At 44.1% G+C, this 71,765-nt stretch overlaps 1 protein-coding gene across 1 annotated transcript; it reads left to right on the top strand.

Annotated features, from left to right (window-relative positions):
• The first annotated feature begins 22,163 nt into the window (after positions 1-22,163).
• MN1 (MN1 proto-oncogene, transcriptional regulator) lies at positions 22,164-61,402 on the top strand. The gene is made up of 2 exons (XM_067307032.1): positions 22,164-25,681; positions 59,382-61,402. The coding sequence occupies exons 1-2, from the start codon at positions 22,252-22,254 to the stop codon at positions 59,564-59,566; spliced, it is 3,615 nt and encodes a 1,204-aa protein (XP_067163133.1). The 5' UTR covers positions 22,164-22,251; the 3' UTR covers positions 59,567-61,402.
• The last annotated feature ends 10,363 nt before the right edge of the window (positions 61,403-71,765 follow it).

The following is a 71,765-nucleotide window of genomic DNA, read 5'->3' as shown; positions in this document are numbered from 1 at the left end:
TTTGCTTTTTGAGCAGCCAGGCAGTGGCACTCGCGGGCCTTCGTCGTTGAGCTGCATGACTGTCTGTCGCATGGGAGACTGCCTGGTTTGTCAAGAGTGAAGGAAGTTTCTGCTGCTTAGAGAAACAGGCTGCAAAGAGGAGAGGGAGGTGTGTGTTGTGAGGAGCTCGGAGGTATGCATGGAGCAGGGAGTTGGATGACAGGCTGCTGGTTTGTTTTGTCAGCGAGTTTGTCTTTAAAATTTATTTTTTAAAAGCTTTCATATTTGAGAGGTGATTCATTGACCCAGTGTGAAAGAAACTGTCTGGAGCCTATCAGGCAGAGGGAAATGTAGCAATGGATTATTGAAAATGGCAGGGGGAGAGAGAGTTTGGTTGTTTGAAGGAGAAAAAAAAAAAAAAAGACTTAGCTGAATAGTCTCCTGTAAAGAGGGAATTTGGCAGGTCAGGTACCACGGTGCTGTCCTGTGGCATAAAGCAGAGCTTGGGGCTGCTGTCCTTGCTAGGATGTAAGGTTGCAGCCTTGATCTTGAGAAAGAGAAGCTGCAGAATATTAGCCTGGTAACGTGTGTTTATGTGAATATTCCAGCATGCTGCGGCCACCTTTCCTGCTGCCAGCAATCTCTTCCATCGCGTCGTCCAGCGGCTCCCTCCCTCCCTCCCAGCACCCTGCGTGCCTTCCGGGTGCTGCCCTCCGCAGCTGTAGCAGCTGCTTGTGCGCTCACCCAGCAGGGCCCAGCTTTTCAGCCTCTCAAAAGCGGGGTTTTTGGAGCTTGGCAAAAAGACTGGAAGAGACTGAAGTGACTGCTCCAGAAAGGTCTCCGTTTGGTCTCGCACCCAGAAGATTTTCAGGCTTCAGAACTGTGAGACGTATCGTACCAGGGTGACGTGACAGCTGGCCCCTCTCTTTCTGGTTTACACATACAGTTCCCCTCCCATTTCATGATCCTACAATATTCCTTGGCAATTGCAGTAATTTATCATATGGAAAAAGTGCATGTACTAAACTATTTTAAACTAATTTATTTAAAGTGATTTGGCATCTTAAGCCAAAGAAAGACATAACACGGAAATGATGATACAAAGAAAAGTGGAACAGAAATGAAACATATTTGTCCCCCATTTCTCTTGATAGCCTGAGTGTTTCGTAGGGGCTGTGAGCTTTGCATTTCAGAAGGAAGCTCTGAGATTTTTTCCTGTCCAGGGTTAGGTTCCTGGGTTGTCACCTCTGCGGATGCAGCCCTGTGATTTTTGCTTCAGTATAGCTAAAATCCTGAGAGCTTAGGGCAGGTATTAGTTCTTTTGTTTCATTGTCTACTCATCTGTTTGTGTTAAATAACATTTTTCAGTCTCTTCAAATAGCAACATTCTCTTGGAGCAGCTATAAATGCTTTCAAAAATTGTCCTTTAGCTTTGTGTTAATTTTGGCAATGAAGAAAAAAGAAAACAAGCTAAAAGGACTAAATATAACTCAACAAGGTGTCTATTTACAGCAGTTCAACTCATTTTTATCTCTTATGGCACTAGACCACATGAAAGTGTATAAATAGACACATTTAATATACTCACACAATAGACAAGGGACATGGGAAAAGGCTCTGGAGTGTGTGCATGCACCAGCACGGGTGCAGAAGTGCAGGAAATACTATTTTGAAAAGGAAGGTCTAGCCTAGCCAAAAGTAGGTGAGCATGGTTGTGTTTTCAGTTTGTTGGACTTGCTCAGCACAGTCAGAAAGCATTGTCGGTTTTCAAGGTTTACGGTACAAGTTGCATTTCCAGAGATAAGTCAGTCTTTTCATTGCACATATCAACCAGGTTTTCTGGAACCATTTGCTCATTTTAGTCTGGTGTTAGCTCTGCCCCAGTAACAGAAATCGGGTGAAATCAGGAGAGGCGTGAATATGGTTGTTATTTGTAACTTGAGAGGATCATTTGTACTTCCCAGCTTTGTAGAGACCATTAGTTTACAGTGATGGTAGAAATTTCTCCAATGATTTAATCGGGGTTGTTTATTCACTCACTGATATGCAGTTGTTCTGGCCGGCCTCTCACTGTCCACGGGAAACTCTCAGTATGAGGGGAAGGAAAAATAAAAGCAGTAAAGGATTTTGTATTGCATTTCCGTATCATTTCAGAAAACTGAAATGGATTCAGTTATTGTTTTCCTTACGCTAGAGCTCTACAAGGCAAACGCCTGCTCCAGAGCAGAAGGTTTGTGACACTGAAAAGCATCCAGGCACTCCCCACCGCACTGGAACAGCTTCGCTGAAGTAGTTTGTGTGGTTTCTTTAAATGTAGGTTAACTGTTCTAAAACCTTTTGTTTCCCATTAGCAATTTCAGCAAATGAGCTTGCTGTCCGGAAATAATGAACTGTTAGCAAATGCTCACAGAAAAACAACTTTGATTTCATAATTTTGGGTATTTGCTCCAGACAGTACAGGCTGCGTTCAGTCAGGTCACGTGTTAAGTGCGTGTTCAATCCAGCCCGTTCAGGACTGTAGCGTTCGGTACTTGCGATGAATGGCTTGTGACCAAGATTTCAAAAAATCTGGCTGTATTCAGTAAACAGAGGTGAATGTCAGAGAAGGTGATGGACTGTTTGAAGACAGAGGTGAAAATTTCTACCAACAATGCGGCCAGGCATATTCCTGACTCCAGGCTGCCCCGGCAGCTGTGGATAATATCGGTCCAAAATGTTATCTTGCTGTGTGCAGCTTCTGTTTTCCAGGTTATTGGTGGATTTGTAGTTTTAACATCTCGGAGCACTGCTATCATCTGCCAACATCCACCAGCAAAAGAGGAGGATTAATATTGCTCATGTTGCACAAAGCCTTCATGTTTGTAGCAGCTGAACTTGTAACCTCCAGCAGGCTGGCACAGTGACACATGCATGTCAGGAAGTTCGTTGTGTGCTGAATGGGAAGATAAAGCTATTTTGGGTCCACCAGTGATGTACAAGAGCTTCCTTCTCTTTGCATTGCATCCTTCAAACCCCCAAGCTACTGAACAGCATTGCCTTAAGGCCTTATTCCTACTTTATTTTTAACCATGCCTGACAGATGGATTTTAACATTGTGACCTCTCCTTGAAGAGCTGGAGTAAATAAGTGCTTCACTCTAAATATTGAAAAAGTATGATTAGGCTTGTCAAGAAGAGTAAAATAGCCCTGTAACTTGCAAGAAGCTTGCAGCCTGTCCGCCAGGGAGCTCAGCTCTGCAGATGCGGGGTGTGATGTGGCACGCGAGCCCACCTTGCTCTCCTGGGGTGCAAAGGCATTAAAAAAGGGAAGCAAATTTCACTCAGGGTTAATCAGGGCAGGATGCTGGCTGCTAGTTAAAGCCTGAGGTATGCTAGTTCGTCCTGCCCAGGAGCGGGGACACAGGGCTGGCCTGGCGCCGGGACCCCTGGTCCTGCCGCAGGAGAGACGGGAGGTCCTGAGGGCTGGTGCTCGCAGGGAGCTGTGGCTTTGGAGGGGGTGGCCCTTGCTGCGCGTGTCGGCAGGAGGGCCAGTTCCTGGCAGAACTAGCTGCTATGGAGAGTGTGTGGGAATAAAACCCAGGAAACAGGCAGAGTGCTCCATCATCCACCACATGCATCAGCATCTCAGGCTGAGATCACGCACCAGACGTGTTGCAATCACTGGTGCCCAAACGACGGCTGCGCAGGTGTAATCCAAACCTGTCTTGAGCAAGTGACACTGACTCCACCATGCGTTAAATCTGATGCTGTCATCCTCGCTTGACAGTAGTGGTTTTAGAATAAAGGCTAATGGTTGCGTAGGTGTGCTTGGAAAGACATTGCAGCAGCAAGTGGGTGTGGAGTGCCCGTGGCCGCGAGCCAGGCCCTGTCCCCGCTCACAGAGAACAGCAGGAACAGCTTGTTAGCTGACGCCAAATTCTTCCGGTCGCGGTTCCCTTTGTTTGCCATTGCTGTGTAACATTAGCTGATTCCAGCTCTTCCTTCTGCTCTGAGCTGCTGAATGAAAGCTGCTGAGAAGCCACGCAGCCCTTCCCTGCTGCTTGCAGGGTCACCTCTGCCCCTGGGGGACCTGTATTTTTTCTTCATGTCTGCTTCCACAAGCCCTTAGCATGCTCTGGAGGTCTCTCCTCCTCTTGCTTCCCTTCTGACCGGACCAGAAAAATAAAAAAGGAAATCAAACGTCCTCCCCACGGCGGGTGCAGTGGCTCTGCAGAGTCCCTCGGTTGTGGAAGGCACTGGTGGGCAGACCAGGGCATGGGCTGAGTGGATGTGGCAGGTTTGCAGAGGACTGGGAATATTGCGCGTGGCAAGTGCCCTCCAGAGGTGCCAGGCGCTGTTCGAAGGGACGTCTCCCTGCCCGTGTGCTACCACCAGCAAGGCCACTGGGAATGTGCAGCCCGGCAGCTGCCAGCGCGGGCTGGTGCGAGGCTGCTGCTGAGCTCTGCAGCATCACCGGCAGCCCAGGCCTCCCAGCAAACCGCAGCCAGCGCAGACCGAGGTGCTCCTCGTCTTCTTGGGGTTGGATGCAGAAGGCTGGTGCTCTGGGGGCTGTTTGCGGTGGTAGGGGACCTACCACGTGGGCTGGTGTCCCTGCCAGGCAGCTCGCTGGGGCTGAGGCGGGGAAACGCTGCTGGTGCCGAGCAGCGCGCCGGCCGCCCTGGCGCAGCGGGCACGAAGGCGAAGGTGTGCTGCGGCCAGGTACGTCTCTTGCTGGCAATCTCAAGCGTTTTTCCTTGCCTTGACGTACCTGCAGCATGTGAGGGGCGATCCTTGGGACGTGTCCGTCTCCGCCGCCTGGGCGGGTGGGCTGCATCTGCCTCCCCCAGGGAAGGCACGGTGTAGCTCGGCCCTGCCAGAAAGCAGAAGTAGGCAGTGTGCGTGTGTCTGCACCAGCGTGGTGTGGCTTTCCTGCCTCCACCTCCTGCAGACTCAGCTGCTTTTGTTTTATTTTTGGGACACTCTGCAGTGTCACTGGCAGAGAGGAAGAACTTGTGGCTGATTTGTGGTTAGAGCAGTTGACATTTCTGTGTATCTCTAAATCATAATTGCTCGGTCAGAAGTAACTGAGCATTAAAAATAAAATGGCCACGTTGGTTACACTGGTAAACACCTTTACTTGTGTGGCTGGTCTTCATCTCAGCAAAGGTGCGAGTGGATTTGGATTCCAGTGGTATGTAGAAAAGTCAAGTAACGTTAAAATTGTTTTTTGTACAATTGCTTATTTCTGGTCAAGGTCCTAATGGCTCTTATTTGATCTTCCCTGTCTACTCTGCAGTGTATGAATATATATAATGCCTTTTATTAAAATACTGAGGCTTAGCTATTTTCCAGATTATTATGTACAGATCTCCTTAAGTGGCCACAGATGACGTTGTTAGGAAGTATGTAGGTAACTGCACTGGTAATATAGAGCAAAGGCTGATCTGGCAATGATGTGAAAACTGCGAATGCTTTCTATTGTGACTGCTTAGTTGAGGAAAAAACTCAAAAAGGGACTGCAAAAAGCACTCAGGGACAGGATCCCTGCTCCTGTTTCAGTAAGGCCTTTGCGTGTTTTGCAGCAGTCACCAGCTACTCCGATGTGCAGATGCAACATTTGAGAGAGAAGCCCGCTGCTTTCTTGCACTGTTTCTGCTTAGGCATTGTTGTGTGTCACTACCTGTCAGTACCATTTGTTAGGGCAAAGTTTCTTAAGAAAAAAACTACAAAGCAATGCATATGCTTAACTTAGATTGCAATGTGCATGTGATTTTGAAAAGAACTCCCTTTTTCTATAGTTTTGATGTGTTCTCTGTTTTGCAGATGTAATTGCCCCTTCTGTCATGCTTGTAGAGCAGAAGACCACTGTAACAAGTCCCACTTGCTTCTTGTTTTTGTAACCACACCATTAACGGCATTATTACAGCTGCACATCCATGCTAGTTTGCTATTTCCTTTGCTAGCTGGTAAAATTTGCTACAGAGAAGCAGAAATACTTGGATGTTAGTGGTGTACCTCTGAAAGGGGGCTGTGTTGTGTTGTTGTTACATTTCCTGCCTGTCTCAGAACCTCTCCGGTGAGAAATACTCTGTCATAGTCAAGCTGCTTTAAATCAAGCTTTGTTACAGCAGCACATTAGCGAAACAAAATTATTTCTTGCACCAAATACTGCTACATGCAATTTAAGCTTCAATCTTGGTCCCATGGTTCCTTCAGTAAATATTTCCCCCAGCCCTGTTTTATAAAGTACTGAAGTGTTAAAGCCGGAACAGTGGATTAAATGAAAATTAAAATACCCCTCTGACTGCCATAAAAATATCAGCATAACTTCTTCCTCACATCATTGATAATCTGCCAGCTTCTTGAAAAGGGATCTGTAACCTGTGTTAATGAGAATGGGAGGGTTGCTAATTGCTTGTGCTTTAAAATAAATACAAATATACCTGAGGAAGTAAGGGAAAAAAAAGCCATAGTGCTTAATTAAAATGGATCTTGTTAATTAATGAAAGAGTTGATGAAAGAGTCTTTTCCAGTTCTTCAGACCATTCAGTAACAGATTTATGTGAAAATGAACAACATGCACACTTTTTTTTAAAAAAAACAAATCCCTCCCAATATACTGATTTCAGTGTTTGTGAACTACAGCATGGCCTTTCTATTCACGTAAATAAAACATTCCTCATCTACAGTCAAAAGGGCTCTGGTAAAATAATTTCCGTGGTTACTGTCCATGCGGATTTGGTGCCAGCTGACGGTTAAGCAGGAGGGTGCTGCGGCAGCAGGGCGCAGGGTCTGCCTGCACCGGGGTCCCCCCACCACGTGACGCCGTCCCGGCTTTCCAGCACCCTGCTCGGAGGGCTCGTCCGGAGACTCCCAGCCGAAGCACCAAATACAACAACACGCAAAGGCTGATCGTCTCCAGGTGCTTCTCTGCCAGGTCTGAGAGGGTGACAGCTAGTCTCCTTAGCGGTTAGTGCAACAGATATCTCAGAAACCTTAAATATTTATGGGTAAGAGAAGGTCAGACAAAGGAAAGTGAAGTTCTGGTGTTGCCACCACAAGAGAAACTAGTGGTGGAAACCCAATGGCCTGTGCTGGGGGCTCAGGGGCCTGCGGGATGCGGTCGTGGCCTCTCCGGCCGGGCTCGCTCTGCCTGGCCGCTCTGCAGGTGCGGGATGGGGACGGGGACAGGACGTCCCCTGCGCTGCGCCATGCTGTGTCAGCTCATCACCGCGGCCGTGGCGCCCGTTGGGTGTGTGAGCCAGCGTGGGGGCCGCGGGCCGGTGGCTGTGGGCTGCGGCCGGGCCTGGGCCTGCTGGGGCTCAAGGGGCCATGGAGAAAAATGAAGGAAAAGGCAGCGCTCCCAGTGGCCTGCAGCCACGGCCTGTGGCAGCCTGGGCACAGTGCAGAGCCACAGGGTGACGTGTGGAGAGATGGCCTGAGATGGCCTGGAGCACCGCGTGACAGGGCGCCTCAAGGCGTGATGGCGTGACAGGGCATGGTGAGGCGTGGCAGAGTGCCGCATGGCGTGACAGGGCACTGCGTGGCGTGACAGGGCATGGCGAGGCGTGACAGGGCACACCGTGACAGGGCGCTGCGTGGTGTGACAGGGCACCATGTGGCATGACAGGGTGCAGCAAGGTGTGACAGGGCACACTGTGACAGGGCGCTGCGTGGCGTGACAGGGCGTGACAGGGTGCTGTGTGGCGTGACAGGGCACAGCAAGGCGCGACAGGGTGTGGTGTGGTGTGACAGGGCACGACAGGGCACCGTGAGGCATGACAGGGTGCGATGAGGCGTGACAGGGCGCTGCGTGGCGTGACAGGGCACCGCGTGGCGTGACAGGGTGCGGCGAGGCGTGACAGAGCACACCAAGGCGTGACAGGGCACCACATGGCACACTGTCCTGCGTTGCAGCGTGGCCTGATGGCCTGTGCTGGGGCCCTTGTCGTGCCGGCCCGGCAGGCACAATGTGGCGCCTGGATCGACGGGGCGGCCAAGAGGAGGACGAACGAATGGACGGACGGACATCTTCTGAGGAAAAGCCATTGTCACACCTGTCCTGGGGGTAACACTGCAGAAATGAGGACACTCTTTGGGATGTTCAAATCAGGTGAGCCAAATTTGTGTTGTGGTTTATTTTTACTGTATGAGGCAGGAAAAACTCAACGTGCTGCCTCGTTTTTTGCAGAACTGGCGGCAGTGTCCCGAGCAGCGGCCCAGCACGGTCGGGGGGCGGCGGGAGCAGGCGGAGGGCGGCCGCGGCTCCTGTCGGGGTCGCGCTGGATCGCTGTGCCCCTGGCAAATGGCGTCTTGCAGCGAGAGCAGAAATAACCGCCCCGCTCTCTGTAAGGCACATTCCCAGTATTTCATTTTTGGAAGGATCTGCTCGGGCTGCTACTGCCGTGGCAGACAGCAGGGGTCACTGAGCACTGAGTTTTGGCGGGGAGCTGCTGTCGGCGGGTGTCGGGGCGACGCGGGGGCTGCAGAGCAACGCTGCCACTTTTGTCTGAGTTTGTGGATGAACTTCAACTGCTCTAAGATCCGTGGCCGTTTAAAAGTTCTTGCTGTGAATCTGTTTTGTAAAGGCTAACACGTACGTCTTGTACTTGCGCCTTTGTCAGGAGAGCGAGATCTGAGCGTGTTTCTCGAAGAACTGCAGAAACCCCTCTTTGCTTAACATTTGGCCGTTGCATTTTCAACTCAGACTTTTGAGTCTGTGGCACTTTGCGGTTGTGTAGTATTTTTATAAATCCTTGAATGCAGAATGTAAAAATTTTGTACCACTGCGCAGGATATCTACAGGATTTCTTATGGAGTTGGCAGTATGTTCTTCACAATTTATGTGCTTTAATCCTCTTCTGATACAGAGGTGTCCAGCCTTATAAAAAATAAATTATCCCACTGGAACCCTGTTTTATGCTGGATAAAATCTTGGTCAACCTTGGGCACTGAACCTGGTGTAGTCTTTTTTTTTTTTTTTTTACTGTATTTCAATACTTTTTTTTTTAAACTTGATTGCTAAAACTTTGTACCAGTAAATTATCTTTAATTTGAAGCTCTTGCTAGCGGAATCAATATTTATCCAATTTCACCAATTTATGTAACTCTGCTTATATAAAAAAATATTATTTTTGTGGCTGCATTTGAGGTAGGAACAGACATGATATATTCCATGAGTTTTCAGCAATTGAAAGAGTAGGTTTAAAGGTAAATGTTAGACCATTTCCTAATATGACTGCTGAAACAGTCATATACTTTTGAGTGTCACAGGATTCAGTGTACCTCATACAAATAAACAAGCATTATCTATTTTTTTTGCAAATTTCCACCAGCATTAATGCTTATTTCTCAAAAAGTCAAATAACTTTTTTTTTTAAGAATAAAGTGGTAAAATAGGGTGAAATTTATTCATTGATACAGCATTATGAGAATAAGTTATATAAAAGCTAATATATACCACTCTAAAGTTTCTTGCCATTTTTCTGCTTTGCCTTCATGTGTTTTTAGCTAACTTGCATTTGTGAATACAGCATCTGTCATGAGTTTTTGTTGTAACTTTCCCTCTATGCATGCATTTATATCAGAAGTCAGCGCATGCACAAGTCAGACTGTTCTAATTTTAAGACTGCATCATAAACTTTTAGCACAATAGGAAAGAAATATAAATAGCATTCAGTCAATTAAAGTGTCTTCTTATCTCTAAAGCATTTAAATTGTAACCAGGAAATACTAGCTCAATGCGCATAAGAAACTTCTAATTGCTAGAAAACATTTAAAAACCCTTTCAGCTGTAGGTTTTAGAAACAAATATCTCATGGTGACAGACTCCAGCATTTACAAATAGTCAAGGCTGACAAAATGAAATATGGCCTATAATTCTGGAACTTCTGCCAGATGAGGAAAAATAACTCAGTGTTCTGTTATGCAGTTTTCAAATTCAAATAATGTCTTATCTGTAGCAACTTTTGCTCTATTATGCAATATATGTGTTGGGCAATTAGCTATAGCAGACATTTATTTTCACTTTCCATTAATTTGCAGATAATGGTGTCTCCCAAAGTTAACATTAGCTTTAGCAAATGATGATACATTATGAAAGTTCAAGACACCCTGTTCCATTTTAAAATATTCCTATTCCAACCTCAGTGATGTCTTGAGGTAATCTGTGCTTGAAAATAGTCAAGGAATAATGGATTATTCATTTTTCAACTTGCAGTAGCAAACAACTGTCATAAACATTTAGATGTTTCTGTAGATCTGAGGTACCACCGGCCACAGAGAAAAACATTCCCATCTCAACCAAGTCATTATTTTCTTAGTTGAAAGAAGAACTAATATTTTGACAGTTTATGAAGCTTTTACAGGCTCACAGAATACTCTAGGTTGGCAGGACTGCTGGGGCCCACAGGTCGAACCCCTCTCAAAGCATGACCAGCTTTGAAGTGGGATGGGGTGACACGGTGCCGTGTCCGATGGAGGATGTCTCCCCAAAGACAGAGATTCCACAGCCCCACCAGACCCTGCTCCTTGTCTGACAACCCACATGGTAAAGGAGCTTTTCCTTGTATCCATCTGGAATTTCCCATCCTGCAACCTCTGCCTGTTGCCTCTTGTGCTTTTGCCGGCAGTGATGGAAGAGCCTGGCTCCCTCATCTTTACAACCTCTCACTGGGTACCTGGATGTCTACCAAGATGAACTATTTAGTTATGGATGACTCCTGGATGACTCCTGTGGGGAAAAAAAAAAAGAATTTATTTAATTGGTTGTTGTGATCAAATGATCCATGGAGAGACTATGGATAATTTTTTGGTATATGTCTGTTTCTTCTTCTTTTTGACAAACTAATATCAGTAACTATAAAACTTCTGCATAAGCAACAGTAAAATGTAGTGGTACTGATAGCTACCTTTTTACTGACCCCTGAAAAAAATTCAGTGGTTTGGTGATGGCATTTTAATATAAATCTGACAAAGCAATTTGATTCTTTGATTTTTAAAGGTTCTTCATAAACTAAGGTTGCTCTGAGATCCTGCAAAAAGGACTTGATCCCAATCAACAAGGTGGTTTGAAGAAATAAATGGCTTTCTGCAAAGACAACTCAGACTTAGTCCTGCTGAGTGAGTGAATGCTCTCAGAGGTGCTCCTGTCTCGTCTGTCTCCTCACCCCATTTTCCACCTTCTGGTGCCTCCCACATCCCTCCTCCCAAGGGAGCTGCGCGTGACTCTTCTTGGCCTTACGCAGTGCTTACAGATTGCTGCAGTAAAACTGAGAGCGTTCAGAGGTCACACAAACTCATTGCTTATACTTATGTCATTAATGAATCTTTCAGTAAGTTTCTTTTTGGGAATGCTATTTCTCACATGGGCCGGAGGGGGAGGGAAGAGAGAGAGCCTGGGATGTTGCCCTGTTTTGACAGCAAAGTCTCAAACCTGGAGCCATAACTGTGATTTTTATTCAACACATACAATTCAATACTGTCTTAAGATATCAGAAAAGATATTTTCTTTGTAATTTTGAATTTTTTTTATTAATGACTTTCATCTTGCTAGAATTTAGATGGAAAATGAATTTTAATCAGCAGTAACTAACTGAGAAGACAGTAGTGTTGCTCTGCGAGTTTTGACTCAGCCTTATTCATATTTATGCCAGAAATGAATGATTTTAAAGGAACTTAGCAAAGTAAGAAGACCATTCCTTTAGATAAGAAATGGAGGGTGTCTCTAAGCTCTGAGCATGGTGGATAATGAAATTGAAATTATCCACATGGTGAAGACTCTGCCATGCCTGTCATGAGGGCATATTCAGCCACTGAGGGTATCTTGGCCATTGTTATTCTTGACAGTCTCCTCTTCTTTTTGATATCTACTGCAGACAGAATTCAATGAGCAAACTGTACCAAGAACAAAGTTTTGGCACTTGCAATAATTTAAAAGCTTTTGGAGGCCTATTTTCAGTGACTTCCACCTGAGACATTGTCTACGTGAGGACAAACTGGATCTTTAATTTGACTTGAGTGAAATTATGACAGTTATAGTACATATATGATCTTGTATCACTTATTACCTCTTTTTGAATAGTGGATTATAGTTCTGACTTTCCTCCCCTTTCTTCCATGTAGATGCACCTAAAGTAGCTATTGTAATGTATAAAAAATAGGCAGTAGGTAATAGTATGATTTGCTAATGTAAAGGGTATGTATTTTACATTTTGCTTTGTAATGAGCTCTGCTGACAGAATCTGGAAATAGTTCTGTTATTGCCCTATGCCTTATTTTCTAATACTTGTATTCTGAATTGTTGCTCTCTTTTTCCCGTTTTTCCTAGATATGCTGTATCTTTTCACAGCTCAAATCTAAAGATGCATCTGAGCAATCCTAGATGTACTAGTGTTACCCTTCAGGTTAAATATCTTCCTTCCATGCTTCAGAGCAGCTGTGGATTTCTCATTGCTACAAACACAATGAACTCATGCATTTAATTTTAAAACTTTATTTTGGCATGTTGGATACATTTTGCTTTCTAGAAAACCATCCACCTTGTTTCTTTCTTTAATTTTCCTCTCTAGAATTATATGACTTTACATTTTAGTGTTGCACATCCAAGATTTGAACAAGAAATTCAAAATATTAATTGAATTTAACTTTATAGTGTTCCTCTCAACCCCAGTTAAAATCTTGATACATGAATTTAACAATTTCCCTAATTTAAAAACTTCATTTTAGCACTGTCTAGAATAGTAGATAATACTGTTACTTCTTTCGCAATGGGCTTGCTATCTTCCTTGTTTCTTATGGCTATAGAATGCAGTCCAAGGTAGATTAAGGGAATGTGATTAAAAAGGCTTCTGAAAGATCCAGTAGTCACCAACTAAACTGTATAATAAAAAGTACCAAGCTACGCCAACAAGTGAAATCCCTGAAAAAGCCCGGAAGCAAAATGGCTATAATTAAAACCTGAAAGCAATGACTTCATAAAGAAGTAAACGAAGAGGCGGACTTTCTGTAAATGATGATCTAAAAAGTGTTCTGGGTTGTAAGGCCTCATTTCAAATGTATTCATTAAATAATATTTGAATCATTTAATAGTTTGAACTCTACTGCACTGTTAATATCTTCAGGGGATTTTTTTTCGGTAACAAAGAAGTCTTTGTTCCTAGTCTATGCTTGGCCTGTGCCTTGGATATTAGTTGGAAACCTGATAGCCTGACATTGCTAGAAGTCTGTGAGTACAATGTGAGTCGTCTGCAACTGGGATTAAATCAGGCCTTTTGTACCAAGATGCTGAGAGGCCATGTGATCTTGGAAAAGCAATGGTTATGGATGGCAAGAGATTTTTAACCCTTCGTGCCTGTGGCAGGGAGCCAGGCAAGTTTGTTTCTGCAAAGCAGAACCTGAGTGTTCACGGGGAGGAGGTGGTGAGTGCTGCATAGGAGGCGGCCAGGACTGCTGCACGTATGAATTGTTAGTATGCTTGAGTAACTCAGGTCGAATAAGCAAATAATCCCTTCTCCAGAGCGGATGAAGATCAGCTCCTTGGGAAGGCACAGGCGCTGCTGGGATCCTGGGTACGGAGGTGTGCGGACATCCCCCGCAGCCACCCAGGTGCCCTCTGCTCTTCTCCCTGCCCTGCTGCTACATGCTGGCTGGCGGGCTGGCAGCAAGGCCAAGCGGCCCAGGGTCCCGCCATGCCTTGCCTCCAGACTGTGCACCTTCTTCCCTTTGGGATGTTTCTTCATGATTCATGAGGGTATAAGCTTTTTTTTTTTTTTTTTCTTTAATGAGTAAATCAGGAATATGAACCAAGGCTTACCAATGGCTCATAAACATGTGTCAATCTGTAAAAACTTATGAAGTAACGTAACAGCAGTACATTCTAAATAATAAATATAGTATTATTTTTATTTGCTTGGTGGCTTATGAACTCTGACAACTACGTTTTCAAGCTTTTCTCTGCAGCTGCAGAACTTGTGGCTTGCTTTTCAGCCGAAGCTGGAGGCTGGAACCCTTGCATGCAGGTAGCAGCACAAAAAAGAGCTTTATCAACCCCCTTTCCCCTGCAGTGTTGGAAGTGGGAATGTATTGCATTAAGTGGACATAAGATGACCATGAAAAACAGGGGAGTGTCAGATGTGCAGTGTTGTGGGAGGTTCTCCAGGAAATGCCAGTGTGGTCCAAGCTGGATAAGTTCCTGTGACACAGTGACATCTAAAAATGCATCTGAAGTGCAGTTTCCAATAACCAGCACTGCTCCCTGCCCCGAAGCAGTATGGCTTTGTGTGAGCACAAAGACCTCTTCAGGCACAGAAAGGTGGGAGATGGAGGCCAGAATTTTCACCCGTGTTTTCCAGACCTGTGGGGGAAATCTTCCACTGAAAAGCTGACATTGGCTAACAGCCTTCTCAACCTCTTTTTCTGCAAATGACAGAAGGGAAGGACCTGCAAACACAGGGTATAAAATATCACCTTGTTCCAGTATTTAAAAAGGAGGCACTAAGGTGAATACTCTTGTGAACCTAATGCTTAGGGACAATTAAGTAATCAAGATTTTACAAAACAGCCTCTGGTTCTCTCCTTTCACGGCATTCAATTTATAAGATGACGGAAAATGAATTAACTTTAGTAGTTTTCTGACATCACCCACAGTGAGCTAGACTTTCCAGATGCTCAAACATCGTTCCTGCTCCACCAAGCTTATATAAATTCTCACCTGGCTCAAGTTTAAGAAAACAACAGAACAAAGTCAATCATACAAACTTTATCATAAAATACTGAGGAGGGTTAAATACTGATTAGTTGTAAAGAAAGGCACTATTTTTATTTATGTTTCCCTGAGTTTTATTAGGGAATATAAAACTTTTACAGTTCCTGCAGCCAAACTAACTCTTCTGTGTTGTATATATGATCTAATTTCTCTTTTCTCTCCCACCACAATCAAATGTGTAGCTTCATGGTGTGTATTCAGGAGATAGGAATTGAAAAACAATGCCCAAGGAGTATATTATAGTCCAATTATTGTTGATGGGAAGGTTTAATGTTGCTTTAGTGTTTCCTTGCATTTTTAAGACTAACCTGTACAATCTGAATGTTGTATTAATTTAGTCGTATTAATATCCTATTTTTTAGTGTTCTAAATTAGGAAAAATGAAATGTGTTCAGTATGTGCATTTAAGTATCCCATATGGCTTAAAGGTTTACACATTTACACCTAACTGATATAAAGGTTTATACCTTTACATCCAGCTGACATAAATGGGACCCAATTCATACTTAATTGATGCAGAAAAAGCTGTTTGCAAATTTAAAGCTTACTTCAGTGGAAAAATATACCAGTATTGTGAAAATATGATGATCCATACTGAGCTATCTGAGAGAAAAAAAGAGGAAAAATGCACAACTAAAGGTTGCAGAGATGTAAAAAGCTAAAGCAACCAACCAATTTTGCAGAAAAAAACAAACAAGAAAATCTTTGTAAAGGGATGAGTTCTGAAATCTTTGCAGATCTCTGCTGAAAATGATTAGAACTGTTTTAGTCACTTAACTTTTATAATTCAGTTATAGATATTTTTTTTAAATGGGAAGCAGTCTTTTTCAGGACTGCAGAAGTCAGTGTCTGAAGGAATTTGGTTCAAACTTTCCAGAAAACAGCATTGTTGCCAAAGCTAAGCATGAAATATTTACATCTGCAACACGAACTTTTTTTAGAAATCAAATGCAAATTGGGGCTTATAGCTGAGACTGTTTTTTAATCTCAATTACAAAAGAGTCACCCCCAGGCATCATTCAAATATGGAAGGACAAGAAGTGGAGGTTGGAAGCAATCAGGTGGATCCTGACATCTTCACAAACTGCCTTTTGAGTGATACCTCAATCCTAAGTGCAGTCCCGACCAGAAGACAAAATGGTAGTGATAGTTCCCTGAGCAAATTCCTCAGGAAGTCTGTTAGACCCCTGTGTGACTATGATATTGGAAAGATTTTGTGTCTGGAAGCCCTTTACCCTCAGCTGGTCCGACTGCTGCAGGCGTAATCTGTGCTATGCCCTGGCCACGCAGAGCCTGTGGATCTGTACTGTTGTAACAAAAGAGCATTTCCTTATGCAAAACTCATTACAATTCTTGGGGATTAAAGGCAGTACACATAAATAAATATTATCTCCTCTGGCATAATATCATTCCTAATGATCCTGCTCTGCATTCACTGCAGTGTCAAGCTCATCTTATGATCCTGTATATTTGCCTTCTGGGTCTGTCCAGTCATCACATTCACTATCCTTTTGAGGTGGTGGAGATGTAGTACTTTCTCTAACTGTTCCAGGCAGAAATATTGAAAACTTTCCTGATAATGTTAGCCACCAGACTTAGAAACCTGTCCTTCAAAATATTCAAACTCCTTTTATTGAATAGCCCTGCTAGGAGTAGAAATCATTGCCAAGAAAAAACATACCAGCTTTTTTGCAAAGTAACTGTTGAGAGCCCATGCTCTAAAGACAGGGCTCATCACTTTGGCCGGTATGAGACGTGTAGCAGCAACCAAATGCTTTTTTGTATTGTTCCAGATGGCTGCACTACCAAACACTGTGTAGAGGTTATTTAGTAGCTAAAATTTATATACCTGAGGCCTGACATATTAATGAAATGGCATCTTTATAGAGCTGGGGGTATAAACACCGCAGAGAAGTAAGATGTGGTTTTGCTTGATGGAACAGTTTAAAAGGTTTCTTGGTAATGGCTAGCCAGGCTAAAGTTTTTCTAGCATATGGGCTTGTTTTGTACAGTTTATGTGGTGGTTTCTTCGTTAGATTCTCAGTGGTAATGAGCCCACACAGTTGATTGCTGCAGGGAGAAAAAAATCATTCTGAATAGGTTTGCTGAATAATTATGAACTGAGCTGAACTCTTACATTTGCTTACTAATTGTATGGTTCATGATGTTTTATGTATGATGCATTCATTTCGTTAAAAAGGTTTTTTTTTTTTTTTTTTTTTGCTGAGCAGCAACTTTTCTCAGTGCAAGTTAAAGTGGAACTGTGGAAAGAGCTGAATTCAAGTCTGATGAATTGATGTTGTTTGAATTATTATTTTTTTTTAAATTAACCCCACCATTTGGTTTTCAGAGCTTGCAATATGAAACCCAAAATTGTGCTATTGTCCTGAGAGTTGAAATAAATGAATCCCCTAAACTTTGGATTTGGCAGGACCAATTACTATTGTTAATTTAGAAAATAACCCCCTGCAGCTATAACTATTTAAATAATGCCTTTCCCTGCTTCCCCCAAGATGACCAAAACCCGAAGACTGAAAGTAAAAATATGTTGTGTAAAATATACTTTTCACTATTTAGTACAATTTAAGAAACGCTTCCTTCCTACTTGGCTGGGTGACTGTGATCCTTTGTGACTGAATTGCTCCCAACTGTGATGGTAATAGTGCAGTGGCAATCTCATGTTGATGCTACCCTGACATCATACTGGAAACCCACGATGTATGCGCAGTTGTCAGACCCTGGGTGTGTTTTGCCCAGAATATGTTCCACATTAGAAACCAGGGTTGGGCCTTCTTCTGATGTTTAACAAATAGTACATGTTTATACCACAGGTCTGTAGAACACTACAGCTAGTATAGTACCTTACAATTTCAATCAACTCACTGTTTTTACTGTCAAAATATTTAGGCTGATTTTATTCCCATATTTGTCATCGGCTAATTATGTAGTACTCCCAATTCGTAGTCAGATCCATGGAGCACTTCCTGTGGGTTACTGTGCTGAAACTTTCAATTTTAAAATTTGCTTCTAGAAGACTTGATATTGAGGCTAGAAGAGGATGAGTAGAAATGCTTTCTTGTGAAGTAGTCCAAAGAGAGTGAATGGTTAGCCATGGCTTGCAGAATACAATGGCAAACCTAACTGCTGTGCTCTGGCAGGGATGCTTGCAGCTCTCTACTGGCAGGCACACACAAGAAAGGAGAAGAGACGAATATTAATGTTTGCCCAAAAGCATTTGAGATGTTCAGCCTACGGATCAAGGAGGTCTCCATTCCTCTAATTGTATTCTCCTTTTCAGTGTCATTCTGCTCTTCCAGAGAGACAGCACTTTCTCCGCTTGAGGAATGAATGAATTCTGAATCTTCTAGGAAATGTAAGGTGAACCTTCTTAATCAGTAAGGATCTGTCTTTTCTGAAGTATTTGGTCTCTCCTGTGGAAGCCAATGTACATAATGCACCGCAGGAGGTGTTTTTGAAAACATTTTCTTAAAGGCCCAACCTCCTGATCTAGAAAAGAGCTGTGATTTCACAGAGGCCTGAGGTCCTTTTGCATCAGTAAAAATAATGCTTCAGAGCAGAAATCTGTTGCTCTTGCAGGAGGCAAGTTACTTTCTTTTACACTGGTTGTCATACAACTTCCGTCGTATCAGTGGTACAGAGAGAACAGATCATTTCCTCACAGAAGTACCTGTATAGAAACAGGATAATAAAACTGGTAAAAAAGGGTCAATTATAAAGGAAACCCAACATGATTACAACAGTGAATAATTATCTCTAATAATATTCCTAACAGATGTAATGTCCAACTGGCATGTGGTAACTTAACTGGAGAATAACCTTCTATGCCAACCTAGAATGAACACACCAACAAAAAAACAATTCTAGCTAAGATGAAAATGCTGTTACTTTTCAGTGATTGATGCTTTCACTCACCAGTCTGTCTCAACGATGGCTGATCACTTTTCCTTATCCACATTAAGAACTTATCAGTCTGACAGCTTCAGCCCTATTGTATGGTTCTGTACTGTCAAGACTGGCATTAGAACTCCAAAATTGTTTTGGTTTGCAATGTTCTTACTTGTTTTGCTGTATTTAAAGTTTCAATTGGCACACTTAAACTTTTTTTTTTAAACTACTCCAATTTTTTAATTGGATGTCATTTTGGCCAGAAAAACAGTGGACAAGGATGATGCAAGTGAACACTAGTTTACAAAATGAATTATTACTATTTCAAGGCAATAACAAATTAAAATAAAGAACTGAGTACATGTCACATCTATACACAGAAAAGAGCTGGAACTACATCTCAAAGTGTAGTATTTTCATATCCCTATAGGCTTGCTTTTAGTAGCAACAATACTTGTGCTCAGCAGTCCTACTGCTGGTCTTGCTGTTCAGAAAACATCTTCTTGGGAGCAGAAAACAAAGCATGTTAGTGCCATTCCTTATGAGGTATAAACACAAAAACTTCAGTTATGTTGCAGAGAAGTCTCTTCCATACTGGTATTAATAGACAAATCAGTCCAAGGTTTCATGCAGTCTTCTTGATAAAAGTGTACTTCTCTTTCAGAGTTCAGGAAACGGTATTATATCTACCGTGAGCTTTGTGTTCAACCAAAAGCAGCTCTTGCTGTCCATGGAGCCTCCACATGCAGGCCAGCAAGAGGGTGCAGATACCCGACATTTCCTCACTTTTCTGTAAGGAGACCCCTCACCTGTACAGCCTGGTAGATGGAGGTATGAGGAACTAAGGGTACACACCAAGCACATTTCCTGGAAGCGTAATGTACCAAGAGACCTTGCTTGTTTCAAAAACTTGTTTCTTAGCTGGGACACGGTCCAACTCCCATTAAAGTCAATTGGAATCGTTCATGTGTGGAAAGGATGGTTCTGGGAGAGCTGGAAATGGTCTCTTATGCCAGGCAGTCCATAGGTGGATGAGCCACCAGAAGTTCCTCCTGCAGCAATTCTAGCAGTGGCTTTGTAGCAAATGGGGCCCAAGTCCTGACTCCAAGATGGACAACCATCAGAAGACTGCAGACCCCTGGCTTATTTTCCATATTATTCATTTTACTGCCAAGATGTGTATAGGAATGAAAGGGCTCAAACCTTGGGCCTGAAGCCAAAGGATCTGCACTACTGAAGCTGAACAAAGAAGCCAGAAAGAGGCCCTAAATGGACAGTAAGCGAGGCCTCGCCAGCACCAGAGAGCCTTCTGACCTGCAGTGCCAGACTGCCTGATCGCAAGGTGAGATGTTTCGGGCCCTTGGGGCTGGGTTTGGGCTGGGTGGCAGTGGGGACCCTGGCTGCTTCTGCCAGAGCCCGTGGGGCGTGCCGACCCCACAGGACAGTTGGTTGGGGCGTGAACCTTGGCCATGAGAATGTGCCCTGGGTGCGGGGATGGGTCTCCTGCCACCGTGGCCCCGCGGGGCAGCAGAACGGACCAGCTGAGGGCTGGTGGCAAGGCCTGCTCCCGGGGCAGCACTGGCACCCTCGGCTCCGGTGACACAGGTGGCAGGGGTCCCCGCCGCCGCCGGGCAGGGTGCGGGCCGCGCTGGTGTCCCGGCGCGAGGGGGCGGCGCAGCCCTGCGCCTCGACCACCGCCGCCCCGCGGGTGGGGCTGCGCGGGGCCCCGGCCGCCCCGTGGCGCCGGGCTGCAGGGGGCCGGGGGGCCGCGGGGGCCGGGCGCGGCGCGGCCCCGCCGAGGCGCGGCGGGGGCGGCAGGGGGCGCTGTGCCCGTTCGGAAGAGAGCGGCTCCGACGGCGCGCACGCAGGCGCAGAGGGAGCGGCGCGGCCGCCCGCGGAGCCGGCGCGCCCCGGGCGGCGGGGGGGCCCCGCACTCCGCACCCCGCACCCCGCCCGGGAGCCGGGTCGCGCTGCCCCGCCGCGGCGGCGAGGTGCGGGGCCGTGGGGCGGCGCAGCCGTCGGTCCGCAGCGCTGCTGCGCGGCGGGGACGCGGGCTCGGGGAGCCGGCGGCTCCTTTTGTCACTCCTCTGCCCGTAGTGAGCGAGGCTTTCCCTTTATTCCTTTGTGCCACTGTCAGGCTGAACGTACTTTATTTTCTGCCCGTGCCTGGTACCAGCCCCGCACCCCAGGCCCTGCAGCCCCCCCTTGTCACTTTGCTAAGTAATAATTTCCACGTCCAATTCCATTTCTTCTCTAGTTCTGAAATCTCCAAGCCATCAGCAAGGAGGATAGTTCACATGAAAACTAATTACACAAAATCAATATTTAATCACAGCGCAGCATCCTGATCCTGCAGAAAAAAATCCCTTTAAAACTCTCCTGCCATATACAAATACTTCTCGGCCGCTTATTTATAGATCTCATTTTTTTGGTGGGAGTAATTTTCATTTTTATTTTTTTAAACTATTGACATGTGCGAGCTGTGAACACCTGAAGTGCCTTATACTGTCGGGTGTTTTTAACCCCCCGGATCTAATAGATGTTTTCCCGGGTAGGGATGCCGCGCTCTGACACTTCCACTCTCGCACGGCGCGGGGCCGCCCGGTAGCTCTGCCCGGCGGAGCGCCGCGGTGGCGGGCCGGGCCCCGACGGGGCGCTCCGCTCCGCTCGGGCTTTACGTGCGGGGCTCCCTGCTCGCAGGAGCGGCTGCGCTCGGGGCTGCTGGGACGCGGGGAGCGCCGCGCTGCTCCTTCTCCCGGCTCCCAGCTGTGGGGCAGGTTTCGGCCCCGGCGCCGGCCGGGAGGAGCCGAACGCTGGACTTAGGGCACCGTGGCAGACCGTGCCCGGCGAGCAGCGCCAGTACCAATCGCCCGTCGATTCTCGCCCCGGCGCCGCCTGCCCCCGCTTCCCGATCGCGCTCCGGGAGCGGCCGCCGCCGCCGCCTCGACCGGCCCGGCAGCCGGGCGCAGCCGGGGCGGCGGGGTCCCCGCCGGGGCGCCCGCGCTTCCGCGCGCCGTGGGAGCCGCGGCAGCGCCGGCAGCGGGGCGCACCCCGCGCCGAGCCGAGCCGAGCCGCGCCGAGCCGAGCCGCGCCGAGGGGGCGGGCGGGGCGCGGGGCCGCCCGGCTCGGCGGAGCCACCTTAACGGCGAGCCCCGCCCCGGGCCGCGCGGCGCTCATTGGCGCAGCCCCGATGGCTGAAATTCATCGCTGAAATGCAAAACTTGTTGCTGCTCCGCCAGCGCCGGGTGAGAGCGAGGGAGCGCGCGCGAGGGGAGCGGAGCGGAGCCCTGCGAGCGCCCGGACGCAGCGGCGGCCCCGCGGCCCGGCGCCGCCGCCCCGGCGCCGCCGCCGGAGCCCTGCGAGCCCCCGGCCGCGGGCAGCCAGCGGCGCGCGCTCCGCCGCGGGCCGGGATGCGGCGCGCAGCTCCCGGGCGCCGGAGCCTATGAGCGGCGGCGCGCCGCCCCGTCGGCTCTCGGGCAGCGCGGCCGGCGCCGGGCGCCAGCGAGCGGCGAGCCGCCGGGGGTGAGCGCGGGCGGGCGGCCGGTCCCCAGCGCCGGGGCGGCGCGGGCACGATGTGAGCGGGGCCGCCGTGCGGAGGGGAGCGGGACGGCGGAGCCGCGCGGCATGTTCGGGCTGGAGCAGTTCGAGCCGCAGATGAGCAGCCGGAGCGCCGGGCAGGGGGAGCGGGGCTTCGGCCAGCCCGGACTGAGCATGAGCTCGCACTTCAAGGCGCCGGCCTTCCCCGGCGGCGGCCCGGCGGCGGCGGTGGACCCGGCCCTGGGCGCGCTGGGCGAGCCGCCCCTCCTGGGCATGAACATGAGCCTGGCCGGGGACGCGTACGGCTTCCCGGGCCGCGGCCCCGCCGAGCTGCACGGCGGCGGCATGCAGCCGCCGGTGCACGGCTTCTTCGGCGGGCAGCAGCCGCACGGCGGCCACGCCGGCGCCCACCACCCCCACCAGCACCACCCGCACTTCGGCGGCAACTTCGGGCCCGACCCCGGCGCCTCCTGCGTGCACGGCGGCCGGCTCCTGGGCTACAGCGGCGCGCTGGGCGGGCAGACGGCGTTCGCCGACGGCTACGAGCACATGGCCGAGAGCCAGGGCGCCGAGGGCTTCGGGCAGCAGCGTCCCGGGAACCTGCCCGACTTTCAGCACCACAACGCCGGCGCCTCCAGCCACGCGGTGCCGGCGCCCTGCCTCCCCCTCGACCAGTCCCCCAACCGCGCCGCCTCCTTCCACGGGCTGCCCGCGGCCGGCTCCGCCGAGCCCCACGGCCTGGAGCAGCGGCGGCTTCCCACGCAGGGCGGCGTGGACTCTCTGGAATACAATTATCCCGGCGACGGCCCCGCCGGGCACTTCGAGCTGCCCGTCTTCTCCCCGTCGGAGCCCGAGGGGCAGCTGCCGCACTACGGCGGCGGGCGGCAGGTGCCGGCGGGCGGCAGCTTCGCGGGGGCGCCCGCCCTGCCGCGGCCGCCGGGCATGGCCGTGGCCAAGGCGCACCCGCCGCAGCAGCACGGTGTCTTCTTCGAGCGCTTCGGGGGGGCGCGGAAGATGTCCGCGAGCCTGGAGCCGGGGACCAGCGCCAGGCACCCGCTGATGCAGCAGCAGCCGCAGCAGCAGCAGCAGCAGCAGCAGCAGCCAGGTTTGCTGGCCAGACAGAACTCCTGCCCGCCAGCCATCCCTAGGCAACAGCAAACAGAAGCCAATGCTCCCAATCCCAACTTGCAGGACAATGGGCCAATAATGCAGAACCAGCATGCACAGTTTGAATACCCTATTCACAGACTGGAGAACAGGAATATGCATCCCTACACCGACCCTGTGTTTAATATGCAGCACCCTCCTCCGCAACAGCCACCAAATCAAAGACTGCAGCACTTCGATGCCCCCTACGTGAACGTCGCCAAGAGGCCGCGGTTCGACTTCCCCAGCAACCCCGGCGTCGAGCGGTGTGCGTCCTGGGGTGGCGGCATGCACGGCCCCGCCATGGAGAGCCACCTCTCCCCAACGGCCTACCCCGGCCTGCCGGGCGAGTTCACCCCGCCGGCACCCGAGGCCTTTGGGGGGCCGCTGCCGCATGGCGGCCCTGAGCACCCGGCGCTGGCGCAGCGCCAGAACGCGGCCCTGGTGATGAAGCAGATGGCGTCGCGCAGCCAGCAGCGCCTGCGGCCGCCCAGCCTCCAGCAGCTGGGGCACCATGGTGAGGTGGGGCCGCCCGGCGGGCTGCCCCCGCCCGCCTTCGAGCGTGACGGCAGCGGTGCCCGCGGCTTCGACCCGCCCGCGCCACACCTGGCCCCGGAGAGCGCCTGGTTCACGGGGCCGCCGCCGCCGCCCGGCGACCTGCTGCCGCGGCGCATGGCGGCTCCAGGGCTGCCGGCCGAGCCCGCCCCGCACGAGCTGGGCCTGCAGCCGGGCGGCGGCGCCGTGCTCTTCCGGCCAGGCGCCAGCGCGCTGGGGCTGCAGGAGCCACTGCGGATGGCGGGCGAGGGGCCGGCTCAGGCCCTGTCCTCGCCCGGTGTCCACCCGCCCTTCGCGCCGGCCATGGGCGGCCTCTCGCAGCTGCAGTCGCCGGGTGGCGGCGTGGCGCTGCCCAGCGCCCCCGCGGAGCGCCGCGGCCCCGCCGACTTCGCGGCGCAGCCCGGCTTTGCCTTTGCAGCGGCCGCACGGCAGCCAGCGGCACACGGCGCGGCGCCCGCCCTCAGCGCCTCGCCGGGCGCCTACCCACCACCGCCACCCGAGTTCCCACCACCGCCACCACCGCGGCCCACCGCCAGCAAGCTGGGTGCCCTCTCGCTGGGCTCCTTCAGCAAGCCAGCCACTAAGGACAACGTCTTCGGGCAGAGCTGCCTGGCTGCGCTCTCCACTGCCTGCCAGAACATGATCGCCAGCCTGGGCGCCCCCAACCTCAACGTCACCTTCAACAAGAAGAGCCCGGCTGAGGCCAAGCGCAAGCTCAGCCAGGCCGAGCCCGATGCACCACCCGCAGCTCCTGACTACTTCCCGGCAGGGCCGCCGGCGGGCGGGGGCAGCGCTGCCAAGGCCGCGGGCCCTGCGCCACTGCTGCCCGCCGAGAGCAGCCTCTCGCCCGGCTACGCGCTGGAGCCGGCGGCCAGCAGCGAGGGGAAGGCGGGCGGCGGGCGGGGGCGGGGCCGCCGGAAACGGGACAGCGGGCACGTGAGCCCCGGCACCTTCTTCGACAAGTTCTCGGCCGCGGAGGGTGGTGGCGCCGGCGTCAGCCCGGGGCCGCCGCCGCCGGGGGGCCCACCGGGGGGCCAGCCAGGGGCCGCGGGCGCCGAGCGCGGCGGGGGCACCCCGCACGACAAGCCACTGACCTCGCCGTCGTGGGGCAAGGGCGGTGAGCTGCTGCTGGGGGAGCAGCCCGACCTCATGTCCTCGCTGGACAGCGGCATTCAGAGCGTGACCAAGTCGGACGGCAGTTCCCCGCACGTGGACTTTCCCGACGAGGTCAGCACCAGCTACGGCAACGAGGACGAGGTGTCGTCCAGCTCTGACAACGCCGTCTCCAAGCCCACGCGCAGCCCGCTGCTGGGCGGCTCGCCCAAGCTGCCCCGGGGGGAGCACGCACTTCTCAACGGACAGAAGCCCCTGGCCCTCGGCCTCCTCAATACGTCTACCTCGACCCCCGACAGCTACGGGCTCAGCACCACGGCGGGCGCCCACCCTGGCACGCCGGGCATGGAGCAGGTGCGGACCCCCACGAGCACCTCGGCCCAGGACGAGATCCACCCGCTGGAGATCCTGCAGGCGCAGATCCAGCTCCAGCGGCAGCAGTTCAGCATCTCGGAAGACCAGCCCCTGGGGCTGAAGAGCAAAAAGGGGGAGTGCGCAGGGCAGAACGGGGACAGTGACTTGGGCAGCTGTTGCTCGGAGGGTGTCAAGGGTGCCATGAGCACCATCGACCTGGACTCCCTGATGGCAGAGCACAACTCCACCTGGTACCTGCCTGGCGAGAAGGCCCTGATGGAGGGGCAGGACGAGGACAAGCCCATGGCGCCCTGGGAGAAGCCCAAGCCCCCGAACCCCAGCAAAGAAGGTAGGTCTCGCCCCGCGCGGTCCCGGCCCCCGCGGGCTGCCCTCGGGGCGGGCGAGAGCGGGGGCGGTGGCCCCGCGGGACGGCGCCCGGGCTGCTCCGCCCGCCGCGGGCACTGCTCCGGGCCGCGCCGGGCCGAGCGGGACGAGCCGCCCGCTGCGCCGCCGGGGCCGCGCCGGGCCGCCTGCGCCCCGGGAGGCGCCTGCCCCGCGGCCGCCTCCGCCGCCGGCCCCGGCCCCACTGCGCCCCGGAGAGTGGCCGCCTGACGGCCCGCGGGGTGGGGTGCGGGGAGAGGAGAGGAGAGGAGAGGCGAGGGGCTCCCGCAGAGCCCCGACGGGCAGGGCTGTGGGGTGCAGGGAGAGGAGAGGAGAGGGGCTCCTTCAGAGCCCCGATGGGCAGGGATGGATGTGGGGTGCAGGGAGAGGAGAGGGGCTCCCACAGAGCCCCGACGGGCGGATGGATGTGGGGTGCAGGGAGAGGAGAGGGGCTCCCTCAGAGCCCTGACGGACAGATGGATGTGGGGTGCAGGAAGAGGAGAGGGGCTCCCTCAGAGCCCTGACGGACAGATGGATGTGGGGTGCAGGGAGAGGAGAGGGGCTCCCATAGAGCCCCCACGGATGGATGGATGTGGGGTGCTGGGAGAGGAGAGGGGCTCCCTCAGAGCCCCAACGGGCAGGGATGGATGTGGGGTGCAGGGAGAGGGGTTCCCGCAGAGCCCTGGCCTGCTGTGCCTCACAGCGTTTTCCCCCAAACTCTTACACAGATATTCCTTAACCTCGAAAGCATAGTAGCATAGTTCCTCTGATTTCAGGTATTTTTCTGTGTATGTTAAAACACTAGTTGTGGTGTGGTATTGAACTAAAAGGTTCTTACCATTTTTTCTTTAATGGAAAGGAAATTTGAAATCAGGTTCTGGGTCTGCCAGTATAAAACTTGCTTAGTTGACAGATGTTTAATTTCAACATTAGTTTTCGGTTTTGATCCTCCTATGTATCCAGAGGGCATCATAATTCTCTAAGCTCAGGAAAAAATATTTTAATAGAAAACACTCTATTATAAAAGCTGTTTAACATAAAGACGATTATAGATTCAGTCGGTTTCCATTTTATCTTATCAAAGCCATATTTTCTAAGCTGCCTGCTTGTGTGTGTGAATATTACAATAGATGCACGTGCATGTACATACTGTATGCATGCACACAGGCAATTTTTTGATGTACTATAGGTACACATGCATATTTTACACAGTGTAACTCATTATTTGTGTCTTGGAAAGCTGACATTTTGCTACCGTTAGTGTAGTTCAAAATCATTTTCGTCATGTCTGGTCTTAAAGAGTGGCTTTTTATAGCACTCTGTGTTTAGTAATTTAGCTAAGGAAGGTGTTAGGAAAATCAAAGGGGAGCTAAGGTGGTTTGAAAACTCGGCAATTTCCTACCCCCAGTTCTGGTTGGCTTTCCAGCTTTGGCTTTCTGAAGCGTGAATCCTAGCCCCCACTGTTTGTCTCTTTGTTCATGTTTAATGCCCAGCTCAGGAGACTCTCATTTGAAGCGGGAGTGTTTAGCATGCACAGCAGACTCTAGGAAGCCCATCAGCATTCTCCATGCTTCACCCAGGCAAGGACATAAATTGGTTTGTTTGGGGCCCTTCTTTTCCATTTTTAAATGGAGTTGCACACAGCATCCTTCCTGGCCCCTTCTCTTTTATTGTTTCTTGTACACAACATCTAGATCTGACTGGATCAATAGCTAGTTAGCACAAATCACAGTTCCTGTCAGTTCTACCTTGGCAGACTCGAACACATATACATTCTCTCACAACACGCACACAACACACACCCTCCCTCTGTCATGCATGCTCTCTCTCACTCACACATATGTGCATACAGATAGGAACCACTACACACACTGTGCTCTATTTAAAAACAGATTTTAAAAGATCTATTTCATAGATCTTAATTTCATGGATTAAAAAAAAAATCCCAAACAGTAAATGGTGCATATATTTATTGAAAGTGTAATTTGGCTTAAAATTATGTCTGTTTTGTGTGTGTGTGTGTCATAAGGAACATTGCTTTCTTTAGTGTCTTTAACAGCACTCCTACATTCACTTTGATCACCGCTATTCTTAGTAACATCTAGTGAAATAAGTAATTGCTTTCTGGTCGTGATAACCAAAACGTTGCTTTTAGAATGGTTCATCACTTGGAGGGAAAACCATTTAATCGCTATTCCTATATAAGGATATGTTTTAGTATTTCAGAGGCTTAACATAAAACAGCAAACCAGTTTTTCAACATCGGATAGATGCATTCATTTTGTTTTACACTTCAGTCACTTGAAGGATTTGAAAGGACTGGTTCTTTGGATGAGAAGATCCATATAGACCAGTAGAGAATTTACTTTAACTGTTGTTGGAAGTGATAAAGATACGATAGGTGAGATAAAATAGGCTGCTCTCTTCAATTAGTAGAAATAATTTAACTTTACATTGTCCTGTCCTTGAGTGTTTGAGGCTTTGTTTAAGAAAGGGCTTTATTTAACCCGTGATTGAGATTTTAAACCTTTTTAGTCAACTGGAATTTGTGTATTTATTCCAACAGCTTCCCGCTGAACACATGCAGGATGAATATGCAGGTTTCCAACAGCATTCTTCTAAATGCAAGCAGTTACTAAATGTGCCTGATACTGCACTGGTGAGAGGAGTGTTTACCAGGGCATGCATTTTGTAATACTGTGTAGTATTATTAAGAGTGAAATTCATTCTTAGACCTAACTTCCCTAACCAGCACGTATGCATTGTCAGTGGGCTTTTTAATTATACCTACTGTGATGAAAATGAGAGAATATGTTATGTGATTTACATAATACAAAAGTGTTAGACTTGCCTTGGTTCCTCTTTGGGCTTCGAGAAACGTGGAAGAAAGGCTAAGGGTGATGCATGCAGGCGAAGTTTTAACTCGGAGGAGTGCTGAATTCAGCGTTCCACCTTCCTGATGCTGTTCTGCCTCAGAGGGGAGTCTGTGTGTGAGAGAGAGATTTAAGGCTCCAGTTTTGCTGGGACTCCTGGAGGGGTATTTTTTTGTAATTGACAAGGTCTCTAAAACTCTGGAAGAAGAGTAACTTTTCAAATATTCCCTTAATACCCAGATTACTGCAGGCAACAACTTGTTTGAGTTGTTCTAATGACTGTTCAGATTCCTTCTAATTAATCTCTGTTTTTCTCATAATGGTATTAAAATGATTTGCTCGTAGCTAGCAATCTATATGACTTGTGAGTTTTAAAAGTAAATGACTGCAGACAGCATTAGTTCAGATACCTATGCTATAGGTCTGTGTAATACATGCACACCCACATGATTTGATAATAGCCTTTAGTGAGTTCTGTATACGTATTCACATTTTGTTTCTGAATTTAATATTAATGCTGACTGGTCACCTCTTTCACTGAAATACTAATTTCAGTTCAGAGTGTTTTTGTTATACAGTTTCTTGTACTAACATGTCCTATGTGATGTGGAGGGGGCTTTTCTTCCCCAAAATGCATTCTAGAATTCTGTATTTTCCTCTGCCATGGAGCTAGAGCTAGGAGTGAGATATACTAATGCTGAAGCAACAGCGGTTGTGTTGACGCCCTACCCCATAGCTCTAGGTAATAAAGAATAACTAGATCAAGTTCGCTTAAAAACCCAGGACTAGTTTAATGGGTTTTCGCTTTGCCTGGTTTGACTGAACCAGAACAATTTCCCCTTCACTGAAATGTTTATTAGTATTCTCTAGAAACCCAGTAATTAAGTTCTAGTGGGCTTTTGTTTTTAGTTTTTAATTGAAATTTTGAAGGTCCCATACAGCAAATGTCAGGTGAACACATCAGTATGTAAGGTAGAACCATGCAGATGTTGATTGGAAAAAATGTAAATACATGCAGTTAGTGTGTGGCTATTGCACTGGAGTTTGTCCGCATTCAATTGCTAGTCCAATGCAGTATGTTTCAGTTTTCATTTTTGTTAGTATTTCATAATAATCCTGAATCTACCATTCGAATGAGCCATCAGGCCAAAACTCTTGACTAAGTGGTATGTAACATTTGTAAATTACTACCAAATATATTAACAAAGGACAAACTCGGACCAGATGCGGCTATGAGCCCTTGTTTTCTTTCTTTTCCTAGTACATTCTGTTGTATTATTTTAAAATACTGCTAAATTCCTTGAGAGCTTTTACCAAGGGAACAGGTTTGTTTACTGAGACTGCTTGTGAGATCTCTTATGAGGTATTTCAAACACTTAAACATCATCGAAAGCCATATATGATTTGAAATGGATTTACACTGTAGTAAGGATGGTTGGAAATGAGTTCACTGATTAAGCTCAGTGCACTTTGCAGCGATGAATCTGTGATTCCTGATGCTGCTTTGTTTGCTTGAAAGAGCTATTTAAACTTGTACAAAGAATTTTAACAGTTACCAAAAAAAAAAAAAAAAAAAAATGCTGTTACCTTTGCCAAGAAGTTATGTGATATACTCTGCAGCTATGAAATACACATCTTTAATAAAAGATCTGGATTAGCAGGCAGACTTACGAGGAAAGAATACTCCCACTGCAGATCGTAGGAAAGATTTCAGTATGCATTTAGATTCAGATTTAATATGATCTTTTAAACTCTTCTGATCTGTTAAAAAAAGTATTCTGAGATTGCCCTGACTGACTTAGCGTCATTTGAATAACAGTAGTACTCTATTGTTTACTTTGACCACCTATCATTTTTACGTATCTCCTACTCAAAAATGGTCTTGTTCAGAAATGTTTGCCTTTGTTTTATAAATATTCTCTAGCAATGTATTAGTAGTCCTTTATGGCAAATAGTAGAGGAGGCAAGAAGTACGGTTTTGCATGTCATTTGCTATGGCTGTTATATCATACTAAAATACGTAATGCAGAAAGTGTGTGGATTTAATGGCATTTTAGTAACTACTGTAACCATTCTGCCTTTATCTATCTATCTATCTATCTATCTATCTATTTTTGGTCTTTAGATTTATCTGTTCTGCCCGGTATAGTGGACAGAGTCTAGTTGTATTTGAATTAACGCAGATTCTTTTAACAAAGTCTGCTATTTTATATAGCATGTTTAGTTGTGAGATTACTTGTAACAGGGATGTTTCATACATGCTTAGAATGGGAGAGTGCATGAGAGAGACACTTGGGGTATATATATCTCTAAATTAGAGTGCTGAATCTGTTTCACATCTCTACATATGATATAAAAGGAGATGAATTAAACATATTTATGGGTCAAAGCATAGATTTATTCTGATGTGTGATACATTACACAACGTCTTCTCTTCATTTTTAATGTGCAATACCTGTTTTTCTTAGCAATGATCTAGTTGAATGATCTGCTATAAAACTGTAATTAGTTTTTAGTAAAAAAAGTTATCGCTAGGCATTACCTACAGATACAGTTGTTTGTTATTGCTGTATAGAGCAAAGAATAAGGTATTAAACAAAAGTGTAAACTAAAAATATATAGGCTGCTTTTATTTCTAACAGTTGACTTCCTGCTTCTGTGATGTTCTGGGCCAGTATGAGGTTTTGGTACAGCAGAATGTCTTTATGTGGCCATATAAAATTTTAGTACTAGACGAATTACTGTACATTTTTAGTGTATTTTTTTGTGTGTGTTTGCATGAAATATAAGTGTGAGTACAGTATCCACAGAAAGTGTAAAGCCAGTTCTAAAATGAATCTTCAGGTGGCCTAATACGTATATGTGCATTTTCATACAAAATTTACTCAAATATCATAAAAAGATAAATTATGTGATTCCTAGACCACATTTAGAATATCAGAAGTAACCAGTTAAATTGTGGTTGGTGGGATCATTGCCTATTTTGTTACTAGCGTAAAATATATCATCTTTACCATTTTTCAGGCTGGAGTGCTTTGTATGCATGAGGCATGGATAAACTACGTCAAACTCAGAACACCTATCTATAACGGGCCTCTACTCCAACCGGTAGCAATCATTCTGTCAAATTATTCTGTGTTTTTCATTGAAAAATCTAAGCCCTTGAAAAGAACAAAGTTTGCATCTCTAAATATATGTTTATATTTTGAGGGACATTTTTAAGATGTGAGTTTTGTTTATTTTTTGAAATGCAGGATTATTCTTGCTTAATTTATTTGAGGGTCATTTTTAGGAGAGAGCTTTCATTAAGGAGGTATACTTAGAACATGACTTGCATGCAGAGTTCCTCAGCATCAGTTTTTGCGTAAGCGACACAGAGCAGGGTATCTTACGGAAATTAAGTAGGTGAAGCGGTAGAATCTTCCAGGAAATAAAAGGTCCACCCTGACTTCCCTGATCTTGGTTAGATTGTTCAGCTTTTAAAATGTTGCACAGAATTTTCTCTATTCTGTAGCTAGACCCAGTTTGGACATAGGGATAAGATGATTAACTTATGCAAAAATATTGATATTGTTTGTAGCTAGCAGCTTTTCCTTTCCAAACACTTTTTTATTGGTGCAGTTAGAACATTGCTAATTATGAGTGACGTTTTATAATGCAAAGATTTTTTTTTTTTTGCAAATTTAAATATATTTTTAAGGATTATGTGCCAGTGTTCCAAAGTTGAATACTTTTAAATTTAAAGCAGAGAATTTAACAGCTGGAGGTCTAATCCATTAATTTTAACAAGCTGACTTTCTTAATACTTCAAAGAGAGCATCTCAGATGATATTGCTTTGCCTCTTCCCTTCAATACTTCTCTTCTAGTATTTATGTTCTGCTCATCTTGCAAATGACAAAAGCATACGTATGAGGCGAATGCATTTTCTTTAGTTGGTGTAATCAGTTGTAAGTCTTGATGATCCAGAAATTTACTCCTTAGGTGTTGTACTTCTTGTCTATATATTGATGCAAAAAATATTGTAGTTACTGTTTTTCTAGTAGTTTTCTCCCCCTCATTTGAATAATTGTTCTGTAACGGTACAGGGGTTATCTTAAGAGTATTTGTTTCCCGCAGCCTTGGGTATTGGTCTTGTGCCTTTTCAGGAAAGCTCATTTAAATCTAGAATGCATTCCTTTTGGAAAAAGCAGGTCTAATCCAGTGCCTGCCATTTTTAAGTAAAGTTTTTCAAAGTTTTGTTTTGCATCTGTTAGACAGTAACTGTTTTATTATAAGCATATCTTAATGGTTTCACTCTCCAAGATGCACATACGTATCAGTCATTAGTAGCTCCTGAAAATGAACCATTTCTTGTCTGCATGCTTCACTTTTGCTGAATCCTTAGTTGTGTAATTTTTAAGGTTTTGGTTTTAATTTTAGCAAATCTGTCTGTCTAGTATTTTAACATAAAAATGTAGTGCGTGATATTGCACTGTCTACATTTTTAGTAGATTTTGAGATTTATCTAAAGAAGCCTTTTTGGTTTGGTTAGCAGAAATCTGGTTACATTTAAGTGCTATATGGATTGATTTTTGCATTAAAATAAATACAGTTTATTTGAGATTAAACACAATAACATATGCATGAGCTCTGAAGAGCTATGCTGGGTTCTTTAATGCAGAATGTTGTGTTAGAGATTGCACTACAGCCTTTCTCTAATGACTAGTTTACTTAAACTTTTGAGTATCTATCTTTTTTTCTGTTTGGAGTCTCTAAAAAGCTAGATGAGGAAACAGAGTTGCTATCTTTTTTTTTTTTTTTTTTTTTTTAACTTCTTAGCTTGGATTCTGACTGCTAGGCCTTTAGGACTTGATAGCTATGATCACAGGAAAGCGTTTAATCAGTCAGTAGTTATGAGCCAGTGTTTTTATGTGGTAAAATACATATTTTCAGAGTTAAGTCTGCATTTAATTAATTTTGTGAATTAATATTCACAAAATATAATAAAGAATTTGTATTGCTAATAGAATGATCATCCTGAGGCTGAGGAAGGATAGGTAACTGAAAAAGCAGCCATTTGTAAAGTAAGGAAAATTTTTAGGTATTTTGTACCCTAATTAAGAGTATATTCTTGATTTAAATTGAGAATTTTAATTTGCTGTGTGAAGCAAATACACTAAAACCCCCTGGAAACAGTCATATCCTTCCTTCCTCTTCTTCATTCTCTCCCAAAATGCAGTTTAAAAAGAAGAGAACAACTCATTTTGAAAAAGGTACCTTGAAACCAGTTTGCTAGCAAAATGCAAAATTAATCTATTAACACAGGCAGATGAAAGTTCAACTGCGGTTATTATCAGGTTAGAATTCTAGGGTCTCTTTCCTAAGAAAATCTTTTACTGATTTTTTTTTTTTTTGCATAATCTTCCTGGATAATGACATTTTAAGGCCTTTTGGGCTTGAGTATGAGAAGTCATAAAAAGTATGGAACGACAGTAGTTGAAAGATACCTAAAAATAAAAATAAAAATGTGTTCTAACAACTGGCATGTCCCTGGGGATCCTATGCCATATATTCTCTCCTATTCACTGTTAGAGGTGAAGCTTTTGATTGTCTGTAAGGTTAAAATAGGCGGAGTGAAAGAGTCTATGTGAGTATTCCTGTCTCTTGGCTAGATGGCACAGTTGGTCAAGTCATTACCATTGCACTTATGGATACTTGGGTTTATGTTTGATTTAAATCACAGTGGAGTCTATATTAAGCTCCCACTCTATTATTATTTTTATTATTTAAGATCATATTTATTGCACCATAAATTGATGCGGTGCTTTATGCTGTACTTTAGAAACCTAGGAGACATTCCCACTGCTAAAGATTTACAGTGCGAATGAGATAAAATAGACATGCCTCACGGAAGGTGTTCGGCGGTCCCCGGTGCACCCGCACGCAGCCGCGTGGCGACACAGCCGTGGCTGTGCGCAGGGGTCGCAGCGCTGCTGCTGCCCGGCAGTGCCGAGGCTGGAGCAGGGCTTGGTGAGGGCCTCCGGCTTGGCCGGCACGCGGGGCTCCCACGCTGGCGGGGCGCGGAGGCTCCGGAGCCGAATCAAGGCGCTTGGGCAGCCCTGCGCCTGGTAGGCTCGCACGCTCAGCATCGCGCTGTGCCGGGGTGGAACCTCTTACCGGGAGTCTCCGTCTGCTGTAATCATCAAATCCACATGAAAACAGCTCACAATAAGGGGGAAGGAAGAGCTGAGAGTATCTTGTCTCACTTGGTAATCTAATTTCTGTTTCAATTACATTTTCTTCTGTTGCGTTTGGTGGGGAGAACTGTAGAGTCATACTGTCCTCCTCAGCGGAGTACTTTCCCTCGACCAAAAAAAAGAAAGAAAACAATTGTGGTAGTTCTGATACAGTGTATGGATGTAATAACCTACGTTAATTTCTCAAATCTGAGCAACAGAAAAATGAAATGCTGTGAGAATAGTTTGATGCAAGGTGGGTTTTCGCCTCCTCTAGAAACCTAAGAATAGAAGAATTGCGGGTGGTTTTTTCCTCTCTCTCTTCCAGGGAAAGGGAAGAGGAATATTCCCCCCGCCCCCTCCCCATACATGCACTTCTATCATTTGAAATATCATGTAAAACAGTAGTAAGGTATCTCATTTCTTATGACTAAAACCTATAGTTGTACTGATGATGTTAGAAATAGTATGTATCTTAGACATGTAAGGCAGCTGTATAACTTTTTACATTAAATGTTATAGGTATTTTTCATCTGGTTTGTTTTGTTAGCTTTTGTTAATTCCAAAATGTTACACTGTATACCTTTTTTTCCCCCAATCTGAAGAGTAACCCAAATTTCAAATCAAATATGATTTTGAAAGCAAGATAATAATAGAAATGTGCCTATTGTTTGTATTCTACAAAAAAGAATTCCACAGTAATCATAATAAAAATTACAATGATCTATGAGACAATGATTCTAAAATACTTTAAAAATAGTAATATCATTTGAAGTGCAGCTGGTATTTTAAGACAGAACAGATTTTATTGTTGCTGGATATAGGGTCAAACATTTGCAACACATACTTGATTAAAAAAAAGCAACAAAAACACAAGTACTTTTTTGAAGATAAAATCAGTTTTGTTTTTTTTTTGATGCTGTAATCCCTTTCTCTACCTCTAAATATAGGCACATGCTGTTCTTTTCATGATGAGAGAAACTGCCAGCATCCCAACTCCTTGTGCTCTCCATACAACTCCTTAGTTTTAGAGGCCGAGGAAAAAAATAAGACTGTTCCAAATACAATTAAAGGCTCATGCTAGCTATTTTGAGATGGGAAAACTACCAAAAATAGAGGAAGAGAGAACAGCAAAACCCTTCTTCATTCTGGATCTTTTTTTTTTCCTAATCATTATTTTCAGTCCGTAGGAAGCTTCATTCTATAAATTTTTAATTCATTGTAGCTGTCTACAAAATGGGTGTAAATTTAGATGGCTCTAAGACTGTGCTGGGAAGCTGAGGCAATGGTCACATGAAAAACTACAGTGATCTCTGCAGTAAGCCTCAGTTCTTCGCTTTATCTTCAGTTTTAAATTCTGTGCATGCAAAATAGTGCTACATATTGTATGATAAAGAGGTATGTCCTGTAGATGAATCAAGTTAATTGATTCATTCCTGATTCATTCGTGATTTTACTTTTTTAGCTGAGCTACTTACGAGAAATGAAGAAAATAATTTGCTGCTTGGAGATACACTGCTTCTCAATACTCTGGATTGTAGGGAAGAAGGTTTGTTGTAGTCTGGGCTCAAAATTTTTTTTTAAGGGCTCGTGAAAGTATAGCTTGAATTTTCTTGCTGCTGGTATACTGCTATGAATATTGTTTTTATGGGCTGACAAACATTGCTTTAAAAATGTGTTTTTTGAGAGAAAGCAATTAAGTTTTAGTCCAAATAATTATCCAAAGCCACTTGTATTTTGAGTTATTTCTTAAACCAATTTATACAAATGATTCTGAAATAGTTCAGTCACAGAAAAGAATAGATTTAAAATCTTTTCCTTGAATCAGACAGGTATGAACTCCAGGAGCTGGAAAAACATACAGTTGGAGAGATTGTGGTACAATTATGTTTTTATGTCTACCTATTAAGCATAATGAAGGGTTGGTTGCTTGCCTTAAATTTGGAAAGAGCTTAATGTAAAGCTTAAAACAGAAGTAGTTTCCTGTAATTACTGCTTTGCAGTGAGGAGTACAGCTAGGTAAAGGGAATAAAAACTATGCACTGTCCAGTTGTATCACCATAACTGCTGCACTTTGTACTTCTGTTTTCAGAGATTAATTATGTTACACTAATTGTCAGAAAAAAGTTTTAAAAAGCCAACATAGAAAAAAAAGCGAAGAGATGAAGAATGTCAAATGAACAAGACGTAGAAAATATGCAGCTTTAACTTATTTTGTGAGTCCTAATACATTATTTTGAGGATCTATTTTTTTTTTTAATAAATACAACACCAGTATACTGTTTTGTTTTTGTTTTTGCTAGAGTTTGGGATACTTAATGATAAAACTTAGAATTTTAAAAATTTTGAATTTCATGTTGGCCTCTAATTCTATTGGATTGGGCAAACCTAGTAAAACATGGTGCAACGAATTCTGAATCTGCTTTTGCTTTTCCTTGGAGTTTATTCTTATTGCCTTATGTAAATATATAAGGCAGCCTTGATCATGGTGTCAACTGTTTAAAATTATTGTTTAGATTATATTCAGTTTCAAATTGTAGGAAACTGTAATGAGAAATGAGCGTTTGTTTATAATGATAAAAATAGTTTTTCATATCCTAAATTTTGTTTTTCTCATTGTATGTGATAGTAACTATTATAGCTCAGAATATTCCTGTGCAATTTTTCAAAGTGGTAATGCCGCACCATTACCATATACTATTTGTATATGTCTGTGACTCCGTCTGGAGGAGGAAGAAGGGAAAAAAGGCCCAACCTTTTCTCTTCCCTCAGGAAAAAAAAAAAACCCAAAACACATTCTTTTTTCCTCTCTCCCTCAAAAATTTGGCTGAACATCTTTAAGATAGAGGTATATTTTTTCCTTTCCTTTTCCTACCATCTTTTAAGATGTATTGTACTTGGCTATTTCCTCCATTCTGTGGAGCTTCTCTTGGAATCTGTTTTAAGGAGTTATATTTTAAATGTTTTTGAAGACTGCTCCTGCTTTCCGCAGTGGTCTGGCCCAAATAGTAATGTGAGAAGTTCCCATTACTGAGCTGTAAAAGAATACTGTAAATGGGTTATGCAGAAAAAGCCATTTAGATAAAAATGCAATTTTCCCTTCTACATACACTGCTAAGAATTAATAGCACATTCTTTCTAAATGGGTACTTCTATATTATATTTTCACCCTAATGAAATTCTTTCCAAAACAGGAGTGTTTCATTTAAAATTTTAGAGGAAAATTGATCTGTCTTTATACTCAGTGATCCTCCCCACCCCCACCCTTAGTTAAATCTTGCTGAAAAGACTATTGTAGACTGTCTTGGTACTTTCTGGAAAATATATGTGAGGTTCAAAGGTGTGTGTTTCAAACAATATCACCATTTGACTCTCCTTTCCTTCCACGGGGTGTAAGTTATTGGGCATTTCTTATCCATACGATTTCACATCTGATTTGTGCTTTTTGACTGAATGATCCATATGTCAATTGTGCTCGTACTGGCTCTGTTAGAGTGCTCAGCCTGTGGCCACAAAGCAATGAAGACATTAATATGTCACTTACCAAGTCATTTTTGCAAGAAATACTACAAAAGAGAGAACTGCCAAAACCAAAGGTTAGATGGCTTCTTCGTGGCCTCTACCTTTTTCACCCCCGATGAGAGTTCTGGGAAATAATCTGTCATTGAATAAACCTAAAGCAGAGATGGTGCGCTTGAATGCATTGTTATCCGATAGCACAACTTAACATTTTGCAAAAACACAACAGTTTATCTGAAGTATCTTTCAGATTATTTTGAATAAACACCTTTTCTCTAGAAAGTAAATAAATGCCTATTTAAAAAAAGAAGGAAGGAATACTGTATGATAGTAGTGAAACTGAGGAGGAAATGGTCCTTGAAAGGCTCGATCTGCCAGAGGATGCTTCTGAGGAGCTGCTGTGGCACTGCTGGGCTGCTCGGTTGCCGCTCTTGGTTGCTGTTGCTGCGGCCCAGGCCAGCGTTGCCCGCGAAGGACATTGCCGCGGCCCTTGGGCCGAGTCAGCCAGAGCAGCACGCCCCATGCTGCCTTGTGAGGCATGGATGAGAGCTGTAAATTTGAGTAGGAATTAGTCTCAGTGGGACACAGTACTTAGGAATTTTACACAGTCCGAAGGTATACACTCGTAGCTAATTTTGGGTGACAGTAATTTCTTTCCCTCTGCAGTGTTAGTATTTTCTTGCTGTTTTCTTTTTAGAGCAATTATATCACAAACAGGCCCCAATGTGCTGTTGTCATTGACTCTGGCTTCATGCAGTCATGGGTCATTAGCTTGTACATGTGAAAGCCAAGGTATTTTTTTCTTCCTTCTGACAGTTTTTCCTTGGATTAGAAGGAACAGCTCTCTGATATGAGTGAGTAATGGTGATTCTTCCATTGATACCGGTATTCATAAGACAAGCAAGCACATTTTGGGTATAATAGTATTTCCAGCAAGCGTGCAATGGCATAAACAACCAGTCTAAGGCAACAGAAAATCAAAGCATATATTCATGCTTTTTAACAGTTTCCTTTTTAATAAAAAGGTTTTAATGTAACAGTGAGAACAAAACTATACTGTTGGAATAGGACTAGTGGAAAGACTCCTGCTTTAAGCAGCTGTTCACTGCTGAGATGCAGTGGGAAAATGCTTTTATTAAATAAATTGTTTGGTGTCTTCTCAGTATTGGTAAAATAGTACCCATGTATAAACTGTACTCTTAATGATTAAGAAATGAACAGGAGCTGAGGGACCTCCAAGCCTCCACTTTCTCTCAAAATAAAAACCCACTTTGGCAGTATCACTGAGCAGCCTCTTGCATAGCTTCTGTGAGAAACTTGTCTTCGAGAGACTCTCTTCTTTGCTTGGGATATCCTCCAAAACATGAAATACAGGAAAAACACAAGGCCTTATGTTATCAAAGCAGTTCTGATGCTTACAAAACCACTATGGAACTTGTGTCCGTAATACTGTTTGAAAATGTATATTTTGGACATCTTAGTTAAACCCAAATTCTAGTCGGCATATTGCAGGCACCCTGTCATTGGGGTTTTAATGACTTCTTTGCCCAACTTTGCTTCCCGGCTTGTGTTCAAAAGCTCTGCTCATACTTAACTGCAGTCAGTGAAAATATAGCTCTTGACTTTAAATGTTATGTGAACGCAGTCAAATAAAGGATGAAACAGTGTTTTTGTTAGTCCACATTTGTTAGTTTGTTTAGAAAATTGGGGAGGAACTGCAAAGTAAACAATCTTGAAAATAATCTTAAGCATTTGTCACCTGGTTAAGTTTAGAGTCCAAATAGTCAAAATATGCCTGATCACCAGCTATGTGCATTTCACAGACAAAAGAATAGAAATACTCACTTTTGGTGCAGAGGCAGCTAATATTTTGACAAACTTTTCTATTTTTTCTTTTTGGAAGGACAGCAGAGCTTTATTCAAAACTATGTCTTTTTCAAACCCTCTAGGAAGCAAATTTGTTTATGCTACAGGGCGAAAAAAGTCCTCACTCCATTTCCTAACAGTCTTGTCATTGCAACTTGCTTTTTGCCACCTGAAGAAGTTTGTAACACTGTGGGTTTGCCTTTCTGACTGTTTCGTGCATATTATTTGCAAAGAAATAAACTGTGTCAATATCTTTTCCCCCCACTGATTTGCAAATTACTGAGAAATGGATCACAGAATTCTTGAATTCATTATTCAAAATATATTCTCAAGCTTCTTCAGCAAATAGTTATCACTTCGTTTACTCTGAATCGGAAGCATTTGTGACTTTCAGTTTATGCTGATACGTTACTTAAGTCACTTCGAATTGTTTTGCTTCCTTTCTGACTCCTAAAACTGTGCTGGTTGCAAACTCTATTTTTGAAAGGGGTATTTATAGTCAGTGAGGCTTCTGTGACTACTTACAGCAGTCTTCCAATAGTCTTCCAATCAAAAAACAGAAAAATACTATAGTCCTTATTATATGGGTTACATAATTGCTATATATTCAGTCAAAAAAAAACCCTTTTGTGATTCACTTTTTTGTGAATCACAGAAGTAGTTCAGTGCAGACTGCAAATCATGAGTTTTACAGCCAAATATGCAATTTCCTGGATGCAAATGCTGAGAATTTAAATATTTCAGTGTAGTTATTTGCAACTTGCAAGTTTTATATTAATAGAATATTGTTTCTTGAGGTTTTGTATAGAATAAAATTTAAAAAGCTCACAAAAATTATTGCTCAAAGTAATTCTCGAAAGCAAATATTTCTGAATAGTTATAGTCTGCTTTCTCATTTCTCGTACTTGAAAATGTTGGTATAGTGTACAGTGTTACACCAAGTATTATTTTTTATTACCCAGAAGTGCTCTGGAATCCTGATGGCTTTGGAGCCCTAATTTCCTACAGGGCAAAACCACGTGCAAATACCGAGATCGTGGCTATCTGACATTTGGTAAACATCCGTGTGCAGCACTAACTCTCCCCCTGCTCTTCAGGTGAAAAAAAATTACTACTATGCCAGAGTCTCTAGGTCTTGTGGAGCCATTTTATTAGGAAATTTAGAACTTAGTGTCTTACAAGGGAAACAAAATAGAATGTAACTAGTCAAACTGTGGGCTGCTGTCAGACTTCTACATTGGCCAGTTTTGGGTCCCAGGACAAAAGTGCCTGTAATTGGAAGCGGTTGTTACCCTTGTGTGAATGGTTAACTGTGCAAAGAATGCTGCTCGGTTCCAATGTAGGTATGAATTTCTCATGCATCACTTTTTTTTTTCCTGTTGGTGTTAATTGTACCTGGCAGGCGTGTTGCATACTAAGTTGTGCGTTTAAGCATAGGTTGTTACAGTAAAAATCTTGATGGCCATTGTTTCTATTAAAAACAAAACAAAACAAAACTTCTCATCTTCAAAGCCACTGCTGTTACGATAATTTTCTCTTTGAACATGTCAGGATTCTGTCTTTGATTATACACTGGATTGTCTCTTGTCCTTAAAGCATAATGATTTTTTGGGGTAGACAGATACATTTTTCAGTTCGTCACATTTCCTCCTCCAGCCCAGGAATTCTTAAAAATGAGACTATGTTGAAAATAGGTATTTAAGAATATAAATATGCAAGAAAATAACTGGTTTCAATTTAAAAAATTTCTGAAAATTTTTTAAATCAATGTGAAATAGTTTCCTTTTACAATTTGAACTTATACTTTTAAAATTTCAAACTTTTTTTCTTTCCCCCCCCCTCTTCTTTTTGCTTTTGATTGTGTAGAAATAATTATGTCAAAGATTTCCTTCCACCTTTTCATTTGCTGTTTTGGCAACCTACCCCTCACAAAAAGAGTAAATCTCTGCAATTCTACCACCACTTTATTCAGCGTTGAGAAGTTTTGGAAGATAAGAAAAGGAAAAAGCAGGAGTAGAATTCTGTTACAGAGAGGAAAACTAAATTTTTCCATTTTGCATACTATTAGTCTCTAAAGTTGGGAAAGCTTTAGAAAGCAATGTGGGGAAAAAATGTGGGAAGAGAAAGAAAAAAGATTAAAAATCCATTAATAATCATTTTTATGCTCACTGAGAGAAAGGAAAAGAGGGAAGAGTGAACTCTCATGGCCAGCTTTAAAAAAAACTGTGAAAAATCAAATTTGTTTGAAAAAAACAGTAGGTCGATACTATTTTAATAACGCTGTTCTCTCAGCTGGCTCTGCTGTTTAGCATCAATGGTCTTTGCCATCTGCTGGGTCGGGAGCCGCTCTTGGGGGGCGATGGAGGCACGGCTCCAGCTGCTGCGAGCTCCAGCGAGTTTGGGGCTGGCTGGTTGGTTTTGGAGGCGGCTGTCTGACCTCGGGGACGGAGCACCGCGCTGCTCGGCCTCCTGGCCCCGCTCGCGAGGAGGGCAGGGTCGCACCCCGCCGTGGCCAGCGGTCACCCGCATTGCTCCCGTCGCAACCCGTTCTGGGTTTACATGAAACGTGCCAGTGGCCTGCCCAGCTCCCGGTGGACGGGGTCACCTCGCGGCGCTGCTGCTGCGGCCGGTGCTGAGCAGCGCCGTCGCTGGCAGTCCCGGTTGGGCGGCCGCGGACTGCATGGGCCCAGAGCCGGAGCTCCTCCTGCGCGGCCGCCGGCTCTTCCTCGTGCCGGGCTGAGACGCGGCCCTGAGCACGGGACTGGGGTGCGGAAACGTGCCAGCTTTGTGGCTGTTCACGGTCGAAGGCTTGAAAGGCAGTGTTCTGCCCTGGTGTGATATTCTTATTGAAATCAAAGGGGAGGGGGCCTTCGGAAACCGCCAGAGAGTTCCTTGAAGGGTGCTCCCAAGCTTCCCGGCACAAAATGAGAGCTGTCAGGCAAGAGCTGGGGTTTGGCCTGTCAGCCTTGTGCAGATGCTGTTGTCGAGGTCCATGTGTGTGCGCCATCTCTTTCATCCCTGAGTGATTCTGGTGCCACCAGGGTAGTGGGAAGTAGCAGAGAAAACTGGAAGAAAATGGGGGTAGTAGAGCTGCATCAGGCACTGAACAGATTTATCCCTTGGGAAATGGATAGTCTATAAAAACTCAAGAGATCCAAACCCCAGGTGATACCTGCAGGCCCATATCTGCTAATGATTATGTCTGTGCACACTTACAGTAGGTCACTATAAAAATACATTGCTTAATGTATAGGTTCCTTCAGCGGGCTGAATACAAATAAATCAAAAGATAACCTCTAAATTAAGGTTTGCCTGTTTGATTTCATTTGATTAAATTCTTTGCCATAGAGTTTGTAAATCCTAGTAACGTTTTTGAACAGGCACTTTGTTCCCTTGTGTTTTGTAAGAAAAAAGCTAAAAAGGACCCACTGTATCTTTAAACTTGTGGATCCTCAAAACCTTCCTAGGAAGGAGAAGGGGGAAGGGACCCTTTCAGGGTTAATTAAACAGCGATGTCTTGTTGTAGACTTCAGGGCTTTACTGATAAACGCCAGCCCCTCACCCATGTCTGGTGGTGGCTGTTATTATTTAATCATGGCTATTAAAAGAAATCTGAGAAATCTTTCCTTTCTCCTCCTCCTGTCTTCCATTTATCTGTCCTCCCAACCTGTTTGTTTGTGTATGGTTAAGTTTTCTATGCCAGTGAGAAGCAGAGTGGAAATGTCAGGGGTCAGACTGCAGGCAGGCAGGGGAGCAGTCAGCCCAGCTTCAGCTGCAGTCTTTGACTTTCTGAGAAATCTGAGATGCGTTCCAGGAAAGATTAACTCTTTCCAGCATAGCTGCCTTTCTACTGAAGAAGACCTGAAGAATCTGAGTTGTAGCCATCTCCCGAGTCTTGATGGCTATGTTCAGGACTTGGGTTTGGTCTGTGCCATGCATATATCCTCGTAGCCTCCCTGGTGCTGGGTGCTTTTGCTTTCATTTACCCTCGTACTTAAGACCAGAGGGCCTAAAATTTTATCTGTCTTGGCAGCTGTGCATCTGGAAGATGAGGCTGCATGAATCTAAACCTCTGAGAGGGAAAGAATATAGAATAATTTGTTGTGATGCTATTATGGATGCCTGTATTTCTCTGCTCATTTTCTGATAAACAAAGCATTCATCCATGAAGGGCATAATGATACTGTTTGAAGACACTTTTAAGTAGAGGCATGACTTGGAGTTTACCACTTAAAAGATGTATAAAGAGCAGTCTAAACTGTTCTTGAAGCTCTTGACTTAAGAATAAGTGGTTTTGATGTTGGGCCTGTTCAGTTAGTATCTTGCTGATAAACATGCAAGATGCATGTAGTGCGATGGTTTAAATGTGCAAAAGCCCTAGCTGATGGCCAAGGCGTGGCCTGTTGGAGTTCTGTGAGAGTTTTGGTTGTATGGGTCATGCTGTACTACCCACATCTCATCCCATGTGTGAGAATGAGATGTATGAGTCAGCTCTGGTGTGGAGGTTGGTTTGTTTGCCTGGTGGCTTCTCTGCAGTTGTATCACTGGAAGGAACTGGGCTGCTTAAGATCTGAGTTGTGCCTAGTTTGCTAGAGCAACGTAAGTGCAGACAGTGCCCTACTTGAGACACAAGGGTGATGAGTGCAAGGTAGTGCTTATGCTGTTACTTGGTAGCTTCTTCATATTTGCCTTTGTTTATGTAGGGATGTATTTATTTGGAACTTGCATATATTGAACTAATAGACCCTTCTACGAGGCACCGTGTGGGAGGGTGTGAAGTGACTCAAATGCAGGGTGTTCTGACTGGTGAGGGTCAGAGTTACATTTGGGAACAGAGTCCTTTCACAAAGCGCGTGGATGGGGCTCTTGGCCTAGCTGATTTGTTACTGATTTTATGAAGGCGTCCCTAAGCCTTTAACTTCTTGCACATATGGCCTGAGTGCAAGTATGGGAAGTTTATTTAGCTGTTGTCTAATTAGGCCACACCCACAACATTCTTCTATGCTACATAACTACTTTTTATAGTGGTGATGAATATGCCAAAGCAATGTTCTCTGTTTTAACTTCTGCAAGTTAATTAATGGTATCATTTGTGTCCAAAAGAATGAGGCCATTTGTGCTAACATTCATCTCTGAATGGCTCCCTGCCACGTCTAGAGCATGTCAGGACTGCAGAGATGTATATGTTGTCTCCATCACCGCTTGCGTTGTAGCTCTGCAAGGCCTCAGCTCAGTGAGGAATGGTGAAGTAATCTCTGCTCTCTCTATGCATACTCACAGAGGAGCATTTTGTGCTCCTGTCACTTAATGCTGTTTACATGCAGTATTTGCTTTAAAATTGTCTTCCTCCACCACTCCCCTGTTAGCTTAGTTAATGAAAAGTAGTGGGACATTAGATCCCAACTCAGCCTTTGTGAGAGATGTTAAAGTGAATTTCAGGGTTCATGTATACAAATCTGCACATAAACTGGACAATTCTGCATCTTAGTGCCTTACTTGGTAGGTTGTGTGTAAATAAATGTGTGTCATCTAGAAACTAGCTCCTGTTTTCATCTTTGTGCTGAATGTTTGTAAGCACTGCTAAGGTAAGACCAAAATCAATCCAAATCTGAGATCAGATTAATAGCAGTCTTAATTAGAGAGCTACAGTTGCATATGGGAGAGAAATGAACTATAATTTCTCACCTACTACTCCTCCTCACAGTGAGATTTCTAGAAACACATCGTGGTTCGATGTATCAGCACTACTGTGTTTCAGTGCTGCTTAGTCCTGTATCTTCTCCCAGGTGCTCCTTGATACTTCTGGGATTCTCGTCCCTGATTACTATAAAGTAGAGCCTACACAACTGCTAGCATGAAGTGGCAAGTTAATTGTCTGTCATTACTTCATTTTCCAGTGATACTGAAATTGTTGTGGGTCATAAATCATAAGAGTATATGGCTAGAAAGTGAATATGGGCCCATATTTTAGCTTTAGGTTTGAAAATGAGACTGTCCAGACTGCATTTTACTGGCCCATTTTGCTGATTTACTGGCCTTTGAAATTCAGAGTTAATTTTTAGTTGAAGCAGTGAAAGTTTGTCTATCCATGACTTTCTTGCTTGAACAGCTGTTTGCTCCTGATTCGTTGCTATTCTGAGAATTTCATGAAGATTCTCCACAGTGATATGACAATTGGAAGAAAAAGATGAGCTTATATTTTTCTTATCCTAACAATGACACTTACAGGCTTACCTAACAAAGCCAGGTGGTTTTTTTTTTTAAGGTGAATTTCCCTAACTGCTATTCCTCCTTCACATGGTTGTATATTTCCTTTGGAGGATTTTTTGGTTTTCCTTCAAATAGATTTAATTTAAAAACATTCTGTGCAAACAAAAACCCTAGTCCTCCATCAGATTTATGACCTCCAGCTGACTCATCAAACCTTTCTTCTACTGCTTTATGGGATGTTTCTGAATGGGCTGGATCCATTATTTGGTAACAATGTTTCCATCTCTCTTTGCCGCCAAAATCAAATACAGGGTATAGTAAAATTTGGGATTTTTCTGTAGCAGAAAAGGCCTGGCAAAAACTGACCCAGAAAATGCCTTTTGGGTCTACAGCATCAGATCTCAATTTGATTTGCAAACACATAAATGTTTTCCAGCACAGATTTTGACCCTTCTTTAGCAAACTTCAGCTTCTTGACAAGTCTGCTTTTTTTTAAAAAGTTATTTTTCTTAGACTCTTTAGAGATTGTCCATGAGCTACCAGGAATTTGGAAATCATGTTCTGAAAACCATTAGTTTTGGACAGTCACGTCCATGCATTTTGTGTTCATCGGCACAGAATGGACTGAGGAGCGTCTGATTCTAAAACGCATCTCTGCAGATTCTTTGGGAGACACTCGGGCTTTTTTCTTAGGTCTCTGGTCTAGTTTTTTCCTTCCTCTATTGAATAGTGAAATGGATTGAACTCCTTTTGATTTTAGGGAGACTGTTTGCTAAGGTCATCACATATAAGCCAATCCTTCTGAGAAAACAAATTACAGTTGGAGGTATACTAAAGAGAAATGGGATGTATTTCAATATAATGCTATAAACAGATGAGATATAGCTAATGCTAAAGAACCTGGATGCTGTTTCGTCCAGCTTACTGTAAGCCTTTTGTGAACTAAAGTTGTATTTTCACAAATATCCTTGAACTTGTGTGGTTTACCCCAGAGCATTAATGTACGTTATCACCATTTCTTGGTGTGCAAGAGCCTCAGATGTGTGAGGCCCCTGGGAGTGATTGACTTTGCCTGTGGCAGTTTTGTATTATGGTCTCTCGTAATTGTGAATTATAGATATGGCAGAGGCACCTACAGGAGCTGCAGGCAGAATTGGGGAGAAGATGGGAAGGACTGAAAGATGAACTTCTTTTAGTAGGTGGAAGACTGGAGATCCCCCTGCCCTGGTAGTCAAGCTGGATGTAGATCTGGCTTTGGGATGCGAGGATGCTGCTCCTCTGAATTCTTTGGGAAAGAGGTGGCTAAATACATAAAAGGTTTCAGGCAACTGTGTCAAAGCCTTCTCCTCGCAAGAGACTGATAATATTTGAGAGACAAATTCATTCTTAACACTGGGCTAACAAGTGCTCATTTAATTTTCATCCTGAAACTAAGCTACTACAAACAAAGTTCTTTGAAGGGAATCTTTTCCTTTCATTCTGTTTTCACTTCATTTAAGGAAAATAGAGATTTCCATGTATAATATACAGGGCTTAAATATCCTGCTTAGTGTTGTCATTTCTATTTTTTCCCCAGCAATTATGTAGAAGCTGTTGCACAAATCTGATGAGAGAAAGCTGGAATTTACATGTTTCTTCCTCTGTTTCGCTCTGTGCATAATCACTGTCTATTCATTGCCTTTACAAACTCCATTAATACACCCACTTTTCTTGCCAGTGTGAGTGGGCATTTTAATGCTATTTTTGGAGGCTTATTCTGTGTATTGAAACCCACATTAGGCTGAAGGTAATATTAGTACTTTTGACCTGTGTGTCCTCAAAAAGAAATGAGCTGCAGCAAGGCTTACTAAAATGATACAACTGGTTATAGAATGAATTTGACCGTTAAAGTAAATATTGCTCTTTCAGTTACCATCCTCTGGCTAAGATTCAGGTTAGCGGTGATGGTGTAGCCGGCAGAGCAAAGCTCGGGCCAACCTCAGAGCCATTTTTCATTATTTAACGTGCATTAAAAAGTGACTTCATAATGGCAAAAACAGCTCGTGCATCGATTAAAACTGATTTCAGGCCATAGCCCAGGACACCACCTTAAGACGGTTTAAAGCTCTTCTGTGACTGACAGTGAGCTCTCAGGAGCACTGGCTAGCGGTGGCCAGTTGGTAGGTGCCTCCCGGAGAGGGCAGGTCTGTGAGGTAATCCAGTGCACAGAAATTGCAGGCATTAGTCACCATTAATTGACTTAGTTCATTGTTAAATGTCAAGGTGGCAATTTAATGCAGAATGTTTAAGCAGAGTTTCTTTCAGTTTTGGCCTGTCCTAAAGTAATACTAAACAATGCCCAGGAATTGGTTTTCGTTAAATGAACTCACATTTAACAATTCCATGTGACTTCTGTGGAGTCAAAAAATTCCACTTTGAATTTTATGAAAAACCTTTGATTTGCTCATGCATTCTGGATGTCAAGAGTTGGATTTCACATGGTCTAGAGTTGTTCATAAAGCTGCCATGTGATAATTTGCATGCGTATGAAACAAGTTTGAAACTATTGGGTACAAAAAAATCAACATTTCCTTACTCATCATGGGTGCGTGGGTTGCTATCGTTGGTGAAGATAGGCTCAAAGCATTTCGTTAGTGCAAGTGAGTGAAGTACGCCAACAGTAGAGAAAACATGAGATCAGTCAGCCAATATTCACTCCTACTGTGGAGTTCTCCTTTTCATGTTATGTGCTGAATGCAGAGACAGAGAGATGGCTGAAAAAACTGCAGTCCTTTGGAAAGAAGATTAGGAGAAGCTGTTTGTAACCTTTTTTCCTAATGCTAGGTCAGAATGCAAATTCGATAGAGCTGAGGATGAGGGAGGGGGTTAAGCAATGAACTCCTTTCCAAGACGAGCAAAAGTGCTAGGCTTGATTGCCTTCTCTGAGACCTGCCACCGAGACACACGTACGGGTTTCTGTTTTGTTGCTGATCCTGTGCACTCTTTGCACCCGTGTGGAGCAGTGTCCTGGAGAGTCACTGGACAACAAGGAAGCCAGAACTTTATGTGAAAGACTGCTTGCCAAAACTGGTTGAGAATGCACCAGCACCTATTGGGTATTTACCTGGATGAGCTGTACAGCTCATCAGTGTCTGTCTCTTTTGAATAGCAGTCTTTCTTGATTGGCAAGTATTTTATTGGTTTAGAGAACAGAATCTGTTTGCTTACAAGTACGGTGTTTGTGAAGTGTTTTATGCATACTTCCTCAAATCTAGTCGTGGAGAAAGTCTCTGATGGCCTGGTGAATTGGTGGGGAAGGGAGAACAACAGGATGACTTTCAGTTTTGTCATGAATTGAGGCCCTGGAAAATAATTCAGAGCTCCCAGTGGATTTTACTGGCTTCCGACTGGTATCATATAAGTGTCAGGAGAGTTGAATCCGCTGTAATGGGTCATGTTGTAATTCCTAGACTGCCTTTTGTTTTCTTTTGGAACTGTCCAAAAATGATTTGAATGTTGATGGCAGTTGGTTTGGTTTGTTGTTTTAAGCAAGTTTTCCTCACGTGGGTGTGGAAGCCGATTCTAACTGTGCACAGGACTTGCGTGGGGACGGTGCTGGTGGCGGTGCTGGGAGCGCAGACCGCGTGTTCGGAAGCCGTGTGGTTGGAGTAGTTCAGATCACAGGTGAAAGCCTGGCTGTCAGGAGTTCAGCTTTCACTGACTGTTGCGCATTAGCCATGATTTGCCTGCTCAGGGGAAGGCAGCACTAGGCCAGCAGAAAGCAGTACCCAGCACTGTAGTTTGTGATGGGATCTGGTTTGCAAGAGGTCTTTTATTATGTGAGAACTAAAATCCCCTAAATCAACCTCTTTAAAAGGGGGCAGACAGAACTTCACTGTGTGGTTTGCATATTTTGCAGTAAACCAGTTAATGTGTTAAATTGAAAAGAGGAACTGGAAGTAGCCAAAAGAGGGAAGGATATCAGTTAAAAACAGTTCATTGCCTCCTTTTCCCTTACTCCCTCCCATATCCATCTAACAGGGAAAAGAAGCTGGTCTTACCCCAAGGTACATAGTGATTTTTCTACAGAACTTCAGGTTTCTCCAGTCTGACACAGGGCTTATGCTTCCTCTCAGTTGTATAGTTGGAAAGAAGTAATTTAATAATAGCTTCCAGAGAAATAAATAGGTGTAGACAGTTTCATGCTTTCCTGTGAAACCATGTTCCTCTTCCACTGGCAAGTGGGAAGCAAAATGGGGAATTCTGTGTTTCCCCCCTTTCTCTTACCCTTCTCCCACCTTGATGGAAAGAATACATTTTTTAAAATTGCAATGTCTTTTTCCTCATCCATACATCCTTCATTCTGCATCTTCAAGGTCATGCTATGTGTAAGCTTATTGCTGCCTTTTCCACTGTTTGGATTAGTAATTTTCCTGCTTAATGGTATTTTCACCAGTTACTTCAGACACTGCCATGTGGCTAGCAGTCTGAGTTTGTGTTCAAGCAGTATCCACCCCAGGTCTGCACTGGAGCCTTGGAGTAGGAAACTGCGTTCTGACCGCAACCCCCCAGCCCTCAGTGAGAGGATCAGCAACGTCCCCTTAATGCTGCCGTTGACTTGGGGTGCCGCCCTGTTGTGCTGCACTCGTCCTTCCATTGCTCCTGGTGAAAATATGAGCATGAAAGGAGGTCAAGGGAGGAAAAAAGAAAAAAATATATTCACAGCAAGCATTCTGTGGCTCCTGTTATCTAAATTCTGTGCGAGCAGTGAGTGCTGATAGAGCCCCATGCCAGCTCTGAGACCACTTAAAGCAAAATAAACATCTTTGCAACATGGTCTGATACATGCTCCCTTTAGAGTCGCAGGCACCTCCAATTAATCATCCTTTCTGTGGAGGAAGAGGCTTTGAGGATCAGAGGACATTGCCAGACCTGATGGGCTGATGGAGGGGTGGGCACTGACTCAACATTAAGGCTAAATGGGCTGTGTTCCCAGCCCGAGTGAGCAGTGGCAACCTTTCCTTTCCTTTCCTTTCCTTTCCTTTCCTTTCCTTTCCTTTCCTTTCCTTTCCTTTCCTTTCCTTTCCTTTCCTTTCCTTTCCTTTCCTTTCCTTTCCTTTCCTTTCCTTTCCTTTCCTTTCCTTTCCTTTCCTTTCCTTTCCTTTCCTTTCCTTTCCTTTCCTTTCCTTTCCTTTCCTTTCCTTTCCTTTCCTTTCCTTTCCTTTCCTTTCCTTTCCTTTCCTTTCCGTGATGTCTTGTCTATATGCAGCAAAGTCAAATGCTTTAATGAGCAAAGCTCTTGGTTCTGGCTTGCAGGATATATTGGTGGTGTGGGACAGCGCTCAGTGTTGTGCACGCGTTTTTTCACTAAAGAGCCTTCCGTCCTTTGTGAGAAAAGGCTTTTATAGTGTAGCTCAGCTGGTTATAAAAATTCTGAGGCTAGATCTCTGCAATAAATCTATGGGCTGACCAAACCAAATGACTTCTTGAAATGTTAATGAATGAGATGTGACCAATACTCTGGAGTTGAGACATCTATGCATACCATTCCTGGTCAGCAGAGAGGGGACTCTCCTATTCCCCATTTAAATTGTGCTCATCATTATGAGTCATAGACTTTATCCGTTCATCTTAATAACTGCATAAAATTTTGTCTTTTTGTTTAATTTTCTTCATATTGAGGAGGGTAACATCTTTACACATTTTATGGGCTTTAAAAATCACACAAGTTACACAAAATAAATGAAGGAATAAAATCAGGGCAAGAAGAAGATTTCAGTAACGGAGCAGATGAAGCTTTTCATTAGGCGCCAGCAGAGTGCTTGGTACTGTACAGGATCCAGAGCCAAAGACAGTCATCAGAAGAGACAGATGATCCAGTCCAAAGCAGGGGTACAGGATGCCAGAGGGGAAGAAAACTGAAAGTGGTGCAAGTTTTATAGAGTAAATAAGTGGCAGGTGACATTTCTTTGTATTTACAAATGAATGCAATGTGCCCTTACTTACACTCCAAGCTCAAGAAAATACCTTTATCCAAGATTTTATCAGTGCTACAGTGGTGAGGGAGGAGATGGTTCATTTGTTTATAAACACAAATGCACTAGTTGTGTTTAAAAAATAGCATTTTAGGAGTAAATTAATCTGTGGCGACTAGGTCCAGTGTGCAGACAAACATGAAATGTTTTCAGACCTTATTTTTCTTGAAAACTGAAAAAGATGATTCTGTAGCATGTACAAATGCAGAGCTATGTGCCTGAACCAATATGTCAAACTGTCATGTGGGAGATTTGGTGAAAAACATCTTGTCCTAAGGGAATAATTTTAAACACTATATGTAGGTTTCCTGCCTCATAAGAGATCATTACTCAAATCTATTCCCTCTTATGGTAGCTTGGCCTCTACTTAACGGGCTCAGAGTGAGCAGAAGCCTATTAATGCATCCTTTAAGAGTGGTTATCAGATGGTAGAGGGGAAACTGATCTCTGATCAGGGAATATAGTGTTTTTGGCCAAATCATCTGATTTAGTTTTAACAAGATCAGTCGCAATCCAGGAGCTTTACGCTCGACTGGTCATTGAGGGCGGGCTGCGGCGCGCGGGGCCCATGCTGTGCGGGGCGGATGGGGCTCTGGGGCAGCTCGGAGCCGCAGCCGAGGCTTTGTCAGAGCCTGTGAAGAAGCGTAAGGGACAAGCCCTACGGCAACTAGCCATTCCAGGGATCTTCACCTCCTGTTTGTCACTTCAGTCTTACAGGAACGCTGAAATGTAGGGTGGAACCCATTCCAAACCAGACCTTCACCAGACTGTAACTGCGCACTCTCGCTCCTGCCTGTCAGTGTCTCTTGTTTCTTTTGTTGTTGCTGTTTTTGGCAAAAATTAGAGAAATGACAGGAGCAGCACCTGAAGAGTAGTGTAAACTCCTGTTGCCTCTGCGTAGCATCTCCTGTTGCCTTGGCTACACACTGTACCTTCCCCAATTAATCTCATCTCTTGTGAGATGATGCATGTAATACATTATAGCATAGCAGGTGAACTTGATTTTAGTGGGATTAGTTTACCTTAAAATCAGGACACATCTTGGTTTGTGTAATGTTTGTTGTGGTCATCGCAATTAAGAGAACATGTTTCTCTTTTAAAAGTACATATGAAGATGTTACATGAGGAAAAAGGCTTTTTAGAGCAGCTTACTGTGGGCTAAGTAAAAAGATAGTGAGAAGAAAGCTTGAATGAAAGTATGCGTACTTGGTGTCTTCAGGAATAAGGAGAGTGTCAGGATTTAATCTCACTAAAAAGAAATGTTTTTTTCTTGGCTGATGTGAAAAATCAGTCTGAAGTGTTGGTATTGAATTTATTGGCTGAAAAGAATTCTGTGTCTTCTCCCTGTGTCTTACCTTTGGACTACTAATGCATGTGAAAGCAGCACGTTTCCTTGCCTCTGCTTGGGTTCTGTCGCGGGTTAGTTACCGTGCCTTCATTAATACTGTGCAAACAAACAAACAGCAACCTTTCATTTGCTGAATGCATGCATGCCTTTGCAAAATAGAGCAGAACGAAAGAGCGGCTTCCTAAATGTGTAAGGTCGTAGCACGAGGATCCAGGGGCATGGGAGAAAGGCTGGGTGAGAGAGTCTCTACTGTGCTCTGTTTTTCTCTTTGTTTGTTTGTTTATTTTGGGGGGCTTAAAGATTGAAATGTGTTCATGTGGGTAAGTCTGTTCAAAAGCTTGATGTATAGCTTTCGCCCAAGAGCAAACTTTAATACTAAAGAAATATTTTTTTAGTCTTTTGGGAATGTAAAAATGTGTGTGCACGCATACTCCTCTGTAAAGGAGAGAAGCATGGTATTTTTGTCCTAACTGGTTGATATAATTCTTATACTTTCTTTTGTGTGTTATTGTTACTGATGAATGATACAAAACTATTCAGAGAATACTTTGAAATATTTACCTAAAATATACAGTTTGAACAGCAATAAACAAATTTGCTAGAATATTGGCTGAACACAAGCACATAAACAGTGTGAAAATGGTCAGACTTAAATCACTTTAATGTTCAAATGAATGTTTGCAAGTATTTTTTTGCCATAGTCACCCAACTCTTCCAGATGTTGTGGCTGGCTTTTGGAAATGCCTGTGCACAAGCTGAGTTAATAATATTAATCAACCCTCATGTTAACTTCCAGGGCATTCAGTGATTATTGCAGGAATTTTCTCTGCTGTGAGCAATTTTGCACAGTTGGCTGGGATACATAGTTGTGGGTTTTTTCTTGTTTTTATCTTCCTCTGAAAAACGGAGTATGGGTTGTTGCTATGCACGGAATAATGGGTAGGATAGGATAGTATAATCAAGATAAAAGGAAGAAATTGTTTCCAGTGCTGGAAATTTAAACTTGATATTTGCAGTAACTGCCTTTTAGAACCATCATGACATTTCTGCGTTGCTCTGTGTGAGAATGTGCTGCCGCCACCTGAGCAGGGAGAGAACGGGTGCGTCGGAGAAACCATGCCGCGCTCGCAGGCAGCTGGGCTGGTTTTGCTCTGAAGACAACTGTCCTCCCTAGACTGAAAGGACTGCCCACCAACCAAGCATGGAGGAGAATGCTCTATAAAAGAATAAATGTAATCAGAGGAGTCAAAGTAAGGAAGCAGTGGGAAAAATAGGTATTTCATGAAGGTGGGCTTAACTAAAGCCAGTACTGATTTGTATAAAGGAGGCAGTGGAGGCTGCCACGGCAAGGCCTTGCTCTAGTCACAGCTTTTTGTGCTGTGATGGTTTGATGCTGTGATGGTTGAGCCATTTCCAGACTCCTTTTGGTCTTTAGTCAGTTCATTGCTTTGAGTTTCACGCCTTCTCTCTGACCATGCTGTGCTTACATAAGATGTTTTAGCTTTTATCTCTACTTCAGCACTGGCCAGCAAAAGTTGCTGTTTTCAAGTGGCACATCCTGCAACTGAATAGTTTCACTAGCTTCTCTCCCAGGTTCTGTTCTCTTGCCTCCTTCGGCTGGGACAGGAAGTCTCCGCCCAGACCATCGCTAGACCTTTGGTGGGGAAGGTGGCTCTTGCGAGAAGGGTATTGCTTTTACGAATAACACTTACAGCTTTCTTGCAGTAGTTGCTAATAGAGGCAGCTTTGCAATTTAGACAATTTGTTTGAAAATTCCTTGCTTTCAAAAAAATTTACATGTACTTCATAACTGACAATGATTTATCTGAAACTTGGCAAATGCAAGGCTGCAATGAAGTGATGACACCATCTTGCTTTATCTGACTAATTTTAACCTGCTGAGTCCCATCAGTCTCTGCTAACAATACCCCTCAGGAATGAGAGTGTATTGCATAAAGCAGGTGCTGTGGCATTGTTAGTTTGAATGAGGCAGTGAAATACTGGGGAAGGCTGGTAAAACAGATCTGCTGAGAGAATGTTACTGTTTTGGACAAGCATCAGGCGGAGGTTCTCATGTTTAAGTATATGATTCTTACCAGGTGGAACAGAGCAACTTTCATTTTTAAATGTGAAGGGTTCCATCAGAAAAGCTTTGTCAAGACAGAAATGACTGGAAAAAAAATTGCACTGAATTTTTCCCTCCAAATTGCCTTTGAAACAACTTCTGCCAATGCAAGCCGTACTGCAAGCTCTTACCCTCTTCCTTTTCATTCCTGGGTTTGAATGCATCATGTTCTCTGCTCTTATCAATAGGGCAAGACAACGTGAGCTCCTGCACAATGCTGTTGAGTTAGCTGTTATGTGGACAGTGAGGGTCAGTGTTACTTCACAAAATCAGGATCAGGTCCTGCTCACCTCATTTACCTGAGTTTTCCTCTGGGGCCAACAAATCCTGATAATCACTGTGGGATTTATTTTGCGTTGATTCCTTTATTTATCCCCAGCAAGTACATTAAAACTAATTCACTGGTTTACCAGTAAAGAAACCTAATTTGGTATTCTTTAGAGGCTTGTGGCATACAGACATCCTCAGTTAATTATTGGCTGAGGACCTGATCCTTTCTGGATGTTGCTGGCATCTGAACGACTGGTGCAGACGTTGCTGCCTGTGCCAGCAAAGCACAGTTCAAAGGTTTTGGGCTTGTGCAGTCAGAAGCTCCGGATCTGATCAAAGCAGAGTGCTCGGAGACATGCAGCCTGTTGCTGGATCTTGGTCTGGGAATGTTCTTTCTCTGCCACCTCTGTAAACGTCCCTGTGCTCTCAGCTCAAATGCTGGTCTCAACATCCTACAGTAAACGCTCCTTGCCTAAACACCACAGATATCCTTGGCCTCTTGTGACAACAGTTCATGAGCAGGAGTCTTTCCTCTTTTTCTGCAACAGAGGAAGAATGCTGCTGTCACAAAGACTAATCTCAAGGCGCTGGCTTTTCCTGTACTGAGACCAGCATGTCCTGTACTTTAAGGGAGATCTAAAAAAAAAAAAAAAAATTAGGTACTATGTGCATCGTAAGGAACATGAACAAATACAAATGAGAAAAACATTCTTCTTTTTCAATCCTATGTAATCTCATTTGGATTTTGACATATTTTATAAATATAAACTTTTGCAGGTATATTTACAATCAACATTCATTAAAAAAAACATGTATTTAGGGAGTCCTGAAGTGGCATCGTAATCTCAGCTTTGGATTCACTCTTCTCCGCTAATAGAGCTGTTAATAATGCACATGGAGTCATGTTTGCTGTTCCCTGCCCTGCACCGGGAACGGCTGTGGAGCTGCGCCTGCTGCTGTGCCTGCAGAAGGCTGCGAGTGGACCAGCTCCCCAGCAAAGACGTGTCAGTGATGTGTTAACGGCCAAGGTTGAAAGGCAGCCCCAGGGAGGTAAAAACACTTGTTATTCTTCAGCGAGGCAGCGGCAGCACAGGGAAGGGGGGAAGTCTGGGATGTGATGAGGCTGAGCGGGTAACGGGAAAAAAGAATAAAAGTTACCAGTGTTTGACCAAAGAAAGGATGTGCTAATGCAGTCTTTGCCTGCTGAAATTGTGCATTTGGTTATGTGGAGGATTCTGCCCTGTGCTTCAGCTCTGCTGTTTATTTGTCAAAACTGGCTGATAAAATCTAGTCAACTACAGGACGCTGTAATCCACTTTGGATTTAAAAAATGTGAGCATCTTTGACCAACTGATATTTGGATTCTTTATTACAGTGGTAAGTGATGATATCCTACAGAAAAAAAAAAACAAAAAACCCCACCAGTGTGCTAAGCTAAGGTTTGTGTGGATTTTGCACGTTGTTGCACAAACAGGGCAGGTTGCTAAGCAGGCAGTAGTCGCTACTCCGGAGTAGGGTTCCTCCTCGCGTCTTCTATGGCATCATGTCCCCAGGTTTCTCTATATGGTGTTATGATACTGTTTTGAATAAGAACATATCTGGCATCCTATAACCCAGCATTTAAGCATTTTTCAGTTTAAATCAGGGGCTTTCAGACTAGTTTAAGATATTTTAAAGGTTAACATAAATTTGGTATCACTACGATCGTGCAACAGTGCTATTCGGTTCTTGTTGGATATCTGATTTTGTAGTTGGTTAAGTGAAACAAATCTAACTTGTTCCATGAAGTGTAATAAACCCGCACTACTTAAGTTTTGGAACATTAGAAAGACAATGTGAAGAAAAGTCTTAACAAGGTTAAACATTCACACCCATTTTTTGGCATATTTGGCATGCTCCAGGACCATCCTTACCCATGCAAAATGGGAATTTTTTTGTGTTTACCAGAGAGAAATTATGGAGCCCTGCATTTGCTAACACTGCAGTCGAGTCTGTTCTCAACTTTTCCTGGGTGAATATATATGAAATGGTGAATGAGAGAAAATGCAAACTGCCTGTCTAGATTTCGGGTTTTTTTTGTCTTGACTTACTTACACTATTACGCTGTTTACTCACAGTTTTTAATCCTGCTAAAAGCCCTCCTTCCTGGGACTGGAGGGAGCTGTCTGCATCAGCTTGGACATCCTCACCAGCAAAATAAGGAGTGGTCCCGGGGGACTGTGTTGTCTTGGAGAGAATTTTCTTCCGTTGTCAGGCTGCAGGTTGGCTTGTCCTGGAAAGAGGGCAGCGAGGGAGCAGCCTGCTCTGTGCCGCAGGGTTGGCCGACAGAGGCCATGGTGGCTGTGAGCTTCTGCTTTTCCTTTTCAGAAAGTCTTTGAGAAGGCCCCTGTGAAAAGGTTATTAAGGAAATGTAAGGCTGTACAAGGTGAGAGCTGAAGTTTGATTTTTCGTGTGAATTGACTAGGAACAATGGAGTAGGACTAAATAATTGAGGTCAGCCAGCATGATGAAGGAGAGGTATCCCTGGCCTGCAAAGGATGGGGGACAGGGCAGGTGCGCTGTGGCAAAATTGAAGGATGACAAAGATATATTTGGGACGGAGAAGTGCATGTAAAAGAAAGTATTTTGGGGGATTTTTTTTGGCACAGTGAAAAATTAACCTGTAAAACTCACCACCGTGAGACACTGAATAAAAAAGATCAAGCTTTAATTAAAAATCCTTAAGCAGTTTATCTCAGCCGGGTGGACCCTACAGGTATATTGGACAGAAAATATGCAAGTGATGGAAGTCACGGAGGTTGATCGACTGGTTGCAAAGGAGCCAGAGCGGTGGTGAACGGCTGGGAACGGCTCCTGGCAGGCGCCAGGGGCTCCGCCGCTCCGGCATTGCGGCCCTGTCCCGGCGGGAGCAGCCTGGCCGGACCCCGCCGGGCCCCTCTGTCAGAGCAGCTCGGCCGGCGCCTGTGCCCACGTGTGCCCGCGTGTGCCCGCGTGCCAGCGCATCCCCCGGGCCTGGCCGGGAGCCCTGGGGTTGCGGCAGCCCGGCGGCGGCGGGAGCCTCGCGCGGCAGCGCCCGCCTGCTCCCCGGCTGCTCCCCCTGCCCGCACCGGGTCTGGGGGCGGCCTTCTGCGTGTGAGCCGCCTGCGCGCCTTTACTCGCTGTTGCTTTGAATTTACTTGGTTGTATTGCACAGTTGTGACAATAACTTCTCTATTAACCCTTTCCAGCCCACGACCTTCCCCCGAACAAGACCTCAGCACCGGCGCAGACTGGCAGCCACTTGCAATGCCTCTCGGTTCACTGCACGGACGACATGGGCGAGGCGAAGGGCCGGACTGCGGTGCCGACATGGAGATCCCTGCACTCAGACATCTCCAACAGATTTGGGACTTTTGTGGCTGCCCTGACTTGAACAAAAGAAATTATTTTTTTCCTCTTTTTAATTTCAAAGGGCCGCTACTGCTAGGTGGACTATTTTTCTAGGTTGGTACCTGCTTAGTGGCATATGGACTGGAAAGGGTTAATTTAAAGTAAACCTCAACTTTTTTTTAATCTTCTGCCACAGTATGTTACCAGTGTTAACCCTTCTGCAGTTAGCACACTTTTGCTTAAGATTTTCCTGCTAGACCACTTTTTCCCATTATTCTGTAATCTTGGCATACATTTATAGATGAGGCCTTTTCCTTTTTCATCTCAGCGTATGTCCAAGTCACGTATGTCATAATAAGACAAAGATACTACTCCTCCTCCTCCTTTTCTTTTTCATTTGTTTTTTTTTCTTTTTTCTTTTTTTGCTTTGTTCAGTGCTTATTACAATGGTAATTCTGAAGAACAGCGGTTCAGGAATAAATGCTGGTTAAAATGAAATTGTCATATTATATATCAACACCCAGCTTTTGCCAGTCACACACAAACCAAACGATGCTCTGTTAAATATTCAGGCAATGATTCTATTCTTTCTTGGGAAGATTTTTTTTTTGTCATTAATAACACATTTAATCACCTCCCTCCCTCGTTTGCTTTCTCCATCTCCCCCTCTTTAGGTGAGGACAGAATTCGGTTTATTTACTGTTTTGAAGCCCAGATATGGAGTTCTGTTACAAACAGTGGGGTCTGGTCCTGAAACAGCCCTGAATTTTTAAAGTTTTTGTTTTAAATAAGTCTAACAGGAAGTTTACTTAATGATTAATAATTATCATCTTCTCCACCAAACACACAGATTGCAGTAGAATTTGTTTTACCTCCTTCTCTCACTTGTGAGGCAGAGTGAGGGGTGCAGACGCCCTCCAGAGTGTGGTGTGCAGCCTTTCACATTTGTGGTGCTGTTGCTGGAGTTGTCACTTTATTTTATAACTGTTTAAAGAAAAGAAATCTCCCCAAAAGCAACTAAGTCTGCCTGTGTGTTGCTCTTAATCTGTGGAGCAATGTCCTAGCCACACGGATGTAAGCCCGGTGTGGCACTGAGGTGCTGAACTCCCTCGTGCTAGGCTGGGTTTAAGTCTGCCATCCTGCTATTACTGGAGTTACCAAAGTCACTGGAAGGCTGTACTGAAGCAAAGTTCCCATTTTTTTTTTCCCCTTTTGTTTGCTGAAGGAAGATAGCTGTGGATTGGAAGTGTTATGTAGCTTCCTGTGTGTTCGTCCGTAGCCAGGAACAACGCTGGGGCTGTGTGCCGTCCCTGGAGCACCCGCCGTGGGTGTCCTGGTGCAGCGATGACAGTAACGGCGGTGGTGCCGAGTGAGGGACCGCCAGGGCCAGGGCCAGAGCAGAGGCTGCAGGTCTGTGTGCATCTTCGTGTCCTGGTGCGAGAGCGTTTTTGTTCTAACCCTTCTCCAGATACCATTCCCCATATGTTGGGGTCAGTGTTTTCTCATCTGTCAGGGCTGGGAGACCTGAAGTTAGATGCCCTGAGCTCATTCTAGGCCCCGTTTTTGCCATGCATATGAAGAACAGTATTATTAGATGCACACAATAAAAGGAAAAACATGCTTTCCTGCTCCTGATAGATAATACTCATTTGAGAAGTACGTTGGAAGCAAACCAGCTAAAAACAAAAATGACATGATCTGACACTCCTGTGGTTTTACGTAACACTGTCTATTATTTGTGTATCCTCTGTTTACAGGGAGTGTGAACAGTCCCACCCTTGTTCAGGCCAGCTTGGTTTCCTCTGCTCCCTGAAGCTTAAGAACTTCATTGGAAATTTAGGTTTTAGCTGTGAAATAAAGGTCGGAATCTCTAGTGTTATTTATTGTTTCTTTCATGGATTCACAAAATGTGCCCCTTCTCAAGGGATGGACTTTGAAGACTGCTTTGTATTTATCTTAGATGATTGTGCTGGGCCTTTAATTATTTTGAAGTAGTGTTCTCAGTAGACATCAGTGGAGAGGGAGTTCTGCCTAAAATGCTAATGGCACAGGATCTTCACTTTCAATCATATGTGGCTTCAAAAAAAATCATGGTGTTTATAAAGACAGGACTTTTCTCTGTTATTTGAATGTGCTCTTATTAGCCATGCACAGATTGTTTTCTTGTTATGGTTCTGGTCAGTGACTTTATTTTGGATAAATTTAGGGGATTGAACCTTGATTTTTAATACTATTTTAGTTTTTATTGGCGCTGCCACTAGGATGAGAATTTTTGCCCATCCTGAAGCAATTGACTATGGAGCTGTCTCATACCCACTTGTTTTGGAACAAAAAGATGTGATATTTTGTACCTTTCATAGGTGTTTATGCTACTGAAAAGTCCAGAGCTCTTCTCTGTAACTGCAATAAAATATCCCTAGTAAAATACTTCTTCATAAAATAATAATTAGCATTCCCAATGCTGGCATATGCCTCTGCCTGTGATTTCTTAAGTCCCAGTTCACCTAAATATGTGTTTAACTTTACATCCTGTCTAACAAAGCACTTAAGTATATGCTAAACTAAGTAAAATTTATGTATCTGATGAAGCATGGGGGTAAGTGCTTTGGTGGATTAGGTCCACAATTTTAATAGTTTTGTTGCAGCTTATACCTCTTCAAGCTAGGTGTGTCTTGGAGTGAACCCAACAAAACACATGCCTAGACATATGATACTGTCTTTCAGCACTTAGAGCTGAGAATTTAGGAAGAGTTCATGGTCTGATGGAGTTCCTGTACCATAGCACAGGCCTGGTGGCATACTTCTTTGTTTTTAGTTTTGCCTTCTACATTCAAGAGAACAGGCTTTTCAAGCTGCCTTAGGTCAGGGGTGCACACCCTATGCTACCAGGAAGAGACCTTTAAATGAAGACTGGACCAACCATTGCAAATCTGTTTTTAAAAAGAAATCCTCCTTTAAGTAGAAAGATATTGACTCAGTTGGTCTTACCCATCATTTTCTTCTGGTTTGCTCTCTGCAGCCTGTACGTCTATCCTGAGGTGGTTATTTTCATTCAATTCGGACTTATTTTTTTTTGCTTGCTTATAGGAATATAAATTGAAAACAATTCCATAAAAAACAGCACAAGAGCTTTAAATCATATGAAATGAGAGGAGGATTAGATCCCTGATGCACTGAAACTAAGGGACATATCCAGCTTCTAAACTGTACAGGTTGGAAGTCCGGGGAGCTCTGACATTCTGCAGCAGCTGAATATCTGCTTCGGTATCGCTGGTGCTGTTAGTGGGAGAACAGAATTTTTAGATAAAGAGGAGTTAAAAATAAACACTGTTTGATCTTCTTCTGGGCCTTATTGTCCATATAGTTTTGTTAATTAATGCAGTTACATGCGATCTTTCTGCTAACCTTATTCTATTGGATCTTGCTTACTTTCAAGTGACATTCTCAACTGAACAAAAGGAGAATATGCCAGCTCTACGAGTTGTAGCTATTATCTAACACCAGTACCAGTTTGGACTTTCACAGTTTCTTTGCTTCTTGCCAAAGATCAGAACAGAAACGGTACATATGTCTGACCAGGACAAGTGTAACTTCATGCTCATACCTGGTGTATTTGGCACTGACAACAACTAGGAATTTGTCACAAAGCTTTTGTTGCCTGTGGTAATTTTATTGTACTCATTTTCTCCATTAATTTGACACTCAATGCACTGTTTTTTTTAACATATATAAAATATCAGCATAACACTAAATGCTAAGAATTGAAATACCTGATTTGGGGAATAATAGTACCTTCAATTGAATGTTTGAGAGCTGTAGATAAAAGCCTGTTGTGTAAGACGTAGATGTTTTTAGACAGGGAAACTGAGGCACAGACAGAGTGTCAACTTGAGCTGTGTCAAAGGCAGATCCATGGCAGAACTGAGCTATAACTTACTTGTGATCTCTGGCTCAGAGCCCTCATCGCTGAGCCATTTCTTTCTGACACACAGGTCTAAGCTTGCTTCTTTTTGAGGAGGGTCCAGTACAACAGAGAGTGAAATTTTATGTTACAAATTTCCCCCAAGTGACTGCATAAAGCCAGAATAATTTAAACGTGCACCTGCATATCATATAAGGCTTCAAGACAATGAGAACATTGCACTGTCAGAGCTATATGGTAAATGTGCCCATAAGATGGGTGCAATCTTTGCTTTATATTGTGAACAAAAGCTAAAAATGTGGCTTCAAATTTATTTTGGAAAATCCTCTCTGCCTTGCCTAGCATTTTCAGTCTTACACACAAACACACACACGCATACACATACACAAGTGCCAGTTTAAAAGTGACACTTTGGAAGTTACATATCTTTGGGTTCTTGCCCTTTAAGGGTGAATTTCATCCTGACCTAGGATTGCTGATTTTTTCAGTATATGTTAAAAGAAACTTTGTACTTATTCTTTAAGTTAAAAAGTAGTAGCAAATTAAGCAAAATATCCTTTGCATTTAAATTGTGAGAAGTGATAAAATATCTTTTTGCCAGAAAAAAGAAAAAATAGGCCTTATTTATTAAATGCTCTTGAGAACTTTCTCCAGATCATTTTTTTCATAGGGTTCATAGTTCTCTGCTATTCTAGTTCAGTTTTTAGAACATCTGTGAGAGAGGGTTTAGACTCATTTTTATTTAGTTATGGTGAATTTCATCAAATGTGTAAGGGTTTCATTGTGTGGTTTGGGTGGAAGGGAATGAACATCAAAATTGTGTCATCTGTGTCATTTAGGGAACTTTTTCTGATACTATACTTAGAGGTGGCCCTTCTAAGGCTACTTTACCTTTCCAAAACAGGAAATCAGTATGAAAGCTTCCAGGCACCAATACTAAGGCAAAAGGTTCACACGTTCCTTGTAGTAGGAGTGTGTAACATGACCACAGGTCATCGAAATGCTTAAAGCGGGGTGTGTTTGCTCTACCGTAGGGAGGGAGGGAGGTGGTGGGTGGTGGGTGGGGAAAAGCAGACAGAACCAGAACTGGTAAATTTTGATTATTTTTTTTAAGCTGCAGTGTAAGGTTTTCTCAAATACTAGATTCACAGCTGTTCAACGGATGGTGTATAAGAGCATAACCCATTTTTATAGAATTGTTTCTCCTTTATTGCTTAAGGCTAATGGAGGAAATAGTCTAATTTTGTCTTAGAAATTCTCTATTAAAATTGTTGGTTTCAGTCCATCCGCTCATAGATTCTGACTGATGAAACTGCAGGCTGTGATTTCCGGCAGTTATAACTTTATCACTATTCACTACCCAAGAATATTACAGCTTTAAAACAGCCTTAAGCAAAAGGATGTTATTTCTTTGTACTAAATTTGGTTCATGGAGAAGAAAAAGAATCAAAACACTGGTAATCCGTACTGCATAGCAAACTCTTCTGAAAAATGTTATTGCACATGTAAAATATGAAAACTTGACTCTGCTGTGTGTTAGGCAATCCTGTAATCTTTTTTTTTTTTTGAATCTTGTTAAATTCATTTCTTAAATGCTTGGTTGGAAGACTGTGACAATAGCTCATGAAATTGAGTGTTATTTTTCTTTCTTTTTTTTAAATATGTAAAGTGCAGTCTTCTGTATTCATGCATATTGTACATATCTGTATATGTTTTACTGAGCAACTAAATAACAATAAATATGATGTTAATGGTGGCTATTGTATATTTCATAGCATGGTTTTTAATTTTTATAATATTTTTCTCCCTAAGATGTAAAGAAGTGAAACAATGCTATTCAGATGTAGGTAAACCTTGGGCCCTGTTATGGTCGGGACAAATTTTGCCAGTGATCTAGGGAAAGCCTAATTCTGTCAGTCTGCTTCTCCCACTGATATGGCTTCTACGCAAAGGCAGGTTATTACAAAACGGTGTGGGGATGTAATTTTTTTCCGAGCAACTGTTAGGCTCCGCAGGTTTCCTTTTTGCGCGTAATAAAGTGACCTTTCCTCCTTCTCTGGCAAAGTGGCAGTGCAGGTCATGTGGTTTTCTTGTTACAGTCCCTTAGTCAAATTGTGTATATCTTATGTTGAGAATTTCTGGTTCAAACTGTGATGGACATAGGTTTAGCCAAGGTTGGAAGTAACACGAGTGATTACAAGCAACCTTTTAGCTTAAGTAATTTCTCCTCCGTGATGTAACAGGTAGCAGATCCATGAGGTTGGCTGAGCTACTCGGCCTGTGGTAAAAGTGGCTTCATGAGAAAGAATATACAAATCTAGGACCATCAGCACATCTGAGTTTTAGGAGGATCTTCCCTGGGTTTGGAGGATCACTGGGTACAAGAGGAAATTCTTCCAAACCTTATTTTAAGCAAGAATGCTGGATCTTTCACAGATTCTTTTCTTGCAAGATTTTTGAGTTAGATGCTATAAATAAAAAGTAAACAGGCTAGAGGTTTTATTAAGATTCTTAAAAAGCCCTTCATATCTCAGTTATTCAAATAAAACTCTTATTCTTTCATATTCCTGCAAGTCTTCCAAAGAATCCTTCAGGAGGAATGGCATATGGTATTTTCCAAAGCAAAAAAAAAAAAAAAAAAAGCAATAACCTGGGCAATGTTCTGACACATTGTTTTTGAACTGAGGAGTAACCTTCCACATCTTTCGTACTCACGGGAAAACAGAAGATGCTCAGCCTCATATATTTTTTTCCATTGGTCGTCACATTCAGAATGAGTTTGAGATGCAGAAAGCTGCACAGTGTTTAAAACCCAGAACTTCACTTTTCAGTGTGCAACACAGTAGGATGAACCCATGCATCTCCCACACGGTTAGTGAACTGTGCCTGCATCTTACCAGTATGTCTTTATGCTTAATTAGGTATCTACTAATTCATATGTAATGCATCACACAGAAAGAAAATATCAAAAATTTGTAGTCCCCATAAGATTCCTCTACATTTTTTCATAGCATTGAATGAGCAAGTGGAAAAATAAAAACAAAAACTGTATTTTGAGAGCCATTTCAAATGAGTTGAGGGAGAAGCCTTGCTTCATTTTCAAACCATGCTTTTAATATTCTTGAATGGAAAGAGCAATTTATGGAACAGAAGTTTAATTTTCTTTAAAGATGTGAGCTTACCTCTCATTATGTTGGCTAGGTATGGAGACAACAACAGGAATTTGCTGACCTTATCTATTAAGAGCTAACTGGTTTTGAATTGCTGTCTCTTATTAAATCTGGTAATTATATGTTAGATACTTAGTAACTCTGGTTTTAAAAATAACTTGTTTACTTTTTTGTGTGTGTGCGACCCTTCTGAGAAATAAATCTGCATATTTTCACACCTTTTTGCTCCTTGCCATGTAAGTAGTGTGCATGTTTTCCCTAACTTTCACCTATAAAACCTTAATTGACAAGTTTTTATTGAAATTACTTTTACTTTTTGGTTATTGGTGTTATTAAGTTTGGACTTCTTTCTGATCCTGAGATAGAAAGAGAAACAAAGTTCCTGGATTCTTTGCAGTTCCTTCTTCGCAGCTGAAAACCACAGAAGGTGAGACAGTTCTCTCTTCCTATGCAGCCTCCAGTTTCTCTGCAAAACCAGATTCATAGGCTTTGGTAGCAGAGAGCTTCTGGTATCCCTCACGCATATTGATGGCTCTTGACTTCCTTCCAGTCCTCCCATTCTGGAGGAGATGGTGACTCAATGCTGTTAAGATCATCACGATCCTCTCAGCTGCGTGGATACTTGAGACATTCCAGTGCAGTTTTCAGTCTGGTCTGCTTTGCCCAAACAGCTGTCTTGGGCTTTTCCAGACCTTTCTGCTGGCCTCAGTGTGTCCTCTCTCTTTTACAGCATCGTTCTGCTCTTGTGACCTGTGGCTCTGGCGCTTGTCTGGAGAAGACTGAAGTTCCTATAGCTGTGTCTTCTGCTGTCTCCATGTTGCTCTCGGAGTCAGGCGGGTAGGCAGCAAGAGCAGTCTCCATGGAGCAGCTGCCCGGCTGCAGACTCCGCGCTGTTCCCCAGCCTGTTTAAAGTATCGTTGTTCCATTTGTTTATTTATTTATTTTAGTAAAAAAGGCTATAAGTTGTGTTAACAGATGGATTCACGTGGCTCCTCCAGTACACGTGATAGCTGTTTATTGACAGTTTGAGCTGCTTGCATGCAAAGACTCCTCTTCGCTGCTGCTAGCGGCAGGAGCTGCTCCTCCTGTGCCAGCAATACTTGCCTCCTTTCTCTTCCTGATTCTGAAAAGCTAGGAGTAGCTAGCTATTCGTTGTGCATCAGGTTAACAGATGAAAATAAACTGATTGATCTCTGATTTTCTGCAATTTGTGCTGGCTTTAGATGCAGCTCTGGTTACATCTGTGATCTCTGGTGATGCTGGAAAGTGCTTGTTTACCCCTGAACATTTGCCTTCATGCTTTGTGCTCGGAGGCTAGTTTCTAGTTTGTATCAATGATAAACAGGAATTATAGGTTATTCGCTAAAGAAAAGCCAGTAGTTGGTTGGAGAGCTTTCATAGTTCTTGCTCTCCTGATCTTTGTTCCCTGTGCTCTGAGTCTGTGCTGAGATTCGAAATCTGGCTGTAGACATCTTTCTTTTCCCAAGCCATTTAACTGATTTAATTATGTCCTTTGAATTATTTTCTGCATAAGGCTTTGGAATTCTTGTCACGGAGGAGACTCCATAAATATGTATTGTGTGTTCAGCAGTCAGGGATCCATCCACAACACAGTTGGATCCACTCTGCTGAGGATCTGCCAGGCCCCTCTGCAGTCCCCTGACAATATACTAACAGCCTGGAAAACAAGTAGCTGTGCAGCAGTTTGTGAATATATGTGCTTTTCAGAGGAGACTGCTGTGAACATGGCAAAAGAACTCAGCACTGCTTTGTTCCTGGTTTTGGCCGTTAAGAGTTAAAAGCCATTAGCCTAAGGAACCCTCATTCTGAACCTTTTTGGGGCTTTGGAACAAACATACCTATCTGATCCAGTACAGAGCTACGCAGAACAAAGATGAACAGAAATGTGTGCTGCCTTGTTGTTTGTGGGCTACTGTGTTTTACTCCCAGGGAGTCATTTAAAACCCTTTTTTCCAGGTTACTGTCTGTGCTAGCTGCTTTGAGACTATTGCTGATTTTATGAGTATGACAGAAAGCATAGGTGTCCCTGCAAACCAAAATAAATAAATGCAGGAATGAACATTTGGGTCAAAGACATTCTTTTGGCTGAGAAATTTGTTAGAAAATGGAATTAGGATTGTTTTCGTTCAATATGAATTGAGTATTTCCCACAATCTCCAAGCTACTTGCCTGAAGCAGTTACTTTCCTGCTTGATGACCATAGTCTGTGGCCCCCCCAGCAGCTGTGGCTTTATGGCCAATAACATCACATATATTTTGTTTGTAGAATGTCTGAAAACTCTTTGTACTGGTAAACTCTGTTATGTTATGCCTGCTGGGCAGAGATGGAAATAGAGGTGATGTCTATTCTGAGCCTTCCCTCTTTCTGAGACATTGCCAGAGCTTATTAATGATAATGTAGAAAGCAGAGGTGACAAGACCTGAAGAAAATCATTTAGGTCATCTCTGGTTAATTAGTGCAGGATTGCTCTCTGTTCCCTAATTCCCAAAGCTCTGACCAGCACAATTAAAATTGACAAAACAGTGGGGAGGTCTTAACCTCTTAGGTAAGAAAAAAACAAAACAAAACACCCTCTATCCCAACTGTAGAGTTGGGGATAACGTCCAAACTGATGGAAGGGGAAAAGATCTCACAGGCTGTACAGACTGCGTGCTAGAATTAGACCACCTTTTTGCCTAGTACTGGAAGACGGTGGTGGGTTTGTGCATCCTCAGAGTCACAGGATGGCAACCTGAAGGGAAGCTCCCCGCAGAAACCTCCCAGTTGTCACCTGGCCTGGTACAGGTGTGTGACACAAGGATGCTGGATGTGAGAAGAGAGACTTCTTTGAGCTCTGACCTCACCTCTGACATCTATTCACTGCATGGCCTGTAGGCCATCACTTAGCTGGACTATTTCCAGTTATATCCTACTTGTATCACCAGCTGTAAAACTGGCATGGGGAAAACTGTTAGCCCTAGTTAACATTTGCTGTGTCCTTTTATTGGCAAATGTTATTAATCCTCAGACAAAGAAGCTGTTGAGATGGCACCCTAAACTGAACATTAAAACATTAATTAAAATATTAATTTCAGCCTCCTTCAAGAAGGAGGCTGAAAACTTTGCAGTTATGAGGGCTCATATCCTGAGGAAATATCCTCGGTGGTTTTTAATACATTGGGTTAACTGGCAGAGAATATTCAGTTCTGAGCTTCAGGAGGTGGGAACTTTTCTCAATTTCTTTTTATCCTCTGTAAAATGCCCCTCTCTCCCTTCCCCCTCATTCCCCCCACCCCCTTTTCTCTTTATAAAGCTGGAATTCTTCCAGACTCTGCTCTGGGCTTGCAAGAAAACTTTACTGTGTAAATTTGCTCTTTGTGTTGGGAGTCCTTTGTTTAAACAGCATTGTGAGCTTGCTGGGGAGGGATGGAAAGAGGGGGAGCTGGGAGGAAGAATTTGAAAAGCCCTGACCCCTGATGAATAAAATCCAGCACATTAACACATTCTTCAATAAATTCATGATTGCAGATAAGGTGGGAGTCCCCAGGGCTGGGCTTTTCATTAACCCCCTGCTGGCTAACCCAAACACACTGCAGTGTTTTGTTAGCGCGCTAGGACAAGCAGACCCCTTTTGTGGCGGAGGGGCTGAGTGCGCATGGGGAGATCTCCTATAGGAAGCCGGGTTACAAAATGGGACTCTATTTCAGAACAAACTCCTTTTGGTTAGTTTGATGAGATTACAGAAGGGGAAAGGCTTTAACAAGGGGCTTATTGAAGCTAAGTAACTGTTCTGAATACAGTGAGGACCAGGGCAGAAAACATATGATTCTCAAGTAAATAGGAGCCTCTACAGTATGGCTAAAATAACAAAGCTGGACATGTTCAGATTGGTTATTATGTGGCTTGCGGGAATGTTTATGATGCAATGAACACGTGTGGGACTTCTGCAATAACTTGTGTGCAGCACCAGAAGGGCAGCCCAGAAGTGTGCGATGCTGACCACGATTGCTGCAACGCTGATGACATCGCTTTGTGCCTCTTCACATGTGAGCACCTCTTTGTCACAAAATTAAGTTCATTTGTTTGTAACAGGCGGTTTGTATCTGGCATTATCCGAGTTGTGATGGTGTCGTTGTCTAATGCCCTGCGTTCACATAACGGACTGGCACTGGAAGGGCTTTCCTCCTCTCTGAGTTGCTTCCTGCTCTCACAGGCCTTCGTGTGACTACTGAACACATTAAATTATGTGTTGTTCCTGTTACTCCTATTAGTTGATGGTTCAGATTTTCATCTCCATGGTGTTGGAAATCTTATTTCCAGCCTAGAAGTGCTCAGGCAAGCTTACACCCATTTGTTTTTGTGCTAGGATTATCCTTTGGCTTAAATAACTCTCTGTTCTTCCTAGTATTTGTCTATCCAATGTATTTATACAGAAAAATCGTACCGCTTCTCAACTGTTGCTGTGGTGCGCTAAACAAGCTAGGCTCTGTTAGCCCCTGCTCATAGGACAGCTCTTCGTTCCTTCCCTCATCCCAGGTGCCCTTCTTTGCACCTGCCGTGCTTTGAGTGAGATCCCCAAGAACTGTGCAGTTACAGACGACATCGCAGCCGAGTTCACATCGCTCTTCAGTGTACTGGCGTTTGAGAGAGGGGCTGGGACACGTTCACTATGTACATAGTGCGGATCGCACCTCTTGTGATGTTCTAGTCTTTGAAACCTTATTTGTTCTTCTTGTTTCTTAGTCAAAAGCCTATTCTGGAAATATTTTGCTTTTGTGGAGCTTTACCGTCAAAAAGGACGGCCTCCAATACTAGGAAGCTTTTCAGGGTTGTTTTTTAGAGTATTTACATTTGAAATGATCTGAATTCTGTGGCTTATGTTCCCTAGTTTCGGTCTGCCAAACAACTCAGAGCATCACTCAGGCTAAAGAAATGCGTTTTGGGATGGAAACCAGAAAAATCATGAGTTTTTCTCAATTTCCTACTGCTTACTAGTGATAGTTCTGTGCCCTTCTCAGGCTGTCATTGCACAAGACTGCCTGTCTCTCTGGGAGTTAACACGCCTGGTGACAGACTTGAAGCCCTTCACACAGCAGCTTATGCCCAGGTCAAGTGAATCCCATCCTTCAGGAATAAAACCAGGTATTCT

This window comes from Apteryx mantelli, chromosome 17 (genome assembly GCF_036417845.1).
Source record: "Apteryx mantelli isolate bAptMan1 chromosome 17, bAptMan1.hap1, whole genome shotgun sequence".
In the NCBI taxonomy this organism is placed as follows: domain Eukaryota; kingdom Metazoa; phylum Chordata; class Aves; order Apterygiformes; family Apterygidae; genus Apteryx; species Apteryx mantelli.
Note: the sequence above shows the minus strand (reverse complement) of the source record. Positions and strands in the feature narration are given on the sequence as shown.

Excerpts from the sequence above, each read along its gene's own strand:
- MN1 (XM_067307032.1), top strand. The coding sequence starts at position 22,252 with ATGTTCGGGCTGGAGCAGTTCGAGCCGCAGATGAGCAGCCGGAGCGCC. Across the intron at positions 25,682-59,381 it reads CCCGAACCCCAGCAAAGAAG|CCCACGACCTTCCCCCGAAC; the intron begins GTAGGTCTCGCC and ends AACCCTTTCCAG.